Source organism: Anastrepha obliqua, chromosome 1 (genome assembly GCF_027943255.1).
Source record: "Anastrepha obliqua isolate idAnaObli1 chromosome 1, idAnaObli1_1.0, whole genome shotgun sequence".
NCBI lineage: Eukaryota > Metazoa > Arthropoda > Insecta > Diptera > Tephritidae > Anastrepha > Anastrepha obliqua.
The window spans coordinates 44,559,455-44,631,543 of NC_072892.1; the positions used below are offsets into that span (position 1 = coordinate 44,559,455).

The 72,089-nt window shown below is 36.7% G+C and overlaps 2 protein-coding genes across 2 annotated transcripts; both read left to right on the forward strand.

Moving 5' to 3' along the window:
* The first annotated feature begins 5,369 nt into the window (after positions 1-5,369).
* LOC129250145 (jerky protein homolog-like) lies at positions 5,370-19,592 on the forward strand. Its single transcript, XM_054889805.1, has 2 exons — positions 5,370-6,005; positions 19,392-19,592. Exons 1-2 carry the CDS (start codon positions 5,370-5,372, stop codon positions 19,590-19,592), a joined length of 837 nt encoding a protein of 278 aa, XP_054745780.1.
* Positions 19,593-32,239: 12,647 nt separating this feature from the next.
* Positions 32,240-58,368, forward strand: LOC129250210 (pickpocket protein 19). The gene is made up of 7 exons (XM_054889869.1): positions 32,240-32,322; positions 32,679-32,903; positions 51,105-51,261; positions 51,336-51,472; positions 57,392-57,476; positions 57,544-58,007; positions 58,110-58,368. The coding sequence occupies exons 1-7, from the start codon at positions 32,240-32,242 to the stop codon at positions 58,366-58,368; spliced, it is 1,410 nt and encodes a 469-aa protein (XP_054745844.1).
* The last annotated feature ends 13,721 nt before the right edge of the window (positions 58,369-72,089 follow it).

Here is a 72,089-nt window from a genome sequence, read left to right on the forward strand (position 1 = left end):
ACGCCTTTTGCTGTTGATATGTAAGTGTAATGGAATATATATATGTATGTAAGTAACGGTAAAATCAACAAAAAAGTGTGTGTTCAAGTCGAATGTGTGGTTTCTTGCCAAAATTACGTTCAACTTAATTGCGCCAATGAGCGTGTAATTGAAAGCAGCCAAATGATTTTACGTAATGTCGCAATTTCCGCCAAATCGCTATGGCGATTAACAAAAACGTAAACTGGAAAATGCCGATGCCGGTGCCGAGAGCTGAGAACTGAAAGCCGTTCAACAGCAGGTGCGGATGGAGGCGGAGCAAGTTGAGCGCACATTACCGTTGCCCTTGCGGCGCACCTGCCAGTTGTTTGCCTTTATATTTATGAACTTTTTCCATTAACGAAAAGCATTTTCAAAAAGTAAAGAAATAAAACACACAAACAAACAAACAAATGGGCAACTCCAATCCAGAACACAATTGGGCAACGTTTGGCCACAATTAAAAAAGCAGCAGCGAAATGGTACTTCATTACAGACAGACCTTCCGTCGATCGGTAGGCAGGAAGGCCGGTCGACCAAACACAGTGACTGGCCTGCCTAACCAATGAGGTGGAAGCTACAAACCCACATACATACACACACAAACACACATAGGCGCTGTCAATGCCAATGTGAAACAGTTACGTGTGCTCTAATTGCACATTTTGTACAGCTGAGTGGTTCGGGCAGGCGCCGCATGTAGAAGAAAAGTGTTGAAGGCTGAGCACAAATGCTGCCACCGCACCATTCATGCATGTGTATGTGTGGCCGGCGTGTTGTTTAGTTTTGGTGGCGCCATGTCATGTAATGGTAGCTGGCAGGCAGCAGTACACAAGCTACATTAATTTTTGCTGGACGCGCGGCATGTAAGTTATTACTACAACACTGTGTATCGCCAACTTCGCATACGGCATCATACGCCGTACTCGTACAAAGTGCTCTGGCTCTCAGTTTATGACTAAACGATGAATGTCACAAATCAAGCGGTGTGCCGCCACGTCTCTGTGCGGCCTCGCACACCGCGCTACCAATACGTGCAGGCCGGTGCGGTGTGGTGCATCGGGAGCGCTTTGCTCGGCACGGCACTGCACGGCCCGGCCCAGCTAAGTTCAATCCCAGCTCTCCATGGGCGATAATTCAACGCTAATTGAGCTGTTTCGGTATGAGCGAGCGCACAACAAAATTATAGGTTAGTGCAATAGGCGCAATAACAACAATACTGCAGGCAATAAGATACCAACAATAACAACAATAAATTCAGAGTCATAATAAACAGGCAGGCAGGCAGTCGCGAGAATAGCAGTTAACTACAAAAGCAAGCAGTAAACAGCAGTCAACAGTCAGCAGCCAGCAGCCAGCCGTCGACAGTTAGCCAGCAGGTGCCATAACTGCATTGTTGTTGGCTTTTTGATAAACGCCACTAAATACTACACTGATTTAGCCACATTCAGCGCAGCTAAATACAAACTAATTCGTATTTTTACATCGACACCTCAGTTCACTAAAAAGGTTCCTATTCAATTTCTATTTGCTTAAATTTATCTTTCAGAGTCGAGTAAGTATCGGTAAGAAGGCTACTGTCAAGAAGAAGTTCGTTCAAACATCTATCAAAAAATTAACGCAGTATGACAATTAATTTTCGAAAATTAGTTACAACTTAAGTTCCGGCATATGTCTGGAAATAAAGTTTGGCAATTAAGTTAGGTGCGTGACTACCATTCGGAAATCAGAGAGAACGTAGGTTCGAATCTTGGTGAAACACCAAAATTAAGAAAACGTTTTTTCTAATAGCGGTCGCCCCTCGGCATGCAATGGCAAATATCCGCGTGTTTCTCTGCCTTGAAAAAGTTCTTTATAAAAAATATCAGCCGTTCAGAGTCGGCTTGAAACTGTAGGTCCCTCCACTTGTGGAACAACATCAAGACGCACGCCACAAATAGCCGGAGGAGCTTGGCCAAACACTCAAAAAGGGTGCACGCGCCAATTATATATATAATTAGGTTGGGTTAGGATAAATGGTAGCCCATGCGGGGAGCTGACTTGGGCAGAGAATCAAAATTCGTCCCTTATGATGCAATACTGAAGAAAGACATAGGAAAAAGAACCAAACAGGGGGAAAAAGGAAGAAGTCGCTTTGGATTAGAAGATGACGACGGACGGTGGTTAATTACATTTGTATTAACTGCGCCAAGCTTCTGATGAAATTCACCATAAGTGTGATATTTAAACCTGCAATATCCGCAGGTGTAGAGCCCAGATGTCTGAATCTTTGCTCGACGAAAACAGGGTAGCTGAGAAAAAGGTGCTGAGTCAGTTCCACCTAACCCTTCAGACAGCTTCTGCAGAAAGAACTTTAAGGAATCCCAATTCTCCACACATGGATACGTAACAGAGAATTCTCGGCAAGGACACCCACAAAATTCGAAAGCTGTGGCTTTGTTAGCCTTACAAGCTCTCTCGAAAGTTGTTGATCCACCCGTGGTCACGAGGGTCTTGCGACTTTGCGCGTTTGCTTACCACCTTTCCAGGTATAGGCCACAGGTTCTCAAGCGATGCAGTGATGCTCTTTCGATGCTGGAATAAGCCTGAGTCGGAACAAAATAACAGAATAAATTCATTTTTTTTAAGTTAAGTTTTATTTAAACGACTTTTGATTTAGATCATATACTGATTGCCGTGTGTTTCACCTGAAAAAAGAATTGGCTCAATTTAAGGAACGACTTGTGAAACTGGATAAATTCAAATCCAACGCCAGCCAAATACTTTCTGAGGGGAAGATTAAAAAGTTGGAAGACCCAACCAAAACAATTTATTGGTCTTGGAACGATATGGAACAAGTGATATCCAAAATCCGTACATGTATTAGAAGGGTTTTCTAAGAATGGGAAAAATGTCTTTTTATGGGAGACTTAGAGTTTTTAAGATGTATGTAAGTTATCAAAGCTTTTGAGAAAGCTCCAGACATTATTAGAATCCAAGAATTATATTGAAAATACTAAGTTAAACTGCATCTTATTTCTTTACGGTTTGGGTTATCCCAATTGCATATCAAACTGCAAGCTTTTGGATTTCGAATATTAAGAACTCGTTAACTAAGCACATATAAGTAGATGCCAATCACATGCATTGTCAATATATATTTGACAAATAGTTAGGTTAAAAATATAAATAATTTAAGTGCCATTCATAAAATAATATACAATTTTCTTTTATCGATCTTTTGTACAATAATTTTTTTTACTATTATAACTTTTCAGGAAGGGGATAAACGTACATATGTCCCTTTTTCTCTCACTCCCAAATGCATCAGTTGTCAAACTTTACACAACTTTTTATTATTGCATCATGATGAATACCCTTTTTTTTTCTTAATTCTGCCTTTATCGATGCCTGGAAAGTTGCTACGGCAGCCCCTATTTATAAATGTGGAAACAAGAGAGACGTATGCAATGACAGACCCATATCGACCCAATTTGGTTTAAGCAAAATATGTTTGTCACAGGGCGTTCCAAAATTTCGAATATTACAGTTTTTAGTGAATCCTTTATCTCAGTGTTTTCTTCTGGATGTCAGGACGACTATATCTACACAGATTTTTCCAAAGCATTCAATAAAGTCTCTCATAAGTTACTGATTCATAAACTAGCCTGCCTAAGCTTTCACTCTCTCTTTTTGTATGGCTTAATTCGTATTTAAGTAATACAAGGTGAAGTCAAAAATAAACAAGACTGACTGGCCAAATAGAAACTACAAGAGTATTTCCTGACAACATCGAGTTTACTTATTCAAAATAGTCCCTTCTGGCCTCGGTACACTATTTTGCGCGATCTAAAAGCTTTTCGAAAGAGTGTTTCAGATCACTGACCGGAATGGGCCTCAGGATATCGGTACAAGCCTTTTGGATGATCTCTACGGATGCAAAACGTTTTCTTTTCATGGCCAAATGCAATTTTCCAAATAGGTAGAAGTCACAGGGAGCCATATCAGGAGAATGTGGGTGATTTATGATTAAAATGCGATTTCGAGTCAAAAAATCAGTCACAAGAGCGGATCGATGAGATGGTGCATTATCATGCAATAAGTGCCTCCTTCACGGTATTCAGGGCGAATTCGACGAATGCGATGCAATAAGCGCTTCAAAACGTCAAGATAGGAAATTGCATTGACGGATTGCCCCATTGGCATGAACTCCTTTTCGTCCAATTCCCTTGGAACAGTAAAATCAAATGGGCATCGACTTTATTTTTGACTTCTCCAAACGCGATTTTTGGGTGGTGGCTCGTCTGGGGCCTTCTATTCGGCACTTTGACGCTTAATTTCAGGTTGATGTTAGAAACACCACGTTTCATCACCAGTTACAATGTTGTAAAGTAAGTTCTCGTCTTTCCTCGCTTCTTTAATGAGATCTTTCGAGCAATTTTTTGTCCTCGGTTCACTGAGACCTTTCGTAAGCTCGAACGATCAGTAAAAATGCGATAAATCGTTGTTTTGGAGATACTCAAGTCCGATTCCATGAATTTCAACGATAATTTCGGTTCATTTTTGATAAATTTACGAGCAATTTCGATGGAGTTTTCGGTGATTACTGATTTTGGGGGCCCGTATGTTCATTGTAATTTATGTCCTCACAACCATTTCTGAAACGTGTAAACCACTCATGAACTCTAGCTCGAGATAGACAATCATCGCCATAAACTTTTTTCATCCTTTCAAATATCTCGGTAAAAGTGTCACCGATTTTAAAACAAAATTTGATATTAACTCTTTGTTCGAAACTCATTTTTGTACCAATGACACAAACAGACTGACACTTTAGACGCAATAACTTCGCTTCGACTGAGCCGAATGTCACCAAGCTTTCACTGGAAGTCAACTAGGGAGGTAACTCCTAACGCACTAACTCGTTAAAAAGATGGCGCCAAAAAAAAAAAATGTGTATGACACCAGTCTGGTTTATTTTGGACTCTACCTTGTAGGTGGTGTGTTATCTCTATTGACGGCGTCCCATCTGAACCCTTGCGGGCAATGTCCGGCGTCCCTCAGGGCAGTATTCTAAGTTCGCTCATTTTCATATTCTTCGTTAATGACATTACAGTATAATTCCTCTTAACCGGCTTCGCATTAACCGGTCGACGGATTAACCGGCCTGTTTACAACAGCAGAGCGCAATGCAATATTTTCCAAGAAATTCACCGGCGAGGCGATGCGGCTGGGATTCCCCCGATATTACGGGGAGATCCCGGCGAAGTAAACTATAAACGATGTTAGATAGAATTTTGTCGTTTGTCGTTTTGATCAATTTGATTTGTTTTTGCTGTGGGTACGGACATAACATAGTTCTTTCCTTAACAATGAGTGCAAAGCGCAAACGAATTGTGGTTTCGATGGATACACGTTTAAAAGTGCTAAGGCGGATTGATAATGGTGAATCCGTAGCGAAAATATGTGCAGAATTTAGTGTTGGAAAAAGCACTGTAAATGACTGGCGAAGAGATAGGCGTTCCAGTGAGGAGTTTTCCTCGAAAATGGAATCTGATAGAAATCTGGGTAGCCGTTGTACGAGAAAAAAACCGATTTACGAGGTCGTCGATGAAGCTTTGTGGATCTGGTTTCTTCAGGAACGTCGAAGAGGTACACCGATTGGCGGCCCAATTTTGAAAGAAAAAGCTTTGGCTATCCACCAGAAGATTAATGTTGGAGGTGACTTTGTGGCAAGTGATGGTTGGCTTAATCGATGGAAGAAGCGACACGGAATTCATTTCGCACAAGCAAGTGGAGAAAAAATGTCTGCTGATACTTCTGGTGCGACAGAATTCAAGACTAAGTTTGGTGAAATGATTAAAACAGAGGAATTATCTCCAGAACAAGTCTATAATATAGACGAGACCGGGCTAAACATTAAAATGTTACCAGAAACAACTTTTCTAGGCAGTCATGAACAGTCTGCCTCTGGCTTCAAAAAGAACAAAGAACTTATTACAGTGGCCGTTTGTTCGAATGCAGCAGGGACTCATAAAATTCCTCTTTTCGTTATTGGCAAGTCTGCTAAACCACGGGCATTCAAAAACTTGAATCTATCTTCCCTTCCGGTTTATTATAAGTCACAAAAATCAGCGTGGATGAATTCAGACTTGTTTAAAGAGTGGTTTAATTTGGAGTTTGTTCCCAAAAGTTAAAAAACATTTAAAAAGTGTAAACTTGCCTATTAAAGCAATTCTTGTGTTAGATAATGCTCCAACCCATCCTCATGACTGCGCTGTAGATTACATAAAATTAGTTTATCTTCCTCCTAATGTGACAAGCTTAGTGCAACCAATGGACCAAGGAGTGATCGAAAGCTTAAAAAGACGATACAGGCGTAAACTTGTTTCTGAAATTCTGCAACATTCGGAGAGTGAAGACAAAGCTCTTTTAGAAGTCATCAAAAAGATCAATATCAAGGACGTTATCTATATGTTAGCTACAGTGTTTCAAGAAATGCCCTCTTCAACGTTTGTTAAGTCTTGGAGAAAACTTTGGCCAGATGTTGAGAATCTAATTGGGATCTCGAATATGGCAGGGACTGAAGAAGAAGAAAACAAATCTACTTTACAAGACAAAGTTATCGGGTAATGAATCATTACAGGCAGAAGATGTGGAAAATTGGATGATAAACTGTGGCCAACACATTGAAACTGAATTTTTGAAGGATGACAAAATCATAGATTTAGCAAACGAAGAACAAGAGGAAGATGATGAGAGTAGTGACGTTGAAGAGGAGAAAACAGTTTCTCATGAAGAAGCCAAAAATTTGATGGAAATTGCATTGAAATGGTCTATGGATAAGTTCGTGCGGTTTTACAACAGATGGCGTAACTTGATTATTATTCCATCGATCCACATTTCCAAACATTCATTGGAGAGCTACTGTCGTAAGGCACAAACGTCAGTATAAGTTTTTTATTTGAAGCGTAAACAACAATATTTTTACCACACTTGAAAATGTCGAATTTCGTGCCAAATAATGTGTTTTTGCGGGGAATTCTTTAATATGAAGAAAAAAGCAGCCGAAAGTCATCGTATCTTGGTGGAAGTTTATGGTGAGCATGCTCTAGCTGAGCGAACGTGCCAGAAGTGGTTTGCATGCTTTAAAAGTGGTGATTTTGGCCGCGCCGCCAAAGTTCATGGATACCGAATTGGAGGAATTGCTCGATCAAGATCCGGCTCAAACGCAAGAAGAGGTTGCAAAAACTTTGGGAGTTGATCAATCAACCATTTCCAAACGTTTAAAAGCCATGGGAATGATCCGAAACTCAAATTTCGAAAAAAAACCGCACGAACTTATTCATAGACCTATTACATTGAGCAGCAACACGAGTCAACAGCATTAGATGTTTTGGTGATTAGAAAATGGAGGGATGTCGCATTCAGAAATTTACTGAAGGTTAAAAAACAGAAGAAAATCACAGACTTTTTTAAAAAATAATTATTACACTTATATTTTATTGATGTAACACATTGACATATCCAAATATGATATACAAAAATATGTAAAAAATGCTTCTCCATTTTTTTATATGTATGTATACAATATATTATATTATACAACTACACTTCGGATTAACCGGCCAAAACGGCAACCGGCCAGGTATGCAGTCCCGAGGTGACCGGTTAAGAGGAATTGTACTGTACTTCTTCCATATGCTCGGTATCTGTTATACGCTGATGACTTGAAAATGTACTCATTAATGAATTCCGCAAATGATATGTCGAATCTTCAAGCTGAGATTGACAGTCTTTATGCGTGATGCTCTAGATTTCATCTTTGCTCTAATATTTAAAAATGTTTCATGCCACTTACTCAAAATCGCGTTTTATTTACAAAAGCTCCGATAGTATTGCTAGTCGTGTCCTGGAGACCGTTGATGAAATAAAATACCTGGGTGTTACTTTTGATACGAAATTGACATTCATGAATCACATTAACTTTATCATTTTAAAATCGTATGCTATGCTCGGTTTCATTCCGCGGAATAGCTCGGAGCTCTCTGATCCATACACATTAAAAATGCTTAATCTGTGGGCAAAAAGTAAGGTGAATTTAGTTGTAAAATGAAAAATCTTTATTTATTCTTGTAAATCAATTTCATCCGCTTCAAAAAAATCCCCTCTCGATGAAATACACTTATGCCAACGATTTTTTCAATCCCCGAAACATGCCAAATAGTCCATTTTCGGTATAGCCATCTGCACCTTCTTCGATTCAGCTTTTATCTCCTCAACTGACTCGAAACGCGTTACCCGGAGTGGTCTTTTGAGTTTTGGGTATAGCCAGAAGTCACTCGGAGCCAAATCAGGCGAATACGGTGGTTGCGGAACGATATGCGTGGAATTTTTGGCGAAATGGTCACGAGGAACGAGTGCAGTGTGAGACGGTGCATTATCGTGATGCAAAAACCAAGAGTTCTTGGCCCATAAGTCTGGTCTTTTTAGACGAACTGCTTCACATAGTCTGAAAGCATTGTTTCACACATATCAACGCGACAACTTTTTTCCAAGAAATTGAGAGTTTTCGGTACCAAACGAGATTTGACTTTTCGTAGGCCCAAATGGTCTTTCAAATGGTTTTCACAATGCTTCTGATATTCCGATAATATGAGTAAGGTCTTTAACAGTCAACCGACGATTTTTGAGCACTAACTCCTTCACTTTATTGACGTGTTGGTCATCTGTTGACGTCGATGGTCGTCCGGAGCGCTCCAAGTCATCAACACGTTCTCGACCCTCTTTGAAGTCTTTGTACCATTTATAAACATTTTTCTGCGACATGGTCGAATCACCAAATGCCTTCTGCAACATGCTAAACGTTTCCGCAGCCGAAATTTCATTCCGGAAACAAAATTTGATGGCACTTCTCTGCTCAATCAAATCAGACATTGTAAAAATCGAAAAATGCACTCTTGGTCGTTTGGTAAACACAAGCGTAAATATATTACTGATAATGGCATTCAACGAAAGTTGGCCCAACTCATGAAAAAATAATTAGAGCGAAATTTTAATCCCGCGAAGTTTGACAAATAAATTCACCTTACTTTTTGCCCACACCTCTTTTGTACGTTCTTACTTTGAGTATGTCACTATTATTTGGTAGCCGTATCATCAATTCTAAATCAAGAGGACTGAGCAAAAAACCAAAAGGTTTTGCTTAAGTATGCTTTGCGGTTTTTCCGATTTACTGAACCTCTTCCTCGTTTACTTTTTTAGATCTCAAACCTTTAGAAAGTAGAAGATCTGTTCTCTCCTTAACTTAACTCTCCTTTGGCATTATAAAGGGAGATTTTAGTATGCTGCCCTTCCGCAAAAAATAAACTTCAATGTTCCAAGAAGAGAACCTCGAAATTTCTATCCTTTTTATGGAAGTAATAACAAAAAAAGGATGCCTAAAACGCGCCAATTGCTCGCGCTCTTAATGCATTCAACCGGATCTCATCTCTTATCGAGCTTGATTTTTCTGTGTCTCAAGTTGTTTTTGATAAACTTGTGAACTTTTGTATACAATCTTATTTAAAATTTATTAGTAGTCTTTAAGAATTTGTTGCTCATAAACTTTATATTTTTAAATAAATAAGTAATGAATTGGATGTGTACAAATACAGGGTGACCGATGGGAATCTGACGTTTTTGAAATGAACAGTACATAGTTATTTTAAATGAAATATTTTATTTTAATACACAAAATTATTTGTCATGACATGCCATTTGAAGATGAACATTATTTTTGAAAAATTACGTCGGGTAAGTGGTGCCCATCCTCCTGAATGCAGTTTTCCAGCCTTCTCCAAAAATTGGCCATCACACGAGTCATCAGTTCAACAGCAATTGTAGCCACTTCTAGCATAACCTCTTTCCTCAAGCTTCTGAGCAACACACATCTTGTAAGGGTGAAATTTTAAGTCTTTCTGTAAAATTGTTCGCAGAGATTCATGGCTCATTCTAAATTCGCGCGCGTGTTTACGTGCAGAGTGCCCAGGGCTACGAGTCAGCGCGGCTCTCACACGCTCGATGTTGTCTGGTGTTCTTGCTGTCTTAGTCGGACCTGGTGGCTTCTTTTTCACAATAGATCCTGTTGTTCGTAGATTATGAACCCAACTGAGAATCGTGTTGCGGCTTGGAACGGTTCTACGACGCCCACGATTGAAACGCATACGAAAAAGTCGCTGCACGGTAATAACAGACCCGCCATTCAGCACAAATGCGTCATACGCAAACATGCGATGTTCAACCGTCCACCGCTCCATAGCTACTGAAACGGCATCGAATGGCGAGATTACTGGCTTATAATTCGCCTCCCTACTCCTCTCACCGGCAGAGTACTAGCCATCCCAAAAACGTCAGATTCCCGTCGGTCACCCTGTATTTGAATAAATTACAATAAAAAAAAATCATATTTTGTTTTTCTTTGCATTTTATTCCATGGGAATGAGTTGTGCGCTTGATTAAGTTCACCTAAGGCCCAGTAAAACTAAACTAAAGTATGTCCAAGACATAAAAGCCTTAAAAAAGTCATAACCTCGTATAGGATAGGTAAAAAATATATTTATAAGCAAATTACAATGAATGCATACCTATTCCAATGGCCAGATGTGTATATGCCTATATTTCATAAAATCACTTTATACTCACCATATACTTGTGTATATTCAGTAGCATACATACATACAAATGTGGCATGTGCACATAATTTTTGTGCCTAAGGCAACACTACTCACGTGTGTGACTTTTTGCTTGTACAGTTGTACATAAATACGTATGTACACATGTGTGTAGAGTACCCATGACCTGATAAAATTCGGTAAAATTGTACAATAAGATCAATTTGTTTCAACTGAGGCTTTCCACATTTCCCTCTGCGCTCTTTCATTCGAATTGAAATGCTGACCAAAAAAGCAATTGTGTGTTTGGGCCCTTGGTAAAAGCACACACATGTATCTATGTATGTATGTAGGTACTTATATACCTAACATGTATATATCTACACTTACACATATGCACATAACTAAGCACCTACATATGTAGGTACATTTTCACTTTTATTATCATAAAATCAAGTCCGGCAGCCACTCCGGTCATATTTACTCACCCCCGTGTGCGGGCATCGTCCTCCCAGTCCAACCGTTTGTCCTTTCTATGCTCGTGTAATCAAGTTAAGTTGAACTGTTTTTGGATTTTTGTGCTGCGTGTTTAGCAAATTAAGGGATTACATTCAATTGAATGCTGGTCACGGGCTACTATGAACCACATTTTACCATTGAAAGTTACCCAGGTGATATTCAGAAATTTGTAAATATGAAAAATATTCAAAAAAAAAAATTTGTTTTCACAGACCAACAGGCTCGTTATTGGATGCTTTTGCTTTAACTAACACTTCAAGGGAACTTTAAATATTTTGGTTTCTCCACTGTATCCGCAAGGGTGGCTTTTTGAATATATTAAAGTGCAAAATATGAATTAAATTAAAAATTTTAATAAATGTGAATGAATTTCCAAAATTAAGTTCGGGTGTCGTTAATATCGGCAAGCCATGAGTGATGTGTGGTAGCCGTTAGAGAATAAAAGAGTAATAAATTAATCTTAAAGCTAGGAAAACTATTCATAGTCAACACTCTTTTGCCAGTTCACTAGTCTTTAAATAAAAATGCCTCGTTAGAGGATAAATTGTCACCAGAGGAATTAGAATCGACAGACTGTGCCTTTTTTACAAGCAATGAACAAAAAAAAACGAAGTAGTTGGAATTTGTTGAAACTTAACTCCTAAAAGGATTACATCACACAAATTATAAAAATGAAATCGGGTTTTCCGTACCAGTTACCAATTCTGAAAAAACTTTTTGAAATGATAAAATAAGGCATAACTATTGCTGGCATATTGAAAAATATTATCAAATAATATGAATAAAACCATTTACAGAAAAAAATATGGTACAACTTTCCTAAAATTAAGAAAAGCAAATAGAAAAGAAATAAATTGATGATATATTCATTGTGCTTTATGCATCAGTTCCTGAATTTAAATCCTCAGAGTAGGAACTTATATCTGACGCAAATTATTCCATGCTCTTATTGTTTCTTCATATTCTACATTAATACTAAAATCGGAACCTTTGATGATTTTTTTTCCTTGCTTTCAGTTCCTTCGAGATGAAAGTAATGGATCTGGCGATAACAGCAAATTAATCGTCAAATCTTTATTGGTATGTATTCTTCCAGTTCTGTGCAGTGTACTCTCTCTTAAACGGACACCTAAGGGACTGAATAGTTTGTCCGCTTATGAGAGATGCCTGCTTATAAGAAAAATATAAAAAGAGTTTATAAAAATGTGTAATAAATGTGTGTTTAAATAGCTTTATTTCCGAAACAAGAATACTACAGAGAAAGAGATATGAAAAATAGCGACAGAGGCAAAGGAAGTTAGTCCCGCGAGAATTTTCCAAATTCTTTGGCAAGTCTTTAAGTAAATATCCTCCAGTTTTAGAGAACGAATATCACTCATTCTTACGACATTGGAACCCAAAATTCGTAACCTTGCACTCACAGAGAAAGTGCTCAGTGTTCCGGAGAAAAAAGAAGATAGCTGATGGTACGAGAAAGGAACAGAACTTGTGGGATTAGCCCTAAATATTCACATCGCTCCGGGTTTTTTTATATTCATGAGTTGAGAAAACATCTAAAAAAACTACTATGTGCAGATGGTTTTAGCTCGTAATAATATTTTATTTAGTTTCTAGATTTTATTCAAAAAGCTAAAATTTTCTTATTCGTTATTAGTTTTAAAGTAATCAAAGCTTTTGTGGATAAATTAGCAGCTTTAATCAAAATATTTTTTTTAATTAAAATATTTCTAACTCCTTTTATTTTGATATCCTTATTGAAATGTCTCACTTATTTATGCAAATATTATTTTCTAGGTAGATGCCAGCCTTTCTTTAAAATACAACAAGATTAACTTTGCCTCAAATGACTTCGCTAGCCTGAACTTTAGTATTTTCAATAATGAACACGAGAATATCTAAATAAATTTAAGTATTTTTTGATAACTGTAACCCCACTTAGAAATATCTCTAGTTTGATGTATTTAATAGTTAATATCTAAGTTCTCGCTGCTCTTTTTGATGAAAATACAACTTTATTCTGAAAAAATGGTTACAAGTGAATCATTGAAAGTATTGCCCATCGCTTGCATCTTTTGATGCTATCCACGGATCAAGCCATTTTTTGATGTTTTCGTATGAATGGAACTGCTGGTCAGCTAGACCATGCGCCATCGATCGGAACAAGTGATAATCGGACGGTGCAATATCTGGAGAACATAATGGATGGGGTAGAATTTCCCATTTCAGTGTTTCCGGGTAGGTTTTAACGGGTTTGGCAACATGAGGCCGAGCATTGTCATGCTGTAGAATCACTTTTTCATGCCTCTCCGCGTATTGCGGCCGTTTCTCGCGCAGTGCTCAGCTTAATCGCATCAATTGAAGTCGATACTGATCCCCAGTGATAGTTTCGCTTGGTTTTAACAGTTCATAATAAATAACACCATCCTGGTCCCACCAAATACATAGCAAAACCTTCGCAGAGTGAATATTCGGCCGAGGTGACGACGTAGAAGCATGGCCGGGCAGTCCCCATGACTCTCTTTTCTTTGGATTGCTGTAATGAATCCATTTTACATCACTCGTTACGATGCGATGAAAAAACCCCTCCTTTTTTGCCGCTGGAGCAGTTGTTCACAGGTGAAAAAACGACGTTCAACATCCCTTGGTTTCAACTCATAAGAACCCAAGTCCCCTGTTTCTGAATCATTCCCAAAGCATGCAATCGCTTGGAAATGGATTGGCGGGTAACTGTTAATACTGAAGCAAGGTCTTCTTGCGTTTGGCTCAGATCCTCATTGAGTAATGCCTCCAATTCCGCGTCTTCGAAAGGTTTTAGCCTTCCTTTACGCGGACGGTCGCCACCATTAAAATCACCGTCTTTGAAGGGACGGAACCAATCTCGGCACATTGTTTCACTTAAAGCAGCATCTGCATAAACTTTTTGTAGCTCTCGATGCGCTTCAGCCGCCGTTTATTTCGAATGAAAGAGGAAAATCAACACTTTCCGCAAATGAAGATTATTCGGCACAAAATCAGACATTTTCACAAAACCAAAAGTGTACGATACCAAAAAAAAATCATTAATGTGTCGAATCAGTTTGTTTACCATATATCTAAGCTTGGTTTATGATGTTTAGGTTGTGTTAGAATCGACTAGCACACACTGCTGGCGGCATCTATTGACAAACAGCGGGAACTTAGTTGCACACCTAGTAGTATTTTAGGTAGATTGTAAACTTAATTGATTTTAATTGTTTAGATGGCAACCCTACTCCAAAAATTATTCTAAGTTAAAATATTACTTAGCACTTCTCAATTGATGCCCAAATTAACGTGATATACTTTTTCGATTATACTTTTTTGATAGTTGGTAGCTCTACCCACCTTGGGGTATGTTTATATTAAATGCTTTCTGAAATAACTTTCATTTGATACCACTACTGTGGTGTCTTATTTTACTTCCATTATTAATTAAATATAATTATTTTTGAGTGGATGGCAACCCTACCTACAAATATTTCTAAATTAAAGCATTTCTCAACACATTTTCTCTGAGAACCACATTGGAATATTTGGTTTAGCTGAAATTCTGGGTGTTTTTTGTTGTTTAGTTGGCAACCTTATGCGAAGAATATTTCTGCATTAAAAAATTACTAAACGACTATCATTTGGTAAAGTATCTTACATATTTAGTTATTATGTTTTGATAGTTGGCAACCCTATTGTACGATATGTTTTGATTAAAGCTTTTTCAAACAACTTTCACAAACAATATTGTAATTACTACTTAAATGCCATATTTAATGAATTGAGTTTTTTTAGGCAGCTGGAAATCTTACTTCAAAGCATTTCTAGGTTAAATTATTTCTAAGCACTTTTTCTCTAATGCCTGCATTGCCAAATTTGAATTTGCTTGCATACCTAATCAGTTTCAACTATTTACATGGCAACCCTACCCAATATTTTTCTGTATTAAATCAAGCATACAAGTAAGCACCTGTCGAATGCAAATAATCTTTTTTTAATCATATCAAAAAGCGCGATATAAGTAACCAGTAAGCGGCTCTGAGTATGACAGCTAGTATTTTATTACAAATTTCATATTTTAATTAAAGTTCAAGTAGAGCTTTCGGCTTTTCAAATAAAGAAGCAAAAAGTTAGACTGCCTAAAAGTATGCAAGTTAAACAAGTGTTCACGAGTGAGTTGTACTCGACAGCAGTTACTGACCCCAGCTTAATACAAATTAGTATTTACCAGTTCCCATCGTGTTAAAGTTACGCACAAATCCCAAAAGGCAAATAAACGTTGAGTAGGTCAGTGCTGTAATTCAATTAAGAGCAATCACTGTGGAAATGCACAGATGTCATACATACACATGAGCTAGCATAGGTGCCAAGTAATGCAATCATGCACACAAATTTAAATGCATACACTCAAACATCTTGAAAGAATTTATAGAAAATGAAAGGAGTGATTGGGGTAAACTTGCCATCAATGAACGAAGTCATAATACACTTTAGAAAGTGAAATTATTCTTTAATCTAAATTGAATAATTTTGCAACAAAAAATGTAACGAATCGCGCGTTTCTATGTTAAGTGATCCAAGCATTTTGGACATTGCTGTATATTTTTCGAAAAACTAGGTTTATTTGTACGCTTGACTATTATAAGAAGTAGACTTTAAAAAATTTGCAAATAACTCCTAATAATAATTAATTTGGAGATTTAATCCATGTTGCAATTTTATTATAGTTTTGTAAAGCGAAAAAAATCTTTAGTTCTTTTTAACATTTGAAAACATTTTTTCCTAATTATTTAGGACAAAATATCCTTAAAAAATGTTTTTTTTTTGGAAAATTTTCAAGTTCTTTTTAATTTCAATGTTCTTTCATGGAACATTTTTTTTTTTAATTTTTTTAGGAAACTTTTTTTTTGGAAAATATTATTTTTCTACAATTGTAAGGGAAACAACGTGCCGAGATTGGTTCCATCGCTTCAAAGACGGTGATTTTAATGTTGACGACCGACCAGGCGAAGAAAGGCTCAAAACCTTCGAAGACACTGAATTGAAGGTATTGCTCAATGAGGATCCATGTCAAACGCAAGAAGAGCTTGCTTCAGTATTAGGAGGTACCCGCCAATTCATTTCCAAGAGATTGCATGCTTTGGGAATGATTCAGAAACAAGATACTTGGGATCCTTATGACTTAAAACCAAGGGATGTTGAACGTCGTTTTTTCGCCTCTGAACAACTGCTCCAGCGGCAAAAAAGGAAGGGTTTTCTTCATCGCATCGTGACGTGTGATGAGAAATGGATTCATTACAGCAATCCAAAGAATATAAAATCATAGGGACTGCCCGGTCATGCTTTTACGCCGTCGCCTAGGCCGAATATTCACGCAGCGAAGATTATGCTATGTATTTGGTGGGAACAAGTTGGTGTTATTTATTATGAACTGTTAAAACCAAGCGAAACCATTACTGGGGACCGGTATCGACTTCAATTGATGCGATTGAGCCGAGCGGTACGCGAGAAGCGGCCGCAATATACGGAGAGGCATGAAAAAGTGATTCTACAGCGTGGCAACGCTCGGCCTCACGTTGCCAAACCCGTTAAAACCTACCTGGAAACACTGCAATGGGAAATCCTACCCCACCCGCCATATTCTCCAGTTATTGCGCTGTCCGATTATCACCTGTTCCAATTGATAGTCTAGCTGACCAACAGTTCCATTCATATGAACACATCAAAAAATGGCTTGATCTGTGAATAGCCTCAAAAGATGAACAGTTTTACTGCGATGGTATACGATGCGGCCGCCGTAGCCGAATGGGTTGGTGCGTGATCACCATTCGGGATTCACTGAGAGGTCGTTGGTTCGAATCTCGGTGAAAGCAAAATTAATAAAAACATTTTTCTAATAGCGGTCGCCCCTCGGCAGACAATGGCAAACCTCCGAGTGTATTTCTGCCATGAAAAAGCTCCTCATAAAAATATCTGCCGTTCGGAGTCGGCTTGAAACTGTAGGTCCCTCCATTTGTGGAACAACACCAAGACGCACACCACAAATAGGAGGAGGAGCTCGGCCAAACACCTAACAGAAGTGTACGCGCCAATTATTTATTTTTTTTATTTTTATACGAGATCTACCAGAAAGATGGGAAAAAGTAGTAGCCAGCGATGGACAATACTTTCAATGATTCACTTGTAACCATTTTTTCAGACTAAAGACGTATGTTCATCAAAAAAAAAAACAGCGAGCACTTAGTTGCGCACCTAATATAAGCATTTCTAAAATGAATTTTATTGATAGGTGTGTAAATAATTTTAACTAACCCATAAATGCTCTTATAAAAAGTATAATTGTTAATTAAATGACAAATGCGTATGAAAAAAAAAACAATTGCAGTTGCTCCTTTCAAGAAAAAATGCTATGCAAACGCCATTCGTTTTTATATTGCTTTGAGAAAGAAAAAACAAATTAAATATGTATATAACTTCTGCTCAAATATGAACGAGACGTTATCAATAAAACGGTCCGCGGATGACATATGGCAAAAATAAATTTTTTGTTTTTTGGTAAGACTGTTATAAGCTTACATGGCAAATTTTAGCGTGATATGTCACATAGTTTGTTTTCTGTGCTACTGTAAACAAGTCAAGCTCGAGTGTGTTCTTCGAATTCTCTTTTATGACTTCAATTGTCTCAAAATGTTTTCCACGGAGCGGCAACTTGAGCTTGGGAAACAGGAAAAAGTCGCATGGAGCCATATCAGGCGAATACGGTGCTTGCGGAACGATATTAACATTATTTTTGTTCAAATAATCGCGAACAAGACGTGATGTATGAGCTGGTGCATTATCGTGATGCAAGAACAATAACTTGTTGTCCCACAATTCCTTCCTTTTAAGACGAATGTTCTCGCGCAAACGCTTTAAAACGTCTAAATAATATTCAGCGTTAACCGATTTTGCGATTTGTGCGATTTTCAAGCACATTTTCCTTTACTTTTCCGATGTTTTCGTCGTTTACTGATGTTGCTGGACGACGTTCATGAGGCAAGTTTTCAACCGATGTGCGACCCTCTTTGAACGACTTGTACCACTAGAAAACACGTGCACGCGATAGATCAGAGTCCCCATAGGTTGTCTGCAACATTTTTAAGGCGTCTGAAGCCGAAATTTTGTTGGAAGAACAAAATTTCAAACAAATTCTTTGTTCAACTTGAATTTCCATCGTTAAATTCTATGAACACACTCGAGCTTGACTTGTTTACAGTAGCACAGAAAACAAACTATGTAACATATCACGCTGAAATTTGCCATGTGAACTTATAACAGTCCTACCAAAAAACGAAAAATTTAGTTTTGCCATATGTCATCCGCGGACCGTTTTATTGATAACGTCTCGTTCATATTTGAGCAGAAGTTATATACATCCAAAAAGTGTATGACATGTACAATGAAATGCCAATTGATAACACAAAAAAAAAAAAATTATAAAGCTACGACATAAAATTGAATATCATTTTCAGAATTTTGTTTTTTTTCACTTTCTAGTAAAAAAATCGCAAAATATGTGAATTTGTTTCGTTGCTACAGTTATAAAGCGAAAGGTTTTTGAAGCTGTTACTTGCCAACCATAAGCTTCTAAATAAATGAAATAAAAACGCTAAAAATTAAAAAAAAACTCATTCTAAAATAAATATTGATAAACCGCCAGTGCGCCTATATTTTAAACCATACTGTAAGTTTGTGCTGTTCATATGAGTCTGTGCCTGTGCTATTTGGTTCATTTCTGATGTTACTAGTAGTTATCACCAACAAAAATTTAGGTGCTCGAACAACAAAAATGCAAAATTAATAAACAACTGTTGAAACTAGGTTTGTCCAGTGCAATATGTAGCAGGCGGTGGTGCCTCTACCGGCGAAGAGGTCAGTTGATAAGGCCGCAGCGTATCATTCGGCTTCATACGAATAATATTTGAATCTATAAATTAGCTGCCGCTTAGCGAATCTGATTCAGTTTAAGCTTTAAACTTGACAAGCAAACAGAAAAATATACAAAGTGAGTGCTGGCAAATAAAAAAAAAATTGTGAATATAATATTATATACACTTACATGCATAGTAGAGAAAACACCAAAAAAAAAAAATTAAAAATAAATAAATTCAGAGACTATGCTCTGTAATCCTTTCTATTCAAACAACTAACGCATTTAATACATTTTTTCTCCGCCAGTTCAATATGAAAGTGCTGTTCCTCCTCACTCTCTGCATTGCCATGCTTTTCGGCGTCATGGGCCAGAGCTGCCCATCCAATTTCAAATGGGATAGTGGCAATAAACTCTGCTTGGCTGAGCGTCCCATTCATGGCGAATGTCCTGCAGGTTCGCTATACAACTTGAACTACAACAAATGTGTTTATGCAGCTCGCGGTTGAATGCAATTATTTTGTGTCCCTGTTTTGTTGGATTATTTAATGTATAAGAATAAAAATATGGAAAATTAGAATTTGTTAAATGTTTGAATTTTTTCTTTAATTTTTCATGTGGAAATTAAAAAAAAATATATATATTTTTTTTACTAAAAGGTGATATGATAATAACTAAAATTGCTTTGATAGGGAAATATTAATTTAATGGAAATATTTACACTCAAACTAAAATTGCTTTGATAGGAAAATATTAATTTAATGGAAATATTTACACCGAGGTTATTAATTTGGTAAAAAGTTTGTTGATAAACGGATGTTTTTTAAAATTAAATTGAAGACCTTTATATTCTTAAAAAAAAATTATGGTTCTAAAAACAAATACACAGTTATTCACTCTTATCGAATTTTTTTTGTACTCTCAAATAAATTACCTTTGTTTGGACTGCCGAACTCAGATGGCCTGTAAGCGAGCATTTAGCAAATGGACCTTGTAGTAAGCGGCAGATAAGGCGGATAATTTCTTTAATGCCGTAATTTTTCGTACATTTTGCATTTGATGCTTTTTATTAGAAGAATATAGTTATATAGGGTTTTCCAATAAGAGGTGTTATTCCCGTAAAAGATCAATGGTTTCGTTGCTTCATCTCTCGATAGCGCAGTCCATTCGCAGTTCCTGTTGCTCCAACTTCATTTTCGAAAAAGTAAGGTGCAATGACTCCGCTGGACTATAAACCGCACCAAACAGTCAGACATTGAGGATGGAGAGGCTTTTCAACAATGACTCTTAGATTTTCTGAGCCCCAGATCCGACAATTTTGCTTGTTGATCAAGATGATTTTTCGATGTAATTCCGGATCAGTTTCATGCATTTCAACGACCCAATCAGCAAAGACACGACGTTGTTGATGATCGGTCGGCTTGAGTTCTTGTGTTAACTGGACTTTATAAACCTTAAGACCCAAATCTTTATGCAAAATACGGTGTAATGACGGTTGTGGAATACCTAATTCCAAAGAACGACGAGGAATGGACAAACCTGGGGTTTCTTCAACACTTTCGGCTACAACAACCATATTTTCGGCTGTTCTTGAGCGACTTACACGGGTTTTATTCTTCACATCACTAACTTATCTCAACAGCTCTAATTAATTCACCAATTTCTGTATTGCGGTCCGAGAAGGTGCTTCACGATGACCCAAAAATGTTCGAGTTTTACGAACCATCTCTGCCAAATTTTCAACATTTTTATAGTGAATTTTAATAATTTTAATAATTGCGGCAAAATCATTTATCCCGTCTGGTGGAATAAAGATTTAAGTGAGCTCAGGAAAATTACAAGAGAAATCTTTAACATCTGCTATAAATATAAATACAAAGACTGTCTTAGGGAATACAAGAAAGCAATCAGAGAAGCTCAGACAAAAGCTTGGAAAGAAAGTCTTATGCTAGGGCATATTCCAAAAAGCTGGAGAGATGTACATCCAGCAATCGCTGGAGAATTTTAAGAATAAAGAATAAACTGATGGTTCTGAAATATTTCGCTGTATCTACCAGCTTAGGAGAAAATCGCATTAACCGCTTATATATGTATATATAATTGGCGCGAATACCTTTTTTAGGTATTTGGCCGAGCTCCTCCTCCTATTTGTGGCGTGCTTCTTGATGTTGTTCCACAAACGGAGGGACCTACAGTTTCAAGCCAACTCCGAACGGCAGATATTTTTTATGAGAAACTTTTTCATGGTAGAAATACACTCGGAGGTTTGCCATTACTTGCCGAGGGGCGACCTCTATTAGAAAACACTTGTTTCTTTATTTTGGTGTTTCACCGAACATACGTTCTTTCTGAATTCCGAATGGTAGTAACGTACCAACCCATTCGGCTACGGCGGCCGCCGTAGGTTCGAATCTTGGCGAATGCCTATCTCAAAAGTAAAATCTGCAGAGACAGCTCTTCATGAGGTTGTTAGTACGATTGAGAAGAGCATAGAATACAAACAATACTCACTAGTCACTTTTCTCGACATAGATGGGCTTTTAACAACGTTAGCGCTAGATCCATAATTGAGGCTCTTAATATGTTAGGCACAGACATAGGTCTCAATGTATAGAGAGCATGTTTAAAATTATAATAATCATCGGTGAGGTAGGCAGCAGCACGGTAAAACGCTCTGTCAACAGGGGAACACTTCAGGGAGGGATCTTATGCCCTTTTCTGTGGTTATTAGTTGTCAAGAATATCCTTATCAAATTCAACTGAGAGGGAATTAAAGCAGTGGTGTATGCGGATGACATAGTGCTTATTGAGATTATGGAAGGAGCACTGGGATTACTCAGTAATTGGGCCACTGGCTGTGGTTATGTGTAAACCCGAGCAAAACTAAACTGATGCTATTCACTAAGATAACCATGATATCAAACTTTAATCTCCTAAAATTAAACGGCGTTAGTCTCACGCTAACCCAACAGGCAAAATACTTAGATGTCATCTTAAATCCCAAACTCAGTTGAAGGTCCAACGTAGAGTACAGGGTAAAGAAAGCGAATATAGCACTTTACACGTGTAAAAGAATGTTAGGTAAAAAATGGGGTCTCCAACCAAAACTATTCAATTGGTTCTACACAGCCATTGTAAGTCCAATACTAACATGTGTGGCACTAGTTTGGTGACCTGCAACAGAAAAGAAATACAACAAAACTAAGCTGAATAAGATACTAAGAGCAGCGTGTATCTTAACCGCATGATCGCTTAGCACCAGTTCTACTGAAGCACTTAATGTACTAACATATCTATTACCATTAGACTTACATATAAAAACAAACGCTACTTGCAGCGCGGTGAGACTCAGAGATGTAGGAAGCTGGACAACAAGAGCGCACGGTTCCAGCAAAATCCTCCTACAGGGACCCTTACTGCTCAAAAACCAATCAGGCTTCACAGTTACCGACCTTAACTTTAAGAAAGGCTTTACGGTACGTTTTTTACCGAAAGCCGAATGGAGGAAAGGAAAAGTTATTGGTACATTCGACATTGAAACCTACACTGATGGTTCTAAGATGAACTGTGGTGTTGGGGAGCCGCTCAACATATCCAAATCAATCCGACTTCCTGACTATGCTAGCGTGTTCCACGCAGAACTACAAGCAATCAGAGAACCATGCAAATCACTAGAATACCACAAAGAAATTGTTGCAAGGGTAGCTAGCTTTTCAAACAGTCAAGCAGATGTTAAGGCCTTAGATTCTAATTCTATTTTATCCAAGTTGGTTTTACAGTGCAGACTAAGATCTGCTCTTAGTCATTGGCTTCAAATTACTCTGACATGGGTTCCCGGTCATAGGTACATAGAGGGTAATGAGATGGCAGATGAGCTAGCAAGAAAAGTTCGGCACTAGACATAACAGAGGCGTGGCGGTCGCTTCCCCTTTCAACACAATAAAAACATCGATTGCTGCGCACTACTTTGATTTAGCCGAAAGAAGGTGGAAGCGAATAAATATGAGTAGCACTACAAGAAAAACATGGCCCTCGTACAACATCCCGAGGTCGAATTACCTGTTGGGATGCTCTCGTCCAAACATTTGACATATAATTCAACCCTTGCAGGTCACTGGAAAGTAGGGGATCACGCAGCCAGACATAACCTCCATTTCAATCCCATCTGCAGAAGCTGTGAAGCGGAAGGGGTGACAGAAAGTCTCTTCCACTATTTATGCGATTGCCTCGGTCTAGCTAGAGCAAGACTTCGCTCCTTCTGCAAGCTAATCTTACAGCAAATTAATGAAATCTCAGGCATAGAGATAAAAAGTTTGCTGTTATACGTAGATCTAACGAAATGGATCTGACCTAAGCAAAACAAAAACAAAAAAAAGACATCTCCCGAGAACAGTGGTGGTAAAACGGCGCTAGTCGCTAATTACGAATATTTCAGCAGGAATACTCAACCAGTACAACAAAAACAACAACAACCCTTGGCTGATTGTGAAGAGGTGTCGAGCATAACCTCCATTGAAGCTATTGGGCAGGTCCGCATCGCCCCCATGATGCACACGCATTCTAAAGACTGAAGTATATATATACTCGTACTTTATCTTAATGGCAGACGATCTCATACTGGCTATTTGCTAGTATAGAATACATTCCATTTAAAAATTCATGTTTGTTTAAATTCAATTACAGAGCGAAAATGATTAAAAATATAAACTTTTGTTTTGAAGGTTTTTAGAATTTATTAGAATAAAAATAGCAATTACCGTTAAAAGGAAAATCCAGCATTCCGAATTTCCGGTGTGACTAATTTCAAAATTGATTTATTCATTCACCAATCGGAATGCCATTTTTTGGGTAATTTTATTGTGTTATGAAATGTTCCTCTCATATTCATATGTACGCCTGTTACGACAGCTCTTTTTCTAAGAAAAGCAAGTTGTGTTATCCCTCTTATCATCACTAATTACAAGATTGGAAATTTTTGAAAAACAACTAATCGTATACTTAACAGTATACTTAACAGTAAATATGTACATACGTAAGCAGTTTTATACATATATATATACATTTTCTTTTCTGTGACTTGATAAGCCCGCGTCTTAGGTCCAAGGTTATTGTGATTAGTTCACAATATTTGTATTTATTAAAAACTTTTTGCAAGTATAATATATTTGCTATATATTTGTTTTATTTCGGTGTACATACATACATACACTGTTCTTTTATCTTTAGCTGATAGTTTTCTACAGGGTATCTCAAGTTTTTTAATATAAAATTCTATACATACTTAGGTATGTTCGTAAATAATGTGACTTTTTTAAATCTCGAAATATATTTAACTATTTATCAATACCTACTTAATCTCTTTTACTGTAGCACGCCTCCGGTATTTATCATTCAAGTAAATATTCCAACATTTGACCAAATTTAGTAGACCATAGACCAAACGTCATAAGCTGAACGTTTTCAAAAGAAATAAAATCTTCCGAGATCACTAAACAAAGGCGCTATAAGGCTGAAGTTATGTTTGAGTATTAAAAAATTCAATACTTGGGCAGGTTAAAAAAGGTTTCTATTTAAAGGCAGTTTAAACTTTTCATATCCCGGGAATTGAAAAAAACTTTGACGACTTCTCCAGACGAGGCCCAAAGCGAAGTGCCGCTCCAAAGCAAGATCAGAGGATCAATGATTTATTTTTGACAAAGTCGTACTTATCGTTGCGAGCTGTTGAAGAAATTTTAGGGAAAAGTGATATTAATGTACCTAAAGACATGATTCTAGAACGCTGCAGAAGACCTCAAATTCCGAAGCACTTTGAAAATACCGCTGCTCTCATTATCACACATTGGGGGAAAAATACTAGCATTCGTTAAGGCAAATTCAAAACGGAATTGTGCATACGTAATATACACGTATGAATCCTCTTTTTGGGCAAGTGGATGCATCCGTCAGTTGATAATCCACAACTTCAACAAACTGTTAGGCATCCAGTTAAGGTTCATATTTGGGGCTGCTTCTCCGAAAAAGGATTTGACCGTTTGTTTGTATTTATCGCCAATTTGAATACAGTTTTGATAAATAGAATTTACCAAAAATATCATTACCCTCGGGTGCGAAGATGTGTGGAAGAACTAGCCAACATTGGATTTTACAAGAAATGAACAATCCCAGAATCGAAGCCGAAGGTGTGTAGAGTGGAAACAGCAAAATGTGATTGAAATGTTGTATGGGTCTTCACAGTCGCCTGATCTCAACCCTATTAAAAATAGGCTGCGGAGATGTTTGGAAGAACTAGCCAAGAATCGAAGGCGAAGCTATGTAGAGTGGAAACAGCAAAATGTGATTGAAATGTTGGATGGGCCTTCACAGTCGCCTGATCTCAACCCTATTTAAAATGTTTAGCCAATAGTTAGGCAAAAACTCAAAGGAAAACAAATGTGGGCGTTCAAAAAATTCTCAAGGCAGATTCGGTTGATTTGAAGGCGATTACTTCCACAACTTCCGCTAAAATTAACACAAAATGGGACTCGAAGACGTTAAGACATTATAGGTAATGGTGGTGACTATAGATTTTATGGATATTCCTTACAACACGACTGACTATCATATGAGCACTCATGTTATTATCATCATTATCCTCATTAAACTACACATTTTCGTTCTAGCCATGGGAAAGTTTCCCCTTGTCGGTGTGATATTCTATCTCTATTTTACCAATAGGAACTTCTTATAACTGATAAATATATCTATTATGCTCTAAAGGCAAGGCAACTAATCATTTTTATTCTTACAATGTAATAACTACTGACAACTCAACTCCTCATTGTCGTCATCACAAACTTCTTAGCACTAATAATCATACTACACATTTTGCCTATCAAAAAATAATCAGCACTGATGACAAAAACTCCTAATTTTCGCTATCATAAAATGACCTATTTAGAAATATATGCAATTAACATTTTTTTGTATTCATCAGAAAACTCGTATACAGTAGGTTCTGTTTTTATGCGGCTTTTTTTTATGCGGTTTTGAAATAGTGCGGTTTTTTTTAATTACAAAATGCATGTCGACCTATCGGGAATTGTACATATAAACAAGATTCTAAACCAGCTAAGCAAAAACTCATCACAGATTCATGCGGTCTATGGAACGTATCTATAGTTATATTATGGGACTAGTGCCCTTTTTTATGCGATTTTATTACATTATTTCAGATTTATGCGGTTTTAGCATTTGAAACGTATCTATAGTTTTACTATAGAACTAGTAGCTTTTTTTATGCTGTTTCTTGCGGAACGTATCTACCGCATAAAAACAGAACCTACTGTATATCAATTCGATGTTTCATCCACGGAGATCCGAACTCACGAATTTTCAAATGTTAGCCAAGCATCTATGATACTTATTCGGCTATGGCGACCATACAACAAACACAGCAAAATTTCACACTAGTACTTTTTTCAGAGCAGCCACATTATAAGCATACAAATAAGTTGCCTTGTCGTTTAAAGTACAGTAGTTATATTTTCACTTGTATTAAATTGGTATTGGTAAAAGAGAGATAGAATTCACACCGACAAGACGAAAGGAATATTTTTTTTTTTTAATGGAAATACTTTATTTGCAATCTATCTTAGAATACAGATATTCAGCAAAAGAGATCTTATTACCTAATGACAGCATACAGTATTTACACTGGTGCAAAACTACATAGAAAACTATAGAATTTTTTCTTTTTACAATTCTTATGCATATTTTATGTTATTAGATTTAATTTTTACTCGAAAATTGTTTAACTTACTTATATTAGAATGTATAAGTTATATTAGAATTTAAAATTTATTGGAGCATTTTAACAATTTCATATTTAGCTCTTTTTTTTGTTTTTTTTTTGCTTTTTTATTATTATTATTAAATTGACAAATTTAAAGGAATGGCAAGTCTAAGACATGATTGCGCTTAAATCGTCTAATTTCATTGGCTGTGTCCAACAACCAAATAGCATTTGTGTTAACATGATTTGACAATCGTTCAATGCATCTGTTAGAATATACTGAGATTTCTCTCTTAACAAATGGAATACCTAGATCCATGTGTATGGCTTCGTGTGTGATAAACCAAGGTGCATTAACAAGTGTTCGTAAGGTCTTTGACTGGTAGCGTTGCAAAATCTCCACATTGGACTTACTAGCAGTTCCCCAAAGCTGTATTGCGTAGGTCCATATAGGCTTCAATATAGCTTTACACAATCTAACCTTGTTTTCTAGACTAAGTTGAGATTTGCCACCAAGTAGCCAGTACATTCTTTTGGTTTTATTTTTAAGCTGTTGATGCTTAGCTTTAATATGATTTTTCCATGTGAGGCGTCGATCAAGATGCATTCCCAAGTACTTGACTGTGTCGCTAGTAGGAATTTGATGACCATTCAAGTACACCGGATGACATTGTTCTCTTCTTAGTGTAAATGTAACATGAATAGACTTTTCATGAATAATATTAATTTTCCATTTATTGAGCCAAGTTTCCAAAGTGTGTAAGTGATTTTGTAGCAGCGAGGAGGCCTCTGCAGGAGACTCACTAGATGCGATGAAGGCTGTATCATCAGCAAAAGTCGCCACTTCTACCTTTTCTGTTGTCGGCATGTCGTTAGTAAATATCGTATACAAGACTGGGCCTAAAACGCTAACCTGAGGCACACCTGCGTTGATACTATATATTTCAGATGACGCATATTGGTGCTTTACATAAAAGTGCTTGTGCTTAGATAAGATTTAAGCACTAAGTAAAAATGTGCTGGTAAAAGTTTTTTAATTTTAAAGAGTAGTCCCATATGCAAAACTCTGTCGAATGCTTGTTGTACGTCAAGAAAGGTTGCAGAACAGAAAGGAATATCATATGAAATATTTGATTTCTTCATAAAAAAATGTTGTGTATGCCATTCTGATAATGCGTATGTATTAGAGACTAAGAAGTATGTTTGAATTTTTGTTGAAAGTGCTCAGCACTGTCTTGTAGGGTATGGCGTATAATAAACATTATAAGCCCATAAAGTGCAGTTATGGCGGTCATGCTTCTATTAGACAAACTGTATCATACATTTGTGCCAACGCTTTTTCCAGTTCTCGAAATATATTTTAGTATTGCCCTCTGCTTCACATTTCTCTCTTCCACCGTTGCAAATCTTCATCCTTTCAGTGTTGTGAACAGAAAAAAGTTGTAGTGGGCTAAGAGTCAGCAGTTATGACAAATTCGTGCAACTCAGTACTACAATCGACGTCATTCAACAACTGAGCGCAGCTTCGATGTAGTTTATAAACGTATGATTCGATACATGAAGGTATAATTTTCGAAGAATAATGACTTGATTAGACTTGACAGGCAGTCCAACATAATGAATCATCGACTCAAAACACTCCTTACTTTGTAAATCTAAGTATTGCTCGTTTTTAGATATGTGAAAAGATGGACTAGTTCTGAAAATAATTTATAGAATAGTTTCCATACACAAATTTGTTTTTATGAACTAAACTAGTTAACACTTTGAGAAAAATTGTAAATTTAAAATTTCATCGAGCTGCCATTTTCAAGTGCGAACTTGGTTAAAATTTTATTGATGATTTGTATTGCTTGATAAAACCTTTAACGCAACACAGAAAAAATTGGACTGCGGAATAAAAATTTGAAAAAGCGTATGTAAAAAAAAGCTTTCCTCTTGTCACATTTTCTCTAATAAAACTTCTTTTAAAAATTAATTTGTGGAGATAATTTTTACTATAAAAATCATAACTATAAAAAATCTGTATTTTCATGTACATCTAAACTTTTTTCTGAATAAAAAAGTACATTTTTGTCGTAAGTTGTTTCGTGATGATGGAAACATTTACTGTAAGTCGATAAGTTTGGCGTTGGCTAAGGGTCCTTTTTTCATAGATGCTAAACATATATGGGAAGGAATAATCGGTGGAGGTTCAGGCAATTTATAATTGAGAAAGTTCTCGGGTAAGAATTCACACAGGTCACTAAAGATTGCGCAGTCATATGCACAGTATTGGGATATAGCCTACTGACCCCTGTCGTTCCTGCGCGCAGTTTCCGGAGGCTCTGGAACATTTTTTTCTCGAATGTGTGTGAAGATGGATGAGATATCCTGGCTGCGGCCGGAAGAAAGGCACATACACCCAATCGAACCCATCTCTATCTTAGGTTTACTAAGTTCTCTTGGGTTTGGGTGAGATACTGTGATGAGCAGAGTGCCCAGAAGACCATCATGCCAAAGTGCAAACCTCATTTTTATTGAAAAACTGAATATATCATGAAAAGAACTCCAATCTTGCCTTACCAAGAAAAAGTAAAATTAGATATATTTTCTTATGAAAAATTTTTAATTGATGTAACCAAGAATTTTTTACGCAGCATAAAAGAAGAGTTTGAAGTAATTTCTGCATACTTATCTGAATTTTTGTTATTTTTTGTATTTTTGTATTTTTTATTTTATGAATTTTTCTTTTTTGCGGCACTATGGCGCAAATTGTGCGATATGTTCCTAATTTTATTTTTTTTTGGAAAGGCTGGATCCAAACGATGAACTGTGAATATAGGATTGCAAAATAGAACTCACGCTTGCGCAGCATATCTCGAAACAGCAGTTTTTAGAATATAATGGAATGCACACGAAATCACCTCTCACATTTCGTATTCGCGGCCCCATTTTTTTGCTCACCTCAAGCAAGTAATCGCATGTTTAATCTAAACAGACAGTAAAGGGTTAAATAATAGCTTTTCGCGGATTCTGCATAAATTTAATACAAGTTGGTGTGGGAACGATCTAGGTAATTTTCAAGGAGTCTCATTCAAGATTACTTCAGCTTAGTTGTGATGTCTGTCAAACAATTAGTTGTCGCAGCTGGTAGCTTATCTTGGCAACTAATAACTCGTCACGGGCAGAGGAAGTGGTTGAGCAGAGACTTTATTGCTAGTTTCTGTTTGCCAACTGGAATTTGGCAAGCGTAAAAGGCTTCGAACGCCAACTGACAACATAAATGGGAAAGTGTTATTTTAATGCGTGTATGTATGTATATGTTTGTGGTTGCATGCAAGTGTAAGTGTGTAGTTACAAAAGGTGCCCTACATGGCGTAAATCCACGTGCTGCATAAACTACCATTCCATACGTGCAAGTTTTCGACGCTCATTAATAATTTACAAATCCATATTAATTCCTCATTTTACATGACTGCCAAGTGAGAGTATTGAAGTTATGTGTGTACTATATGAGTCGCTGTATGTGTAAATGTAAATGTAAATGTTAATGGAGCGTAGCAGCTGTTCGCCCGCATGTTCGTGCACTCTTGCCGCTTACAACAGCCGACTTGTCGTTGGCATGCAAATTGAAGTGTGCGTGCGTGCGTGTGTGCACTCTGCGGAATAATTGCTTTTAAGTGTTTTTGGTATAAAATAAACAACAGTGTCTAATTGCATAATTGCAGCTAGCGTTAAGTACCTTATCATGTTGTTGTGAACTATGCCAGTGTGTGTGTGTGTGTGTGAGTTGGTAAGAATTGAGCTACCCACTTACTCACACTTTCGCTTGTCTAGCTCGCCCGACTCACTCACTTTTCTACTCATTCATTAACTCACACTTTGATACACTCAACCATCACACATACGCGTACACATTCCTTTGTATACGTATTTATCATATTTATTTGCTCTTATTGCGTGGTTACGTATACGCCATGTAACCGCCACTTTTTACTTGTCTATTGTTTTTGTTGCTCTTGCTGTTGTTCGTTCTGGCTACGCAGGATATAAGCTTGATGGCGGAACTTATTTAATTAATATATATGTATATTTTATATTGCGGCAATGTGAAATATGACAAACTGTGACGCTGCACAAACGGAAAGGAACCGAAGGCAAGGGCGGAAGGCATCTCTGAACTTGGGGCGTCTCACTAGCTGAAGCTACAGCGACAACAACTGCTGTCGCTTCCTGTTGTATGCGGCATTGAGATACAAAAAAATTTTTAACATTAATTGCAATTCTCACGTGAATGCATTGCTGTGCTCGTTCTGTGGCAATCCAAGGTTTCGGAGTTGGGTCACAGTGGGTGCGAAGTGTGCAGAAATGTGATATATTTGACATTCATTTAAGTAGTTACAGATATGTTCACTCGTAGTCAAAGCAATATTCGTATCATATTCATATTCATATTCATATTCATATTCATATTCATATTCATATTCATATTCATATTCATATTCATATTCATATTCATATTCATATTCATATTCATATTCATATTCATATTCATATTCATATTCATATTCATATTCATATTCATATTCATATTCATATTCATATTCATATTCATATTCATATTCATATTCATATTCATATTCATATTCATATTCATATTCATATTCATATTCATATTCATATTCATATTCATATTCATATTCATATTCATATTCATATTCATATTCATATTCATATTCATATTCATATTCATATTCATATTCATATTCATATTCATATTCATATTCATATTCATATTCATATTCATATTCATATTCATATTCATATTCATATTCTTATTCATATTCATATTCATATTCATATTCATATTCATATTCATATTCATATTCATATTCATATTCACATTCAGATTCATCTTAAATTTTCACCTGTTAAGCACACTGTGCCCACAACTTCCGTGCCTGCAGTGCCATTACTATAGTTGTAGTTCTTGTTGTTGTTGTTGGCATGTGGTTGCTGTCGCAAGTGTTGCGCTATTCCACGTTATGCTTGTCCGCTTTGTTTGTGGTGAACGCAAAAGGAAACAGCAATTAAACGCTCTCCACTTGTGGCCGACAGCATACGTACACAAGCAATGGACATACTTGGGAAATCAAATATACATACACATAAACACGTAGACATACACTTGCATAGCCCTAGGCAGCCTTATTTCTGTAATCTACCAGCACCGGCAGCTGCTGCAGTACTCGAATAACATACTCTGCTTCATTCAGCACTCAGCAACCAACCAACAACGAAGCAACCAGCGGTCCGCCAATCTACTTGTGATTCAGCCAACCAGCCTTCCTACCCAGTAGGTAGTCATCCAACTAGGATAACCAACTAAGAACACTGTGCAATATGGTATGGCCACTGCTAGCCTGTTTGCGAGACTATTGCGCTAATTGCTCCTTGGCCGGTATCAGTTACATTGCCAATAACAAGTAAGTATGCCGCATTTGCAGCAGCGATTTTGCATACATACGAGTATACATACACTCACATAGAGGAGCACTTGCTGTTTATGGGAGCATAAGCACAAAGCGCATAAACAGATCTAAGGACATGCATAATTCTAACAGCGTTACCACCTTAGGCTCTTCTGCAGCTATTTAATCGTTTTACTCCTCGCCTGCTCTTCGTCTCCGCTGCACATACAGCCTCACTTGTTCAGTAGCTCTAGAGTGTTCCGTATCCTGCTTTAGGGCATTTCCTGAGTGTAAAATGAAAGTAGTGAATATCTACTTTGATGATTTGTGTATTCATAGAATTTTATTTTCCATTTGTCTCCTCTCGGCAGATTGCATATCAGCGAACGTGTGTTCTGGCTACTTTGCGTCATATTGTCCGCCTATGGCTCCTACACACTTATTTCGACATTCCAGCGAGACTTGGAATTGTTCGCAGTGAGCATTGTCTACGAAAGCCTATCACCGTATGATAAATACTATTTTCCCAGCGTGGCGGTATGTGAGACGATGGAGAAGGATGGCACCACACCACCAGTTGAAGAATATATAAAAAGGTGAGAGAATAAAAATTCTCGTGAAATATGGATAGGTCTACTAAATAAATTTGTTCAGCAGCAAAAAAATGAGATATCCGTATTTTTATTTTGTATTTCGTACGTTTGTGCATTAGGCTAACCCAATAAGGATATATAAATTATATATATTTAATAATTATATAAATTAAATATATTTTTCTTGATGCAACCTCCTAAATTTGGTGTGTGGTCAGAAAGTAAGGCAAATGTATTTTAATTTTTTTTATTTTAAATAAAACGCTTAGAAAATTACTATCGAATTCCTATGAAAAAATGCACTAGAAAAATTTAAAATATTCACAAATTAACAAATATGCTGAATGCCCAAGAATACGAACATTTTCCAAGGTAAGGGTGCCTTTAATACCCCACAATTAAAAAGAAATTAAATATTATTATAAAAAAAAAAACAAAAATATTTATTTAGTTCGATTTTTATTCTGGGTATATTTTAAAAAATTAAAATATACATATATATGTATCTATATATATTATTTATAATTTTTTGATAATTTGTGGAGAGGAATTGCAAAGTTTTGGACCAATTTTGCGGAAAAGTGCATTTTTGCCATAGGAATTCAATGATCATTTTCAAAGCTTACACTGGTTGCTGGATATATAAAAAAAATTGAAATAAAAAAGTGGTGCCTCATATTCTTTACCATAGATCCAATTTCAAAGTAGCATCAAGAAATCTATTTTTTTTTTGGCCATCCTAATGTACATACATACGAGCGTATATTTGTGAATACCTACTGTGTCATGAACTTAAAAGTGGTTTGCCTAAGAATTTATGAAATCTAATAATGCATATATACAACTATTTTAATATTCTTATTTCGCCTACCACTTAAAGATTCATCATTTTGATGAAATTTTCCTATTTTTATATTCAGAATATTTTGCCAAATGTAACAGACATTTTTATCGTTCTAGAAAAAAAGCTCTATAATTTCATAAATTTTTGAATTTCATCTTTTGGATGAAATCACCTAACTTAGCTAGGTCAGTATATATGTTGATTAATCACCAGTGTCTGAGCTAATATGTATGACGTAAATATTTTCAAAGTATTAATCTTAGCTCGCCCATTGGATGAAACCCGCTACGTACTGTAAGTTATCTTGCAAAAGTTTCCAAATATCTAAATTTATGTACCTGTGTATGCACAAAATACGGAAACTCATCTAATCGACGTAATAGTTGCATAGCCTTAGAAGAGGGAAGCAGCATGGAAAGTAATTTTTATTGTGCACCGAAGTTATATTTTATGAATTAAGAATTTGAAATTTCTCTGAAACAATTGTAATTCATTACTTACCTTTGAATATTTCACAAATTTATCAATTCATGTAATTATGTATGCCAAGAAATGCATCAATTCGTCCTTCCGACGTATAAGTTCCATAACTTATCAGAATAAATGCTAAATTTTATGACTTAACAATTTTCAATGTTTCTGAAACTATTACACTTAGTTCATCTTTTAGATGAAAATAGTTCACGTACTTTACATGTGTTATTTTTGAAACTTTTCACGAATTTCTTTTTACAGCGCAACGAATTTATATAAATGTATGTATGTGAAGCAGAAAATACAAATATTCATCTAATCGACGTATAAGTTTGTTAACTTCAGTATCAAGAGTCAGCACAAACAGTATTTTAACTTGTTGCCAAATAAGCTGCATGACCTCAGACTTTCGTATTTTTGTAGAAGCATTGTAAGTCATCTTTTAGATGAAATTATTTCATGTATTACTTTTATCTCGGAAGAAGCTTACAAATTTCTTCTCACATTATTATTAAGATACGAAAGATATTTTTAGTACTCCATTTTGAAGGAAATTTCATGGTTCCGTTGTTGAAAATATTTTCGTTCTACTCGCATAAAACTTGTCATCAGTTAACATCTAAACATAAGACGGATTTGCTAAATATGAAACACATCTATTTTTCTATTCACTATTTCTGACCACTTCTAGGGGATCACCTGCTTCGGTTTGGTCAGTTGGTGATAGTAGAGGTCCGAAGTAAATGCTTGACTCGATTGTAGCAGCTTTTAATGGATGATTTCCAATTCAATTTCATCACACTCTTAGAAAAATTTTTTTGGCCATTTCCTTGGTTATTTTTCAGGTAACTGATCAATTTTTCATCGCCAATTACCAGCTACTTAAAAATGGGTCGATTGTGTTACGTTTCTGCAATGAATCGAAGGCGTAAATTTTCATTTGATTCTTGACATCTTCTTCATCTACCTTCAGTTCCTTGCTAATGGAGTAAGCGCTCACTTGGTGATCCGACTCGCCTATTTGTACTTTTTGATCGATATTTTCAATGATTGTCGTAGCCGATAACAGAATCGTTGGAACCACCGCTTTAAAATTGCATTCGATTTTACATTAAGTCCATAAATAGCACACTTTTTTGACCTCTTCATTCACTTTGGTCGTAGTGATACTGAAAACTGTATTTAATTTTTGATTTGTTACCTTCACTTAAGAACATTGTAACACACATGCAGCTCAACGAAAGTGTTACTTTTTAAGGAGAATATCACCTTCAAATCATCGCATAGTATGACTCCAGACGATGTATAAGTATATGTGAGATATGGCTAACTAAAAGCTTCTAGCGAAGAATGTTCATAACTTTTTACTTCAGCAGGTATTTAGAGCATTTAATACTGATTAGCAACCACCCACCTCTCATGTGAAATGCTTGTTATTATATAAATAAATATAATATTTGATTGGAATAACAGTAAAATAGCTAAATTTATTAAATTTAAAATTAAAATTGAATAGTTATATTCTTATGAAATCCATTATTGTACTTTCACTTACTTCTCCTTTATCCTTTTTTTCTTTTTCATGAATACTCGGATGTGTACAGCTCGTAAGTACTTTTGCCTTTGCATATAAATTCGTATATTTACAAATACATATACATAATACATCTACGCCTACACGAATGCTTTCAAATTACATCTAATTGTTAATAAGAAATAAAGCCAGATGCTGAAGAAAAAATTCTGAGAATTGCTTTGGGCTATTGGTAAGCGCACATCAGGTACCGTTTTCTCAAAAAACACCTACAAGCACTTAAAATGCTGCTTTATTAACAGCAAATTCATCTTAACTACTTTTGATACGCGTAATAAACAAAAACGTATTCGTCATTGTCAGCTTATTAGACCGAAGGCGGTATGACAAGTACATGACCTTGGGGACTTAATGAAAAAAGTGCGGTTTCATACTTTTAAAATAGTCTGCCTAAGGGGAAACACAAATGCTCAACAAAAATGCTTAACTTCAGCAGCTTTCATCTGATTATTCTTGGAAAATTTTGGGCGCCGTAGCTAACTTTTTTTTTAATGTTGAAGAAGAAGGAAGAATGTCACTAGAAACTAGGTATGGTGTGTGCAATTGGTGATCCATTACTGTAGTATAAGCGCCTTTTAAGGCCTACTTTGCAATCCGGGGATGGGTGTGCATAAAACACGTGCAGGTCGCTATGTCTCTTGCGCACAACTCCCTCGCGAGGCTGAAGCAATAAATTTGTTTCATATTGACCACTTATTTATTATAAAGGGTGGTTAAGTTTCAAGGGCCGGTGTTGATTTTAAATAAAATACAATTTTTTTAGGAAATTATTGTCATTTCTCTTTGTTATGATAACATTGGTATGGCTTAATTACTTATAGAATAAAATATTGACCAAATCGCCGCCACGGCCTCGGTGGCACACCTCCATCCGATGGTCAAAATTTTCGATTACGCTGACGCATAATTGAGGTTCTATGCCGTTTATGTGCCGAATTATCTCCTCCTTTCACTCTTGAATTATTACTGGCTTATCGACGTACACCTTTTCTTTCAAATAACCCCAAAGAAAGAAGGCCAACGGTGCAAAATCACATGATCTTGGCGGCCAATTGACATCGCCGCGACGTGAGATTATTTGGTCATCAAATTTTTCGCGCAAAAGAGCCTTTGTTTCGTTAGCTGTGTGACGACAAGTGGCACCGTCCTGTTGAAACCACATATCGTCCACATCCATATCTTCCAATTCGGGCCATAAAAAGTTCGTTATCATCTCACAGTAGCGAACACAATCACAGTAACTGCCTGACCGGCCTCATTTTGGAAAAAATACGAGTACGGCCCAATGATGCCGCCGGCCCATAAACCGCACCAAACAGTCACTCTTTGTGGATGCATTGGTTTTTCGGCAATCACTCTTGGATTATCATTCACCCAAATGCGGCAATTCTGCTTATTGACGAATAAACTGAGGTGAAAATGTGCCTCATCACTGAAGATGAAGTGCGCGATATGCATTTTGATTTGAACGCCCGTTTTCATAATAAGCCTGAATAACTTTATCGCAAGCAATGATTGTGTATCTTGATATTAGAAAATGTCAAATGAAATGCAGAAAAAACTTGACGTTTAGGTGTGGTTTACATTCAACATCGGCGCTTAAAATTTAACCACCCTTTAGATTATGAAAAAATAATATCTTCTCGCAATACCGAAAATGGTTGTCATATGAGCCAACTATGATACCGATTATTGGATGTTGAATATTTCATGAAGTCTACCTGTAATTTCTATTTATTGACTCGTGTGGGAACTCTGGTTCGTGCGATGCACACTCAATATGTACTTACATATGGCTAAAATCTTCGTCCCAGTTGTTCTCGGCCAATTCAAAAAGTTTTTTACAACTCGCGAGGCTTTGCTGCGATTTGCATTCGTGATACCTACCGCACTCTAATTTTATCAAGCGCAACTGAAACGGTGCCTGTATGAAGAATGTACTACTGTGGGCAAAAAGTAAGGTGAATTTATTTGTCCAACTTCGCGGGATAAAAATTTCGCTCTAGTTATTTTTTTCATGAGTTGGCGGCACTGTTAATAACATCTGGGCCAACTTTCATGTGAATGTCATTATCAGTAATATATTTACGCTTGTGTTTCCCAAACGACCAAGAGTGCATTTTTCGATTTTTACAATGTCTGATTTGATTGAGCAGAGAAGTGCCATCAAATTTTGTTTGCGGAATGAAATTTCGGCTGCGGAAACGTTTGGCATGTTGCAGAAGGCATTTGGTGATTCGACCATGTCGCATAAAAATGTTTATAAGTGGTACAAAGACTTCAAAGAGGGTCGAGAACGTGTTGATGACTTGGAGCGCTCCGGACGACTATCGACGTCAACAGATGACCAACACGTCAATAAAGTGAAGGAGTTAGTGGTCAAAAATCGTCAGTTGACTGTTAAAGACCTTACTGACATGATCGGAATATCAGAAGGATCTGTGAAAACCATTTTGAAAGACCATTTGGGCCTACGAAAAGTCAAATCTCGTTTGGTACCGAAAACTCTCAATTTGTTGGAAAAAAGTCGTCGCGTTGATGTGTGTGAAACAATGCTTTCAGACTATCAGGACAAGGTCAAATGCATCATTACGGGAGATGAGACTTGGATTTATGCTTACGACCCTGAAACAACCAGCCAATCAAGCGAATATCGTGCTAAAGGCGAGGCCAGACCGAAAAGAGCACGTCAAAGTCGTTCAAAAATAAAGGTCATGATGACAGTTTTTTTCGACTTTCGTGTACTGTGAATTCCTTCCACCTGGAAATACCTTATACCGGAAATGGACTATTTGGCATGTTTCGGGGATTGGGAAAAATCGTTTGCATAAGGGTATTTCATCGAGAGGGGATTATTTTGAAGGGGATGACATTTTTTTACAAGAATAAATAAAGATTTTACATTTTACAACCAAATTCACCTTTTTGCCCACAGTAGTATATAAATAGAATACAAAAATATTCATCTAACCGACTTAGAAGTTCCACAACTTAAGTATTAAGAGTAAGCATTCAAATTTATAAACCTGGAGGCAAATGGCCTGAGAATTTGGAATTTTAGCGTAAGCTTTGCAAATCATCCTATGGATGCAATTATTTTACATATAACATATTATCTTGGAAGAAGTACCACCTTTTGTGTGAAAATGCGAAATGTTTTATTGCCGCCATCTTCAAGCAATTGTCGCACAGTGACACACTTCTACATGAATTTTGGTTAAAAAAGAATTATGAATGTACTTATATTTAAATGACATTTTGGGGACGCTTGATAGCTTCCATACTTTCACTGTAAATGCAAAAAATGTAGTTTTAAGTTTAAAATTACTGCTTTTGAAGGCACATTTTCAATAAAAATAAGCTTAGTAAAGAAAATTTTACTCAAAAACCACTATCACTGAAGGCATATTTGCTTAAAACTCTTAATTACAATCCATTATAGTTACACTTTCACGCTTTGCACCATCAAGTTAAATGTATTTATTAATATAATCGATATATTATAATACATATTTATTCAAAACTAGTTTATCCTTCTTTATTAAAAAAAAAATTAAAAAACTCATTAATAGTTTAAGATTAATGACTTTAATGGATTAATTATGTTCTACATGTGTATCCATATGCCCTCTTTTATATATTTCATCATCATTCATAGCATTACAGCTCGTTTTGAACCTTAGCTTCTTCCGCAAATCTTCTTCATGCATTTCGGTGCATAGCCAGACTACAATAACACAGGCCGACAAAATTTAACCAACATTCAGACCCAGAAACCAGACTATATATTTCCGAAGGTTTATGATGCGCTGAATGCAAATCTGGCCTCAGAATTGCTCTATCAGCTCTGGTTTTCGAGATATCCTAACCTAAAAGTGCAAAAAACCCCATTTTTGCCCATATTTGAGGTTATGTAGCCTTGCAGATGTTTTCTTTCACCAAAATTAAAGGATGACATCTTTAAATACAATCAGTCTTTTTTCAAATGGCGTTTTGTTTGCTCAAATATCATTTTTTTTCGCAGAGATATCGCATTTTGAAATTTTCATGTTTTTTTTGTATTTTTTGCACTTTTAGGTTAGGATATCTCGAAAACCAGAGCTGATAGAGCAATTCTGAGGCCAGATTTGGATTCAGCGCATCATAAACCTTCGGAAATATATAGTCTGGTTTCTGGGTCTGAATGTTGGTTAAATTTTGTCGGCCTAGTTCCATTAAACACGAAAGATACGATTATCGTAAAAACTCAAACTAATAAATTAATTTTAGTTATCAATCCGAATTTTGCATGGACAGAGAAGCAGATATTAGTTTAAATTATTTCGGATACTTTTCCTTGTAGACTAGTGTAATTGGTCACTTCTATGCTTCTGCGGCCGTCTTCAATATCGTTTAACCACCGTTTCCTCGACCGTCCTCTTTGCTTTTCACCAAGCATGCGCGCATCTAGAACTTTGCGAGGTATTCTTTCATCTTGCATTCTGCAAACATGCTCTAGCTATCGGATGCGCTGCGATTTGGCAAGTCGCACAACGTTTTCGCCTTGTAGGAATTCCCCTACCTCGCTATTATATCTGATGCGATATACCCCATGTTCTTCTCGTATTGGACCCAGTATCAGTATCACCTCAGTATTCTTCTTTCCAGATTGTTTGATTTTTTAATTGTATTCGCTTTCAATGTCTACGTTTCACATCCATATGTTGCCACTGGTCGAATCACTTTTTTATATTTTTTGATTTTCGTTTTCCTACTCAGGAGCTTGCTTTTTAATAGTTTAACGTGGGCAAAATATGTTTTGTTTGCAGCCTGTACACGGTCTTGGATAGCAATTGCTGTATCATCTGTTCTACTGAGAAGCAGTCCGAGGTTTGCAAATTCGTGATCGCCAATTCTAAGATCTCTCGCTTAAGCTTTGCGAGATACTTCGTTTTGTTCTCGTTTATCTTTTAACCGAAAAATTTTGCTTTTGATTGGTGTGCTTGAAATACTTCTCTGAGAACATTTATATGTCTCGCGATGATAACCAAGCCATCAGCAAAGTCACATAGTGCCTGATGGATCAACCATTTTAATTACATGGTCTAGGATCAGATTGAACACAAGCGTAGACAGCGCATCTCCCTGCTTTACTCCTGATTCAACTTTGAATAATAAATCAGATGCTTTGCCTTGTACAAGCACTTTCGAATAGGTCTCAGTTAGGATTAAACTTACTATCAGAGCTAATTTTTTCGGTATACCTTAATTGTGTAGCACGTATGCAATTTTGCCTCTTTCAATACTATCGAACGCTTTTAGAAAATCTATAAAGAGGGCATGTATGATAGGTTGATTCTATACTCATAAAACTTTTCAATTATTTGGCAAACTACAAAGCTTTGGTCGGTCGACTACCTTCCATTCCTAAAACCACATTGGTACTCGCCTAATATTTGTTCGGCGTAATCATTCAATCTGCGGTGTAGAACGTTCGTGAAAATTGTATACGCTTTAGTTAACAACGAAATTCAGCGATAATTATAGCAGTCGCGTCTGTCACCTTTTTTGTAGATTAGGTCAATTATGCTAGTCTGCTATTCTTTGGGTATAATCTCAGATTCCCATATACATATATTTTGTAAGACATATCAGGCGTTCTGCAGTTCCGTTTATCCATTTTTGATGAGATCGGCAGTTATGTCATCTTCTCCACTTGCTTTGCCATTTTCTAACTTTTTTATCACAAGGTTAATTGAGAGTTATTGCTATGAATGTCATCGTTTTTATTATTTAGAAGGTTTGAAAGTAGTTTTTCCATCTTGTGAGAACTTTTCCTTCTACTGAAATAAGGTTACCCTGCGCATCCTTACATATGTTTAGTCTAGGTATGTATTCTGATCTTTGGTGTTTTATTTTAGAGTAAAATTTTCTCGCTTTACCGGGGCCACTTATCTCTATTTGCTGTATTTGTTTTTTAAGTGACTCTCTTTTCTTCTTTCGGATAAGCTTTTTTGTTATTTTTATTTTTTGGTGGTATTCCATTAGGTTTTGCCTTGTGTTACGTGACATCATCCTTTCCCTAGCAATAATTTTTTGTGCGATCGCTTCTCTACATTCATCATCGAACCATTCGTATTTCTGGGGCTACGTTTTGTGACCACGGTAGCAGCAGCACTTTCCTTAACAGAAGCATTAATTGTGGACTACATTTCATCAATGTCATATGCATTGGTGCTAATACGTTGCAGTTTTTCCGACTATTCTCTGGTATCTCTCAAGCATCTGACGGTTTTTGAAGCCGCCTAAATTCCATTTATCTTTCTTGTAATTGTTGCGCGTTTTAACATTCGATATACGTTGCCGCAATACACGAGCGGCGAAATAATGATCTGAATCACAATTAGTGTCCCTCCTTGATCTTACATTTATGATTAAGTTCGTGTGTCTTTTGTCAATCAGTATATGATCAATTTGATTGGCAGTTCTGTTTCCGGCGCTTATCTAAGTTTGTTTATAAATGTTTTTCCTTGGAAACGATACACGTCTTATCCATAATTTAGTACTTTTTAATCATTCAATCAACATTTAAGTTAAAATATTTATTTTCAACATTTTAACATTTTGACTACATTCAACTCTGCTCTGATTAAAATTCTTAGTACTAAATTGCTCAAATTTAATAGCTTTTTAGCCGCATATAATTTATTATATAGCAGAATTTTCCTCTAATTTTTAGTTGATAATAAAAAGAATATCACACACATTCACATTACAGACAATATTTTAGTTTGCAAATTTTATCCAAATTACTCTGGCAAAGTTCAAAAACAAAAAAAAAAAAAACGGCGCTGCAAATGTTATAGAAAATCTGTAGAATATGTACATGTGTCCTTTCAGCTAATCCAAAAAGTGTCTATGTAATATATTCAGCGCAAATTTTTACGTTTCCTTGTTCTTTTTGCTTTCAAAAAAAAACTGATGCCATAACCTTTTTCGCTGTTCATTCTGTTCACTTCTTGCTACAGTTTAGATTATAACGGAAGATTCAGCTTTCATCCACAATTATAAACACCAAATAGCCTTAATAACTTTTGCGATTCAGTTTCTATTTTGCATTCGTTAGTCGAACTTAGATCTGCTCAAAAACTTTAAAGAGTTGCTCAATAATTTCTGGTCTTGATCCGTTTTTTGGATTAATTTATTTTCGATTCATCTTTTACGATTACACCGCCATGTTTAATCGCTAAAACCCCAAAACCAATCTATACAGTTGGAAATTAAGAAGAAGATTCCTTTAACACTTTCACGATTTTCTTAAGAATTTCTAAATTTCTTTAACTTCTTAAATTTTAAAACTCCATGGTTCTTTTTACAATATTTATTAAATTACATTTGATTTTTGTTTTTGAACATAAGTCTAATAATTTTAAAATTATAGCATAGGTAAGAGCTTTGGCTGCTGTGACTTTAAGGGGTATTCTAGTGTAGAGGCATGAATTTCGCCCGGTTTTTGAGGCGCTGTACAAAGGAAAGAAATAAAAATGTACCATCCATTTTTTATCATTTGCTTATCGATTATTATTTATTATATTATATAATATTAAAAACTAACCAAAACAAACATTTTAATGGACAAAATTATGCGCAGTCAAATTAGAGGGTCCAAAAAAAAAGACCCTGGCGTGCATGGTTCTAGCCCTCCTGTTGATCTAAAAAATTAAAACAAAACGGATTATTAATTATTATAGATGCACTGCAAGCTCCTCATTAAAAAATATTTGCCGTTCGGAGTCGGCTTGAAACTGTAGGTCCCTCTGTTGGTGGAACAACATCAGGACGCACACCACAAAAAGGAGGAGGAGCTCGGCCAAACACCCAAAAAGGGTGTACGCGCCAATAATATATATATATAACTATAGAATGAGCCTTGGACAAGTTAAAAAAATTTTTTCAGAATATGGCGGCTGTTTGAAAAAACAATTTTTGTTTGCATGTTTTTCAACAATTTCGATGTTTTTTTTTTTAAATACTAAATGAAAAGTTATAGTTTCGAGCTACAGTCATCTGATGAAAGAGTGTACAAAGAAAAACATCCCCAAATTTGAAGTAAATCGGTTCATTAGAGCTCGAGATATCCTTACTGACACCTCGAAAAAGTAGTTTTGAGAAAAATGCGTTTTGTTGCGTTGAAGCGGTCGGATCGGATCCGATGGCATGCCACCGAAAAGGATATAACTCACAAAATAATAGGAATTTAAAAAAATGCTCTTAATGATATACAGCTCACGCTCGATAACGTGAACTCTCTAAAGCGTGAACACCCCAAAACGTGAACAGAAATTTTTGTGCATTGACTACTATAAAACGTGAACAAACCCAAAAAGCTCTATAACATGAACAATAAACGCTACAATTATTTGCTTGTAGTTTACATTGATCTCAAGTAATTCTGAAATTGGAGAATCCCCTAATTATAAAATAGGCATTTTATTCGTAATTGCATGTAAGGAGTAAAATATTTCAGTCGCCGTTTTGGTTTTGCAAAGAATGTTTCGCCTAACGTCGAATGAATTTAAAAAAACCCGTGTGCTTGATATTAAAACAAAAGGCTAAAATTCTCGGCTTTTTAAAAAAAGGCTCATCTGTGACGATTTTAGCAAAGAAATATAATGTTGCTAAATCAACAATTTGTAACATTAAAGCGAAAAAGCAAGAGATTTTAAAATGCGTAAACAACACGTATTGTGGACCTGGAAATAGAAAAACACTGCGTTCTTCAGAGTTGCCCAAAATGGAGAGAGCTCTTTATCGTTGGTTTATCCGAATGCGAGATAAAAACTGGTCAGTAAGTGCTCTATTGCTGAAAGAAAAGGAAAAAATACTGCATGTAAAATTTAAAGAAAATGAAGCAAACTTCTTCGCTAGTGATGAATGGCTCCAGGAATTCAAGAAGAGGTACGGTATTCGTCTTCTTAAAATATCAGGCGAAAAAGTGTCTTCGCAACCTCCGTTTAAAGAAAAACTTAAAGCTAAAATGGCCGAATTGGAGTTGTGCAACGATCAGTTATATAAAGCTGATGAGTCGGGGTCATTCTGGAGACTTTTGCCAGAGAAAACGTACGCGTCAAGTTTGGAGAAGAGAGCCCCAGGACTTTACGTCCGAGAAGCAGCGAATCACGTTTTTATGCTATTCCCACAACCCTGACGCTTTTGGTAATTGGAAAGGCGAAAAACTTTAAAAACTTTCAGTGTCCCACCGACTATAAGAGCTCGATCTCCGCCTAGATGACGTCGGCTATTTTCAAGCAATGGTTTCATGAATCATTTGTTCCGCAGGTGAATATTCCTTTTAAGCTTTGTCCGTTTTTTAAAGTTAACTGGTTGTTTTTTAAGGTTACTTCGTTTTTCAAGGAGCAAGCCTTACCAATTAAAGCTCTCTTCCTAATCGACAACGTTCCTTTTCACCCTTCAAATGAAGCTGAACTGACAACGGAGAATGGGAAAATTTCGGCAATGTTTATGCCACCAAACGTTACTCCCCTCATTCAACCGATGGATCAGAATGCAATAAAAATCACTAAGTTGCATTATAGAAACAGCCTTAAAGCTTCAATAGCAGCGACAAAGTCTGATTTGCTCGAGTCGTTGAAAAAATTAACTTAAAAACAGCTATAAATCTTTTGGATGCGGCTGGGTTTCGTGTTGGTGAAGCAACATTAGCTACGTGCTGGAACAGTATTTTAAATTTTGCGGTAAACACTGATGATCCCGAAGATAATGTTCCGTTGGCGGTTTTAAAAGAAAAATGGGAAGCTAAACTTCGCACCTTGATGATCAACACCGTCGATCTCCTTAGCAGTTTAAATCCCGAGGTTCGTTCGTGTTCGCAGATATGCTCAAAGATATGTATGAGGAGGGCAATGCAGATGACGGTCATCAACAAGGGGATGAATCCGATGATGGCAGCGTATCAGAGCAGCTGGAGAAAATTAAGCCGACTGAAGCAGTTGAAATTTTCCGCAAGGCGTTAATATGGGCTGGGCATAAAGACGTCGATCAAAATGATATGAGTGTGCTAAGACGGTTAAGGGAGAAAGCTGTGCTTCAAGTTTTAGAAAAACAGAAGATACAAAAAAAGATGACTGATTTTTTTTAAATAAAACCATCATATGACTTAATTTTCAAATAATATGTAACGAAAACAGGAATAAAATGTAAATTTGAATGTGAAAAAATATATTTACTTAGTCTTTTTGGGCATGCCAAAACGTGAACACTTTTGTTAACGTGAGCTGCCTTGGTTTGAATTAGTTCATGTTATCGAGAGTGCGATGTATTCTTAAATGTCTGAACTTTGAAAATATGTAAAAAACAATTCCATATTTTTTAAAATCTACACTAGAATACACCTTAAGGTTGACCTTTTTATTGTAAGAATTCAATGACAAGCCAATTTCAAATGGCTTGTAAGGAAATAATGAACTGTGAGATCAAATTATTATTATAATAATCAGTTTCAATGTTTTTCCACCAATTATAATTCAAACTCTACATGCTGCTTAACGATTGTACTCGTTTTATTTTTTCACAGCACATTAACAGTATTTTATCCTTCGCTAGTCTACTAATGGCTTATAAAATTGTGCTCAGAATTCAAAAAAATATTATCCGTAATAGTATTTCAGTAACTTATTAAAACATTTCACCTCTTTTCCTGCATTCTTGATTATCACTCACGAGCACGTTTCAATCTCGAAATCTTCTACAAAGATAAATGTAAATTTAACCCCTCTCTTTGAATTGTCTTTAGAACTCCTGTTAATGTGGCAATTAGAGATAGTCAGCTACGTGATTTCCCACGTGCCACGGCACGACACCGTTTGGGCGCTTTTGAGGTGGAGTCACGTATGCATTGCATTCGTGCGTATCTGAAATTATTGCAAGCGCTGCGTACATTTTTATATTTAATTTTAATAATATTTTAATTTTAACTTCAAATGAATGTTAGAGCGGCGTCATTACCAACTAGCGGCAAAGGTAATATACTATGAAACTGTCTTATTTATCTGCAGAGTGGGGTCTCTGCCACGAGAACATCGATAGGCACCATGTGTACTTGCCCCAACCACCATCAAAACGTACCTTTACAATTTCTGTGCATACGAGGTGGCACAAAATTAATTAACCTATCGGAATATTTAGAGTTTTTGCAAATGGCGTCGTACGTTAATTATATTTGACACTTTTGAACTAGTAAAAAGAGACAAGCAAGGGAGCGCTTAAAGATCAAAATAAAGAATTTCAGTACTCAAAATCATTATTTTTTTAGTAAAAAAGTTATTCAAAGACAATTAATACAAAGTTTAAAACTTCATACAGAATTTTTAAAAATTTCATAGAAAAATCCAATTTTTTAACTAGAATTTTTAGAAGTTTTTTGAGTTTGCAGTTTTCAAGTTTATTGATTTGTGTACTTTTTCTGCCATTTAAAAAGAGTTCAAACATGTATTTTGTATGGAAGCAAAGGCGCGACACTTCAGCGATAAAAATTGTTAAAAATAAATGATATTGTATAATATGTTGTAGTCACTTAGACTTACACTTTGCATAACAAATTCAATTGGCTATATGGAACGGCATACTCAGAAAAGCTCTCAAAATCGACTGGTTTCATGGTTAGGGCAAATAAACATTGAGCAAGCTTTAATTTCACATCCAAAGTTTTGATAAATAGCTGGGTTGTCTGTGACATCGTGCTGCCAACTTTTCATTGAAAAACAACTTACTCAAAGACAGTTTTTTTAATTCAAAGAAAATGTAACTAGCGGTAGTCTTAGAAAATTAGATGATAATGAAGAGTACCAATAAATTGGAATCTTTTTTTTGTCTTTTTGAAGGCGTCGATGGACGAGCGAGAATGGAGAGTAAACTTTCAAGGTCATGCAACGTTTTGGGCATTTTCGTTCTGCCAGAGAGAAACAAGATATAACGTAGAGCAAAAGGAGAGAGAGATAGCTTATATATAGGGTGGGCCATATAGCGTTTGCTTTTTGAACCACCTATTTTTTTGAGAATGGTAACACAAATGACATGTCAAATGTGTTCATAATTTACTTAAAGGTTTGACATTTACGAAATGGGACGCTAAACGCTTGAACAAAATTGTGAAATATTGAAAACCTATTTCCAAAGTGGTGAGTCTTCTTCTTCTTTTCTGATTTGCACATCGGTGGCTACGTCAATAACTAAAATTGTCAGATTTGGGGCTCAGAAAATCCACACGTTACTGTAGAGAAGCAAATGCATCCACAACGAGTCACTGTTTGGTGCGGTTTTTGGTCCGGCGGCATCATCGGGCCATTTTTTTTCGAAAATGAGCGAGGAGCCGCGGTTACAGTAAATGGCGAGCGTTACCGTGACATGCTCAACGAGTTGTTTCCAAAAATAGAAGAGGATGACATGGACGACATTTGAGTTCAACAGGACGGTGCAACTTGTCACACTGCCAAAGTTACACTCGAACTTCTGGCTACCGTTTTTGAAAAGCGAATAATCAGCCGAAATTCCGATATCAATGGGCCGCCTCGGAACTGTGATTTAAGCCCGTTGGACTATTTTTTGTGGGGAGCCGTTAAGGATAAATGCTATGCGAACCATCCAGAGACGATTGATGCTTTAAAACACGAAATCGAAGTTGTCATTCATGAAATTGGAGCTAAAACAATCGAAAATGTGCTTAAAAATTGGGTTGATCGAATGGCCTACTGTAAAGCCAGTCGTGGCAGGCATTTGAACGATACTATTTTTTATTTATAGACAATGTTCAATCTTCAAAATAAAAAAAAGAAGTTTGGAAAAATATTAGTTAGTTTTTTTTTTTTTATAGCCGATTCAAAAAGCAAATTTTACATGGCCCACCCTATATATCTTAGATATACTTGAGGCTATTTTTCCTGCGTTTTTCCTTGTGGTTGTAATTTCTAGTGAGAAATAACACTGCCTACTTTTTGGCGCTTGTTTGTAGATGCAAACTTGTAGGAAATATATTTTTGGTGCGTACTTTTTGGCGTTATATTTCCTTGGTGCCTTCTGTTTGGTGCGGTTTTTGGTCCCAATTCTGTTGCCGTTTTTTTTGACGCCCTGTGTGTGTACTATAAAGTGTTATCCCTTCCGGCGTCGGATGTATTGGTATTGCCTTGTGGTAATTTGTGCCGTTGCTACGGTCCTGGAATCGCTGCGTTTGTGCGGGTGATAAACGCTCGGAGTAGTGCGCGTTGTTGCCACGGTTTGTGTCCGGCGTTTTCGTACACCGGTCGACGCTTCTCCGTATTTTGTAAATTTTGTCTATTTGTATTCTCTGCAAATGTTGTGAATTTATTTAGATAGGTATATATTCTTTCTCTCTCTTTCGGGTCTCTCCCTCTTTCTTTATCTGCCTTGAAAGTTTCACTTCTGTTATGTGTACTACGCTAGACGCACTTTTTTTTTGTGAAAAAAGTAACTCTGAATGAATCACCGGATTTATATTCATAGTATTTGATATTCATCCAAAGAAGTTTTAGATGTTTAAAAAAAGTTTTTGACTGCTATGTTGGCACTTATACCCTTTTTTTTTTGGTGTTTGATGTTGTTCCACAAATGGAAGGACTTAAAGTTTTCCGCCGCCTTAGAGCGATAGATGATTTTTTAATGAGAAGCTTTTCCATGGCAGAAGTACACTCGGAGGTTTGCCATTGCCTGCTGAACTGGTACTAGAAAAAACTTTTTCAATCATTTGGTGTTTCTTGTACGGAGATTCGAACCTGGGCACTTCCGAATGGTACTCACGTACCACCCCATTCGGCTACGGTGGCGGCCAATACATGTGAAAAGGTTAGAGACAAATTACACTGCAGTTTCTGACTAGAGATGCTAATCACGGAATCCATAGATGTCGTTATTTTTTAAGTCCAAAAATCTGGCAATTGTTGGCAAATAGTCTTAAGCATATGAAATAGAGACAGAAAACAAATTTAGAACAAAAAAACAATGTTACAACATTGACTTTAACTTTTTAGCAAATATGCGTAAGTATATTTGTTTGTTTTTGTTTTTAATTTCGTATATAAAAATCAATGCATGGATTAGACCGGAGCAGCAGCCACTAAAAAAAATTCTAAAAGTCTACGCCTGTATTTAAGGTTTATATTGAGAGGAGTTCGACACCCTAAAAAGTTTTCTTGTTTTTTATACTTTTAAAACCACCGAAATGGTTTTGTGTTTGTAATTTGATTATTTGTTATCTGATTTTCAAATGCAATGTCAAATATGCCATTATTCCAGTCTTGGGCAGTTCTTAATTTTGTTCTATTGAGCTCCGAAGTCGTTTTGACATAGTTGGGTCAATTACGCAGAGTTGCACCCTCCTAAGAAATTTGCCGAATTTACCAATTGCAGGGTAGTTTGTGTTGTATAAACTATATTTTTATAAAAAAATTACTGAAATTGTAAAATAAATAAATAATAGTAAAAACTTATGAATAAAAAGTGTACACTACAACCTTATTCTGATGCTGAAGGTGGCGCAAAATTAGTCATCCGATTCTGGTTTTGAATACCTTGTTTTGCTAAACAATAAAAAAAGAAAGAAAGGAGTTTGAGTGCTGGAAATCTTTATTTTGATCTTTAAGCGCTCCATTGCTTGTCTGTTTGTATACTGCAACTGTCTAGTATCAGATATGATTGACTGACGACGTCATATCCAAAAATTATATTTATAACTATTAATTTTGTGCCCCTTTCACCTGCCACTTTGTTTTGTTACTGTAAAAATAACTTTCACTTCAAATTAAAAGGTACATTTATTTAAAATATAATTTTTTTAATTATTTTATAGTAGGTTGAATTTAATTATTTCGCAAATCATACTTATAGAGCTTTTTTTTTTATTAAATTAGCCAGAATAGGAACTAATTCGGGGATCCTGAAACTTTAGTAATTTGATCCCGAAAATCTAGGGACTTTAAAAATTGGCATTCCTAGTGTTTAGAGTTTTCCCCCAGACTGTACGAGTATGTATTTTACAAAGTTTTCAAGTATGAATGATTTTTTTCTCTTAAGATTCCTTTTTAAATATTTCTTTTATTACTAAATAACATATTATATTTCACATACTAAATAACATATTATATTAATATAAATTGTATTTATAAGTGATTTCCACTTCATCGTTCCTTATACATAATCCTTCCGCGTATTTGCCCTACCTGAGTAATTTTTCACGTCAACTAACCAAATTTTTTCTATATACTTTGGTCATCCTTTCGTGCAGCTGGCCTGATGACTATGAATATGACATTGAAATATTTGTACTAAAACTACTATTTCCGCATGAGTACAACTCGGGTAATGCGAAGGCGCATTGCTTCGATAAGGAGGGCAGTGATACAGAGTGTCCACATACGGCCTATCGAGAACTTATAAGAATGGTATGTTGTATAACTCAACAACTCTAACTGAAACTGTAAATAAAAATCACCTTAATTAATCAATTCTTATTAAGCTTCATCAGAATTGCACAACCGTATTAGCGGATTGTTCGATGGGCGGCACGGCTTTCAACTGCTGCCATTACTTTCTGCCACTTCAGACACCTTATGGGTATTGCTTTCTACTGAATTCATTACAAAATAATCAACCGTAAGTGGAATAATTACACTGTTCAACAGCATTTTTGTAGCAGATATGTGGCCTGAAAGTACATCATGAGTACGCAAGGTTTGTAGAACTGAGTTATACTGCACCACCTATCAAGTTTTTAGCGTTTATATGACAAGTAATTAAAAAGTGTTATAGCGCGATTTATATTAGAAATTTTATTGCTAATGTTGTCTAGTAGAATTTTGCGTGACTAATTTTTTGTTGAACATTTTAACACTTCAGCTTTCCTTTTTTTGGCTCAATGTGATACATTTTTTAATAAAAGTCTAAAAAGTCCAATTCAGACGGGTATTTCAGCTTATCTAAGACAAGACACTCGGTGGCCCTAAGGCCCGTTGGGATAGCTGGATTTTATTTCCATCCCCTAACTAAGTTGCTTAAACCACTTAGATCTTTTCAGGAAGGTAACTAGTCCCTCCAGTGTGATAGTTTGCAAATTTTCCAGGTCTTCAAAGAAATAACCTCCAACACGACTTATTTGCAGTGCAGAACATTCACAGAGGAGGTGTTCTATCGACGCAATTTTTTTTGGACACTCTACAGATGCCCAGATGCGTCGCCAAAAGAAGCCATTTTGAAACAGATCTCCTATGACTACTAGCATGAACACGGGAGGTAAAGCCTCAAGACGAACCCAAACAGACGACAAGTCGATATCAAGTAACGATATTGCAATTTTCCGATGCCGCATTGGTGACACATCAATGGATGCTATCGATAGCGTATAACCCCAAAACGGAATTAAGAAAGGAACCTGGACGCAGGTAACTGGAGATTCTAAAAGGCATAAACATGGCTCCACCTTGATGAAATTGCTTTTAGCAGTCCCAGGGTGGAATCAGCCAAGAGGGTAGGAATATTATAGGGTTAGTGAGAGCCTGCCTCATATACTACTGGTTTGACGGCACCTTTGATGATGTTTTTGACATTTTCGATCGTAACCTGCTCTGCAAAAAAATCATACCCTGCAGTTGGAAGTCAGAGACCACCTTACATTAATTTTCGCTGCTCAAGACCATCGTAGTGTACAGGTCGTTCAGATGATTGCTTATGTCCTCTAGCACTCGCCGTGGACCCAATAAAGTGCATTATTTAACACATCTTGAATTGATGCGCACTAAGGCCAGTGCCTTGACCGCTACTTGACTATCAACAAAAATAGATTGCCGGAGATAAGTCCATTCGTCTTATCTTTTTTGCTGTTTCACCCATAATGTAGATCTCAGCTTGGAAAACACTACACCGGTTTAGAAGTCTAAAGGAGCAATTTAAAGAAAATTGTTCCAAGTACACCCCCAATCCAGTGCCATTATTCATCTTTGAGCGGCCAGTATAAATATGATAACCACTATCATCTCATATGACTCTGGTCTGCCAATCCTTTCTGTCAGGTAATCGTATTTTATAGTCTTTGTTCAGATCCATCTTGGGAACATTGCCTTCGATAACGCCCAGTGAAATTTTCCAATTTTGTAGAGCCCTCTTCTCTACTTATTTATTTATTTTTTGACGATTCTTAGACATTATTTATAAGCGTTGTACAATTTCAATTATAAAAAGGATAGTAATAAGCATTTTCACCTTGTTTTAAGAAAGTACTTTACGATAAAATCGCTACTAGCTCCCCATTAGATCAGCTACCGTTGTGTGTTCGTTTTCATCGTCATCGATAAGAATTCAGTCAAAGTAAGCTGGATGGCGAATCGTTGATATGATTTTTTAGTCGCTGCTTGTGAGCTATGTCAAATTGTTTCATACCTTCAGTCAGGTATGCCAAAATCAGCCGTCTTATACACCATGACGCGGTTACTATGCTTCGAAGGATGTACTTTCGACTAGCGCGTCCCCAGAAATGTATAGCGTTAAGACTAACTGTTTGTTTGTAAATAATCCATTTGTTGCAGATTGATAAGTTTGAGAGCCAACCAAGTCAAGCTCTTCTAACATTTTCTCGACGTGAGCTTTCTAACGTAATTTGGCAGCAAGTGTTATGACCAGCTATTTGGCTTCGTTGATATAGGGGAATATCAACGCATCGATGAAAACTGGCTTGTAGGTAGCGGCTTTTAAGGACAACGCTTATTTGCTGACTTGCTTTTGTTCAGTTTTATTCGTCATTTGATAGCCCATGTAGCAATAAGGTTAACAGCTTCGTGTAGCTTATTATCGATTACAAATATGGCAGTGTTATCCGCACATGTTGCAGATTTTTACTGATTTGCCGATGGTCGAGGGTATACAGAAGATATAGCAGAGGACCCAAAATGATTCCTTGTGGAACGTCTGCGTTTAGTTTTTTTTTTTCCCGTTTTACACCAAAGTACTTATCATTGAGATATGACGAGGACAATTAAAAGTCATCCACAACAAGCATCCACCTTAGCTTTAGAGTCACCTAGAACCAATTCAAAAATCAGCAGTCAATGCAAGAAACCCTTTATGTTTTAGCGCACACATAATACATCGCTTTGGTCTGGGTACCTGGCCATAAGACCATAGAAAGAAATAAGGAACTGATGAACTGGCAAGACAGGACATCATATAAGGAATCCGAAGTGATAGAAATAAGCTGCCCCCAAGGCGTGCGCAAAAGGGAGGTCTTCTCGCTATTCCAAAAGCAAACAGGCATATGACAAATGTACTAACATGAATACCTGCAAAATAACTAAACAGACGTGGCCCAATTTCAACAAATCCCGAACTGAAGAATTGTTAAGAAAGCCACGAGCAGACATATTCAGAATTACATCAACAATAACCAGTCACTGACCTTTGGGAGATGGAGTGGCCGTACAACGATATATGTAGACGACATAGGTCAAATCAAGATGGTTCGACTAATAAAAAGTAGTGGTTCTAAAAGTGGTTTATCAAAGTGGCATCTTTTGTGCTAATTGGGTCTGGGCTGTGTCACTTAGACAGCAACTCTTCCACCACCAAGATATGAGAATAACACTTTGCAGTATTAAGCTGGCAGCATGGACTTGACATATTGAAACCCTTTGTGCTATAATTTGTCGAAAGAATGCTATAAATAAAAAAAACGGCTAAACACACTTTTTCTTTTCCATAGCGCTTTCTATGGAGTTTACGACTCGTATGTATCTGATCGAGCACTGCTTATTTTTTTCTGAAACGATAGAATATTGACTATACTATTTCTGTCAGAGATCGTCTTATAACACTTTTAACTTATAATATTATATAGATTTCTTTCAACAAAATTTGGAAATTTTGATCTATCGCAACACATTAAGATATGCAGAGGAATAACTAATTTCTACAGAAATTGTTCATTTATGATGTACTTTAAGAATTCCAATCAAAACATTTTATTTGTTTACCATGTTTTTTACTATACGTAGGAGGGTCGATCATTAAGCATCCATGAGAGTAGACATACGACCACACAGGATTATTTAATTAAATTTTTTTCTTCCTTCGTGCCATATATATCATTCCAACTAGACTTTGAACTTTTCAAGCTCTACGAAATAGATTTATGCCTTGGCGATAGCTTCCTTGTCTGAGCAGCAATATTTTCCTTCGGGCTATGATTTTACTCTACATAATTAACTGAAGATAAAATTTGCTTATAGCAGACCCTACAAACTCTATGAGATAAAATGATTCGTGACCCAATTATACGTTAAATGCAGTTAGTACGAGGTGTGTTCAGAAAACAAGGTGAATTGTTAAATTTCGTTCGGTACAAGCTTTTCACAGAAGGGGAAGAAAATTGATGACGCTGGCTTTGGACGTCCCAGCACATCAACAACCGATTAAAATGTTGGGAAAGCGAAGAAAATGTTTATGGAGAATCATCGAATCATTAGGGAATTTTCGGGGATTTCGGCATATCGGTTGGCTCATGCCGTGTGGCAGCGAAGTTCGTTCCAAAATTGGTGAATTTTGACTAAAAACGACGTTGCATGAAGTAATCTGAAAAAAACACTCACTCATCTTTACTTGTGAGAGATTATTTGGACGAAAACTACACCGTTATCATGCCTCAGCCACCGTATTCACCTGATTTGGCCCCCGTGACTTTTTCCTGTTCCCAAGATTGAAGCGACCCAAGAAAGGACGGCGTTTTACAACGATTGAGGAGATAAAAACCGAATCGCTGAGAGAGCTTAAGCACATAAAAAAGCACAAAAAGTGCATATCAGAACTGCTTCGAGGACTGAAATAAACGCTGGCACAAGTGTATTCCATCTGAGAGGGACTTCTCTGAAGCATATAAAATATTAAATATTGAATAAATAAATATTTTTCGAGAAAAATGAAAATTCATCTTATTTTTTCAACATACCTCGTATACCAAGGCTACTTTCAATCTCACTAGTGAAGGTTAAAAAGTATTAGTTAACCATTGTTGATGCTAAATATTTGTTATTACTATAACATTTCTCATATGTGAAGTGCTATTCCCTGACTGGATGTAAACCCGGGTTGTTCCCGTAATCCTGACTGTCGTAATCCTGACAAACTCCCAAAGGTCCGCATAATCTTTCTCCCAAATACCACTCCAAAAGCCACGTCATTAGATGTATTTATTGTTCATATCATTCATTCAATAGACTGGACATCATGAGAGATTTTGCACTGTGATTTCTATTCATTATCAGACCATTTAACTTTTCAATTTCGTACTCAGTGCAAAATTGCAAATAATGCAAGCTCTTGTATTGTTGGTGCTTGAATAATTTAGTTTTGGGGTTCTTAAAATATTTTTTATAATAATTTAACGGCAGGGCATAGTTTAAATTGAACGCTACAGCTAATCGATCATTTGGTATCAACCATCTCTGGAGCTCAAACTTTTCAAGTTTGATGGCATTTTTGGTATTATTCAATACTATTTAGATAGTCGTGCTCGCTTTCCGGAAATATAAAACTCATGAAACTTTTAGCAGGATTTCGAATATGAGGAATATCAGTCATGTTAAAAATTCCCAATCAGTGCACTGACGTTGGGTTTTAGCCTTTCTTGCAAAGCGTTCGATGGAACCTTATAAGCAATATTAAGAAAACGAATTCTACAGTAATTGATGCATATTACAGGATCATCTCATCTCGGATGCTGTTGATGCCTGCTGGAAAATGCGAGAAGGAATTCATCCCAAGAGTAACTTAAAGCACGAAATCGGGGGAAAAATGTTCATTGAGCCTTTGGGGGAAAAGTATTGTATAATTTTAAATATATTATTTTCTTTTAAAGTATTTTTAAATTTTGAACGACGTAAATTGGGATAAGCACTCCGTCTTTTTCAACGGACACGTTGAGATCATTGTTGGCTCTAACGTCTTCTCCATTCGTTTTTAGCCATGCTGCTGTTTGCGTATTCGTGGGAGCAAAGGAAAACGAGTCAATTCGGGGGATCTGTATTAATATGATCGTCTGCTGGCTCTATATAAATTTTCTTTGATCGCTTCCAGTACTAGTGCCAGTATTCAGGTACAACACGTTAGAACAAAAGTTGATATGTGCATTCTAAAAGTGGTTCTTGTTGATTGCACTGACATTTTATAAGGATTCTTTTTGAAACAGAAAAAGTAGTAAAACAGTTCCTTTTTCTTTTCTTTAGTAGAAAAAGTTAGTAAGACAGTTCAGTCGGTGATGAGCTTTGCTGGTTTGCTATGACTTACGAGTAAACTCTATGTGTGTACTTCTGTGGCTTTGTCGAAAACTTTGACGCCAGGCTAATTATGTCTACCATCAGCCTGCTCTGAGGTGCCCATTTCAAAGTAGCGTCGGACTTGTGTTGGTCTTTTGTTCCTTTCGAAAATCGTTATATGTATGATACCTCTGATATAGACTCTTCCCGTTTGTGATCGACCCTCATATACAATAACTGTGTTGTATACATTTTAAGATTTCTTATTTTAAATCAGCGATAGCATACATTGGTTCCCGAATGTGGTTGAAGACAATCAAGTAGCTGCGACTATGCGTCTGGTTAGCAACGTGGCAGTTGAGGTTTGATAACTTCGCACTTCAAACTTCATACTTCTAAACTTTCATTTGATAACTTTGCTATTTACAGGTTTTTGTTCTCAATAGAGAAGATGTACCCTATGCCAATTTAGCCGGTATTACAGCGAAGATAGCAACGCCAGGCAAACATACGGACTTTCAAATTTCTCTACTAGAAATGGTTAACGATCATGATGTGCATGAAGTGTCACCAGAGCATCGAGGTTGCCGTTTTCCCGAGGAGGTCAAGCCACACTCATCTTTTCGTGTTTATAGCTTCAGCACCTGTATTGTTGATTGTATTCGTGCGCTACAAATGCGCTCTTGCAATTGCACGATGTTCAATTTCATGCCGGTGGCGCGTAAGGATGCACCCGATTGCGATTACGACGGTTATTTGTGCTTGGAGAAGGATACAAAGGCAACACCAGATGTTAAGAGCCTGCTGCCATGGCCCGAGAATAATGAAACATGCGATTGTTTACCTTCGTGTACCGACCACGATATACGTAGAGTTTCTGAATATAGTCCAAGGTATGTGCGTAAGTGGAATATAGTCTCTGTGCTGGTTTGTATTTGTAAAATATTCCATATTTTTTTTAAATAATACTCTGAAAATTTGTTTTTTTTCTTTAGAGTAACCAAAGGTATTAACACACGCAGCATTGCAATCAGCCTCTCTAGTCGGCCCACGGAACGGTATCATCGTCAAGCGCTGCGTACACGCTTGGACATTGTGGTCACTATTGGTGGCACGTTGGGTCTGTTCTTGGGCGCCAGCATTCTAAGCCTCATCGAGTTCATTTACTTTTTCACTTTGCGACTTTATAATAACATTCGTATGTCGCGAAGCAGTGGCCGCAATGGAGAAGAAGTTCGGGGAGGAGTTTATTAAGGGTCGACCAAGTATGGATTATTGAGAAAATGTAAATGGGGCAATCGGGTACTAACTTGATGGACATATCTTTTTAATTTAACAATATTAACAAATTTTAATGATTCTATTTAGCCTTCACGACTGTTTTGCATCTTAAAATTATAATGTGCGAAAATTTTATGGTAACTCAAGCCAGTCCTGACATCGTTAATATTTTTTGAAAGCAAATATTGCTACCCAGCAATAAAACACTCAGATTCTTTCTTTTCATTTTTTCGATCTTCGATCTTGGTGGCATGAGTATGTTTCTTGAAAAGGTCCCTAGTAGAATTATTCGAAGAATACTTTTCAAGAACATTTTAATCCTCTTATGACTTTCCAAATTTAATTTTGGAAAGGTTTCTTGAAATAAGGATCAAAAAAGCCCTTGGGTGGGAGTTAAGAGATTCAGCTATTCTATGATAATATATCCCGCATATATTATTAGATGTGTTTTAACCTGTTGCTTCGTATTCGACTACTCTTATAATATTATTGCACCACCTTTTTGAAAATAACTTGGTGACCTTAAAAAAATTTCGAGCGAACTTTTGCGAATATATAAAGTGCTTTATTAACAAAGTCCGGACTGGATTTAGTTGTTGCACAGAGTTGTTTATTTTTTTATTTAAAAATAGCTTTTCCTGAAATTAATTTAGTGAATTAAATTAGTATTCTTTGAACTCTTACTCGGCATATTTTTATGGTTTTAATTGTTGATTTGACTCGCCGAAAGACCTCAATATAGATTTGAATTTTTTTATTAGAACAAAAAAGTGAGGAAATATCTTTTTCCATATGCCAGAAACATGAATATATTAAAATGAAAATGTGGACAAATCATGTTTAAGAGATTGCTACTGTCGTAAAATTACACTGCTTGGTATCTATACTAATATTATAAAGAGGAAAACTTTGTTTGTTTTGTAATGAATAGGCTCAAAAACTACTAGACCGATTTTAAAAATTCTTTCACCATTCGAAAGCTACATCATCCACGAGTAACATGGATTATATTTTATTTTGGAAATAGGGCTCGAGATATAGGTCAAAACGTGGACCCGGGTAACCTTCGGGTGTGTATGTACAATATGGGTATCAAATGAAAGCTGTTGGTGAATGCTTTAGTACAGAGTATTTTTCATGCCGCTCCGTGACTGGGGTCTCGAGATATAGGTCAAAACGTGGACCCGGCTAACCTTTGGTTGTGTATGTACAATATGGGTATCAAATGAAAGCTGTTGATAAGTGCTTTAATACGGGGTAATTTTCATACCTATTGATGACTAGGGTCTCGAAATATATGCCAAAACGTGGACCCGCCGTGTCTTTGAACCGAATTAAACCAAACTTACACACATTGTTAAGTAGGTATTGAAGATGATTTCCGTATAGTTTGAATACCTATTGGTAGATAGGGTCTCGAGATATAGGTCAAAACGTGGACCCGGGTAACCTTCGGAAGTGTATGTACAATATGGGTATCAAATGGAAGCTGTTGGTGAATGCTTTAGTTCAGAGTATTTCCATCCGCTCCGTGACTAGGGTCTCGAGATAGAAACCAAAACGTGGACCCTAGAATGTGTTTGTACAATATGGGTATCAAATGAAAGCTGTTGATAAGTGCTTTAATACGGGGTAATTTTCATACCTATTGATGACTAGGGTCTCGAAATATATGCCAAAACGTGGACCCGCCGTGTCTTTGAACCGAATTAAACCAAACTTACGCACATTGTTAAGTAGGTATTGAAAATGGGTTTCGTAAAGTTTGGTTGTAATTCGGAGCACTGGCAACGGGTACAGCGTTCTTTTGAGCCAGCCATAATGTCGTTTACTTTTTTAACGCTTGGGCGGAACTGAACTGTCAAATTGACAGTGTGAGTTACAATGTGTCAATATTTCTTTCTGATTTGGATGCCATAAGGAAAAAACGTAAGTGCAACATGTAAAAATTGTTTGTGAATTTTTTTGGAGTGGATTTTGGAACAGTGAATAATTTCTTACGAAATTTGAGAATTTAATGTGAAATCCGAATGAAATTATGTGTTCGTGGAAAAAAAATTTTTTTTCGTTTTTTTTTTGAAAAATATAAATGGATAATGGTTAAAAAAGCTCTAATGCTTAATAAAACATATAAATTGAAACGAAAAATTCATGGATGATCAGGAAAAAAGACGATTGTTTATTCATATGCGTTGATTTGAAATTTAAAAACAATCTTCTTATTTCCTGATTTTCAATTTATATTTTATATTTACTCAAAAACAAATAGAAAAACAAAAAATATTGTTTATGCCAAAGCGCTTGAATAAAGAATAAAGAAATAAATAATATGAAAATCATATATTTTCTGTTCTAAACCATATCTATTCTATTTTAGTGTGCCCAGCGAAGGGGGCCGGGTTTGCTAGTCTGATATAAAAATTTATTTTTGGCGGGTTTTGGTATGACATAGGACACTCAAAGGTTAATCAAGTCAACGCCCTAACTTAAACTTGGAAAACTTGCACATTTATACTTATGGCATAAGTGGGAAAATATGTTTTGCGGAGCCGAGTATTTCTCTCAGTTAAGTGTAAATACTTATACTGATGACTCTTGGGTTTTCACTCGCATTTTCTGCAAATATTTTTTTAGAACATTTTAGTCCTCAAATATCCTATAAAAATAACTTTTTGGACCTTTCTTAGAAAAGAGGCGAGAGAAGATAATAAGAATAGTCACAGCATTAAAATATTCCACAAAGATTATCCACATAAAATTTTGCAATAGAATATTGACAACAATTTTCTAGCAGATATGGACTTATAAGACTTTAGCGTCTAATAAAAAAACTTATTACAACAAAATTTGTAAATTTTGAGGCACGGTAAAAAAAGTTGAGACATGCTGGATTATAACTTTGTTCTACAACAATGCTCTAGTGATAACACACTTTCTGGTATATGTGGTCACTTTTCTGTCCCAAAAATAAGTATTCACGAGAATCTGAGAATCTGAAATATTGCTCTTGAGAGGTTTATGCTTTAAAAGAAGATGTAGACAGCGGGGTTGTCGTAAGCTGGATAGTGAAAACAGAATTTAAATGTGAGTACTAAAAGAATGTGGACTTTGTGACTAGTATTCTGTTCTGTTCCGACCTAGTCGCTGACAGAACCTAATTACGCCCGTCAATACCAAGAATGGGTCGGTGGATACTGCGCTTGCTTTGCGAAATTATGAATGTAGTGATCAAATCAAATATACTTTGTCAATGAAGATTTACTACAACTAAGATAGGCCAATACAATGTGGGAATTATAAACTTGTAGTAAATCAGATCGAAGAGAATACTGGTCAGAATGGCCGCTTTATTGTGAAGCTTTTCTTGCAAATTAATAGAATTGAAAAGTTTATTCTTCTAACTTGAATACTTGAAATGGAATTAGGGATGACCGAAAATTTTTCCAAGCTCTTGGATGATATTGCCCATTGCACTTAAGCACGAGAGAGGAAAATTAGAAGATAGAGAGGGTCAGATAGGGGACGCATTACATCTCTTCAAATGTCGAAGATTTTTTGTTTTATGTATCTTAGCAGTTTATCGAGGTAAAGAGAATATACAATCTAAGTCTGGCAAAAGCTGGGCAGCGGCAGAAAAAATAAATGTACTAAACTTCTGCACAAGTTCATGCAGTCCGATTCAGTACGATTGCCGATGTTAGCTTTTATTCGATGTTAGCTCGTATTCGCACAAAAAATTGCTCTATGATGCCCTGATTTAAGCGGTACGTCAGGTTGCATTCTGGTCCTGAACATAGGTAAACGATTTTTTGAAAATGAAATGTTTTTTCTACAAACTTTACTTTTCTTCCACTTTTACTCAAACAATTTTTTTTTTTTTTTTGGTTTTCAAATAATAAAAAACTAAACCTCGTTACAATGGATGAAAACGTAAATGAAATGAAAGTTCAGTGAATGGCTTGTTAATATTGTGATTTGTGAGATTAAAACTAAACAAACTAATACAAACAAGGTGCCGCGTGCTATATTATTAAAACACAAATGAATACAAAACTTCCAAAAGCAGTTTTTTGCGTTTTTATGCGGAAGACGCCGTGGCCAGAAAGTATGTGTATGTGCGTATAATTTCTTGTGTTTGGTTGTTTCCATTGCTTTCGCCTACTCTTCTTCTTCACAAACAAGTAATTTCCCTTCCTTGTGTTTGTTTATAGCTGGACTCTAACGATACGATCCTTTCGAAAACGATCTAAATGTTGCAAAGGGAGTCGTATTCGAATATGTTTTCACCCCATTGTTAGCGACTGAGGCACCCATTGGGCACACAGCTTTCTGAAACCTAATACTTCAGTCAAAATATTGCTTACACTACCCAATGAGATGCCTAGGGCTCCGACTAAATTAAATAAAACTTATGCTCTTCTATGATTTAGTGGGTCTATTAAACGAAATAGGATATATCTAGCTATAAAAAAAATGAAATATTTACTTTGGTTGGCTGGTTAGAGTGGTGGTTCATCTAGAATCCAACTAACGCTTTCGCACAATTTTGTTGCCACAACCGCTTTAGCAACTTGTTTAACGTTTATTTGCACCAAGACTATATCCAGTATGTGCGGTTTAGGAACCTTATTAGGCTGTTGACGTCTAAGCCAGACAGTTGTTTGAGACTCCTGAACAGCGATTTGCGAAGGGTTAACATTCTGCCCTTCCCTAGGGCTGGGCATTCACAGAGGAAATGGAAGATTGTGTCCTTTTTCTCCGGTTATGACTGCCGTTAGTCTTCAGGCGTCCATCGTCTCATGTTTAACAAAGTTGACGATTGTTTGAGGTTGTAGATGGGCCATAACGTCCTGCTAATTTTGCATTTTGTCTGGCCTCTCCATCTACAATCCGCAATTCTAAGGTGTTTTAGGGAAATTGTGTTCTTGACTGCACCTAATGGTGTGAATACCGATTCTCCAAGATTATTTACTTTATCCCAGTACAGATATAGTACAATAATGTCCTTTGAAAAATGTGTGCTTAAATATGCTTGAAAATTTTTAATGAATTATTTTCAAAAAAAAAAAGTAAAATAAAATAATAATAATAATAACTAGTAGTCTAAGAGCTGGCTACATGAAAATGCCCGCATCAGGTACATGGCTAATTTATTTTTAAAATAATAGTATTAGTGTAGACGTATATAAAAATGAATGTCTGCCATTGCAAAACTGGGGCGCAAAGGGGGGATACGCAGTGAAAGGGGTGAATTTTGGGTGGGAAAAAATTCATAATGTACAGGGATTCTATGTACGGGAAAAATTTGGTTATATATTTGAGAAAGTGTAAAAAAATTGACAGACATTTTGCGAGGGGCTAACTCGCCGGCAGACTGCGCTGAATATTGCAAAAATTAACTTAAAAAAAATCATAAGGTACATGAATTCCAATTATTGTATTTTACAGTTTAAACATTTCAAAAGCCATTTACAAAATGGCAGACAAAAAAGTGGCTAAGGCCGCGGCAGACGATGCTAAAAAGTGCGCTACACATCAACATTTTTAGTCACATTCTTGATATTTAAGTGCAGAAGAATTATTATCGACATTTATGGAGTGTTTCGAGTGTAAAGTGAAAAGGCAAATCGATGATGGTGCCTCTAAGTGTTGTTGACTTATTAACGTCTGATGCACAATCGAAATTGAAGATATCTTTCATGAATTTGATAAATGTTTCGTCATTTTTCACGTTTGTGTTAATGTAACTTGACCTATTCCATTGCAATTCCATTTACCTCCTCCTCTATATCCATACAAAATATCTATCAAACAAATAAAATTAAAATTTTGTTTTGAAAATTGCAACCATTCCATCAATATTTTCTTATGACGTTGTCACGTTAAATTATCGTCAGTAAACCGACTTTACAGACAACCTCATTTTTTAAAGACGACCAGCGGAACGGGCGGGTTTTCGCTAGTATTTCAATATTTTTGAGTTTGTTTGCATCATGGCTGTGAGTGGGAAGAAGTGCGTTTTTAACTGTAGCATGATCAGATGGATGGATCGATTTATAAAACAGATAAATCTGTTTTGTTGAAGTCGTTGGAAAAAGATGTTCAAAGTACAGCCCAAAGCTACACTGACATTTGTTTAATAGACGGATTCTTTCTCATACATTGTATCAAGGATTTACCAAAAACATTCGGAAGTATCTCCAAAAAAAAAGAAAAAAATCAAATGGTGACTAACAATGCAGCCCGTGAAATTCAAGTAATTTTTGATAGATATTGGTCACCATCTATCAAAGATTACGAAAGATCTCAGCGAAGCATTTCCTCTGGTAATCGTATGTACGTGATTTCTGGACCTGAACAATCAAGACCATCAGACTTTAATAAAGAACTCCGAAATAGCTTTTTCAAAGAGGCACTCGTGAAATTTTTAATCGTCAACTGGCAAAATCAAGAATTAATTCCATTCTTTCAAAATAAAAAAGTGCTACTCAATTTTGACAACTGTTATCAATATGAAGCTGTGAATGAAAGCATATTATTTTCAAAAATACAATAGTATATCATGCGTGCAATATCGAGTCAACAGCGAACATTCTAATAAAATCCTCAGATACGGATATTTTAATTATTATGTTGGCAATAATGAGCATAGCTGGTTGTGCGCTGGGTTTGGGACCCGCCACTTAAAAAGCCCCCCCAATGAAAACAGCAACAAAGCCTCGGATGAGAACTCCCAACACTGATGACGACCCCTGCAAACGAAATAAGGAATACGATTTGAGGGCATGCACCTGGAATGTCCGGTCCCTTAATGGGGAAGGTGCCTCTGCCCGGCTGGTTGATGTCCTCGTGAGAGTAAAGGCTGACATCACTGCCATCCAAGAGATGCGATGGACGGGGCAAGGTAAGAAAAACATAGGACCTTGCGACGTCTACTACAGCTGCCATGTAAAGGAGCGCAAATTCGGTGTCGGATTTGTTGTGGGAGAGAGACTTCGTCGCCAAGTACTGTCGTTCACTCCGGTGGACGAGCGTCTCGCAATAATCCGCATCAAATCACGATTATTTAACATCTCGCTAATTTGCGCCCACGCCCCGACGGAAGATAAGGACGATGCGACCAAAGATTCCTTCTATGAGCGCTTGGAACGTTCCTATGAGCGCTGCCCCCGCCACGACATAAAAATCGTGCTTGGCGACTTCAACGCCAGGGTGGGCAAGGAGGGAATTTTTGGTCCCACAGTCGGAAAATTCAGCCTGCACAACGAAACATCCGGTAACGGACAGAGGCTGATCGACTTCGCCGGGGCCCGAAACATGGTAGTCTGTAGCACCAGATTCCAGCATAAGAAGATTCACCAAGCTACCTGGTAGTCTCCTGATCGAAAAACGCGAAACCAGATCGATCATGTTGTGATAGATGGAAGACACGCTTCTAGTGTATTAGATGTACGTACGATCCGAGGACCCAACATCGACTCGGATCATTACCTTGTTGCAGCCAAACTGCGCACACGCCTCTGTGCAGCAAAAAACGTACATCTACCTACGCAAAGAATGTTCGACATCGAAAAGCTGCAATCACAACAGACAGCCAGAAGATTCGCCACTCGACTCTAACTCCTGCTCTCGGAGAGCACTGCCCAACAAACCGGCATGCGCGAGCAATGGAGCACCATTTCTCGTTCCCTACGTACCGCCGCCGAAGAAGAAATCGGATTCCGGCGAGCCCGAAAAAACAATTGGTACGACGAGGAATGTCATGCTGCCGCCGAAAGAAAAGATGCCGCCTATAGAGCCACGCTGCGATCGGGCGCAACGCGAGCCATGTGGGATCGCTACAGAGAGCTAAAAAAGGAAGAGAGACGTATTATCCGACAGAAGAAACGAGAGGCCGAAATACGTGAGTGCGAGGAGCTTGAGATGCTGGCCAATAGGAACAACGCCCGAAAATTCTATCATTTTTATATTCGTCTACACTAATACTATTATTTTCAATATAAATTAGCCATGTACCTGATGCGGGCACTATCTATGTAGCCAGCTCTCCGTCTATAGTATGTAACCCCCGAAAATCGGGTGGGCTTTTTTCCCACGGAAAGTAAACAGCATATGTGACATTTTTATATATTAAAAGTTATGATGATTAGAAAAGTGTATATTTTTATTCACATGTAATATGTAAGAACTTATGCCTATAACATTTTTAAAATTTTTTTCAGTTAAATCAGTAATTTTTTTTTTAAATTACTTCATTATAAACTACATTCAACGTCAAGTTTTCGTTATTGCCCATTTGAACTCGTATATTTTCCCAGGATCTAACCCGGCTTAACGCAACATAAAGTTGGCCGTGAGCAAAGCAATCCTCCTTTAAATGAAGGCCCACCTTTGATAATGTTTGCCCCTGGGCCTTATTTATTGTTATGGCGAAGGCTATTGCAGTGGGAAATTGGCGGCGCTTCAACCTAAAAGGAAGTGTGGTTTCGCTCGGCTGCAAATTTTTACGAGGCAATAGAAATCGCCTTCCCTGAGCCTCTCCGCATAACACTTCCGCGTGCAAACCATTCGGATGCATTTGTTTTATGATAAGTCGTGCGCCATTCACCAACACAATTCTAAAATTTTTTTTTTTTGCCATTCGTAAAATTTCTTGGATTTGCAAAAGTAAACATTTTTTTTTCACAGATCTTTACGTTTTAAAAAATTTTAAGAAGAATGGTAAAAAAATTGTCAAAGTTCATATTCATATATGATTTGAGAATGGCTGCATACATAAAAATATACATGTACACATATAGAATACAATACAAAAAAAAAAAAACACTTAAAAATGTATATCTTTGTCAAAAAGTTCGTTGATTTGATGGGTAATAGTGTTCTTTTAAATGGCATTGGACATCGTCTATTACTATAAAATTTTTCTGAGAATAGCCCAAATACAGTTTACCTTTGAAATAGTATCAAATAAATAACTAATTTGTCTCTCTCTCCTCATTTTTTAAAACTATTTAAAGTTTTGAGTTTTGCAAAAAGGATCAAACGCACACAAAATTTTTAAATACATACATACGTTTATATATTGTAGTTCAATTGTACCATATATGAACGAAAACAAAAGTGGATTCTTCTACCAATCATATCCAATACGTGACGTTTCAAACATTTATCACTTACTTACCTGCTCTATTCCTCCACTTAAAGTAGGAACTCTTCTACGAACTCTTCTTGGTCGTCCTCTAGGCATATTTTAAAATTAAATATGGATGTACTTTTTTCTTAAAATAAATTCTATTTTGCGTCTGTCCAAAACTCTTTCTAATTTGCACTGTTACCGTTGTTTTAAGTGAATTGACAAATTTCAAGTCAATTATCAGTTTATACCAATTATTGCCATCACAACAAACTTTTGAAAAAAATTCGCAGCACCCGTTGGGACTATGTTCATGAATACATATTTATTAGTAAAGAGAACAAAACAAAACAATTATTGAGAATCCAAATGTATACAATGCTGTGCTCATTAGAAAGAGAGCTAAACAAAGCAAACGTACTCATATATATGCGTATATTTGTGTGTCATCCCGCTTTGCATAGACAGCGCTGTTATCAATTAGAAATATTTTGATAACTTTACACGCAAATATTTCATGAACAAATTAACCAATTTTAATTTTTATAATTTTCCGGAAATATGCTCATCAAAACCTTTCTTTTGATATATATTTCATATCTGTACATATTGTAGTTTAGTCGGAATAAGCGCCATGTTATAAAATAATGCTATAGATAATTATTTCAAGTTATATATGCAGTAGTGCATCTATCAACTTCATTCTTCATGCTGTTTTATAACATGTGAAAAACACGTAGTTTAATTTTATTTGTAAGACATAAAGTATACGCCATGGATACCACTGTTTCTGTTTTTCCTTTGAAGCTTTTAATCACTTTAAAAAATATTTAAATTGGTGAGAAAATTCAAAACTCGGTATGCAGCAATGCTGCACAAGGTCCGTACTTTCACGTGCGTGTGCAATTTTTTCTTCATAACAAAAAAAGTTGATTTTGGTCGCACGGTGTAATAGTATAAATATATTTATATAAATTTACATAAGCACACATGCCATCCAATCTTGATATTTGCGTTACTGTCGCCTCGCGGTCATTTACAGTTAACGGCTTTTGCTGTTATCAAAGCTGTCAATACCATTACCATAACCGTTATCATCTGCATTGGTATTACCATGAACAGCAACAGCGAATGACAAAGTTAAAGTTAACGTCAACCGGAGCACCAACATAATTAGTTCGGTTACGAAATGCAGATACTTGAGCGACTTTTAGATATATTTGCATAAGCAAACATGTATGGATGTATGTATGCATGCGTACTAATAACGGCACGCACATAGGTACCAACGCGTGCACGTATATTCGTACATTTTCGTTTATGTACTACTAATCAGCAATTTAAATCCATTCCGTTTTTGTTGTTGCCGCTGCGAGCAAAAGCAAAATGCTTAATCAACCAGCTGTTGTTGTTGCCTGTAATTTTCATTCGTAATTGAAACGCGATCGATATTCAAAAAAGTACTTGAACTTCACCCTCTTTCCTGACAACCTCATTAACATTCAGCTTTTACCAGCCACCAGCCATTCCTCATCCTTCCTTTTTGCCAGCCATGCCTCATCCCAATTTTTGTTGCGACTGGTATTGGAAATGAAAATTTTTAAATACTACCCATGCAGGAGCACGCATTCATGGGCATAAATGGGCTAACCCACAAATAGCCATACACGCCTTAACACACATGCACACACACACATACGCGCGTGCTCATCGCCAAAATTGCCAAACACGCACACAAAAGCGCTCGTAATGTTTGTGTGCACGCATTCGAATTTAATCGGAACTCATAACACTAATGCCAATATCAATCGCTAAGAATGACTGCCTCCTCATCCTTTTTTCCTACATACCCTTCCTACTTCTATTGATACTCGTGCAATTCCTCGCTTTCACAGCAGCGCACAGGTAGCGCACGCATCACTTCTACCTCCTGTTTCATAGCGAACTCTCGAGCACTCGTAGTATGGCAATGTTTAGCTGTAATGCGCTTTGCTTCTTCGCAAACCAGTGTTTTTCGGCGCTTAGCCTGAAGTCAATGATTTCGTATCGTTTACTGGCGCTGAACAAATGTTGCTGTCGCACTTTTGACATTGATGCTGCTTTGGTTGTTGTAGCTTTTATTGCACGCTACATACACACGTAGGAAGCGGATATGCTGCTGTAATGGTCCAAAAAGGAAGGAAGTCAGGCATATTTCGCTTATGATCGGAGGCATAAAAACTAACAAAGTTGATACGAAAGCCATTCGAATGCCAACAGTGCTTGGGTATGTGCAGATGTGTGCCGAGTGCGTAGCATCTGAGTGAATGTGGCTGGGAGGGTCTATCTGTATAAGCCACATTGCAGAGTAAAAACGAGCAAGAAACCCGACAAGAACGCTATTCAATGCATGTGCTCAAAATTTTGAAGGTAGTCTTAATCTCTTTGTTATAGATGGTCCCACGCCCTTCATATGCTTTGACAGGGAGCGGAAAAGATGGAAATCGGGCGGAGCAAGAATACGGCGGATGCTGAAGGACTTCCCATTCGAACTGTTGGGGGGCCTGGCGTTGACGTGAAGGCGCATGGCTTCATCATATCGATCAGGTCTTTTCAGTTAAATAGCCTCAATCACGCCATATAGCTGGGTAATGGAGAGCTCCATGTTGACCGTGGCATTATTTTCGAGCATTTCTCAGTGCACCAAGCCCTCCCAGTCCCACCAAACACATATCATGATCTTCTTTGGATGACGGTCAGACACTTGGCTTTGGTGTGCCTCCTGGAGCCATCCACTCCTTTCTTTGCTTCATATTGTTGTATAGGCACCATTTCTCATTTCCCGTGACGATTCGTTACAAAAAACGCTGTTTATGACCGCGTGTTGCTCGCTCGCGGGCGGGTTGCTGAGAAACAATTCCAAGGCGACTTTTTTCTGGTTTTTTCGTTGAGCTACCAATATTTCGGTAAATCCAATTGAATGAATGTGATTGAGAATCGTTTTATGCTCGCAGTTAATTTTTTCCGCTAATTCACTACTGGTTTGGTATCGGCTCTACTTCAAAAGTGATTTGAGACCTTCTTCATCGAATTCAGAAGGCCTTCCGCTGCGGGACGTGTCGTCGATGTCAAAGTCGCCATTTTTTAATTTTGCAAACCATTTCTGTGCTAAAGACTCGACTATGATACTTTCTCCATACACGTCGCTTCGGTAGCTTTTTGACCTCGATGAAAAGCAAAGAAGAGCAGATGTCGAAAATGTTTATTTTTGCCTCCTGGGTATTCCATTTTTTAGCCTCCAAACTAATAAGAAACTAAATACCTCAAAAATACATAGTTTTGTAGAGCAGAACGAGTTCTATCGAATTAATACTTACCCCTTTTGCAAACAGCAAATAAATCGTTGTAAAATAAAAGAAAATATAAGAACGCTATGAACTTATTCCCCAACCTAATAACTTTTGTTACGAGATGATTGAGAATTTGCATTTTTTGTTGTTGCTCCTTTGAATGACTTAAACCATTTTCAAAATCAACTTAAATATCACCATACAAATAATTCAAAGCAATAAAATATGAACTTTAGCGAAAACACCAATCTAATCGAAAAATTCGAAATGTAAATTTTAAGAGACCACATTTAATTTTAATTTTTTCTGATTTTCCGATTCTTAAAATATTCCTTAAAGGTTGGAGGCAGCATTTCATATCTTCAAGTTTTTCCGCTGACTGGTCAGCTGCTTGGATATAATGAAAATGAACCCATATTTTTGGTATTCCTATGTTAGGTAAAAGTTCTAAAACGGAAAAATTTAGCAACATCAAAAGATGTATTGCAGAACATTTTATAAACAGAGATTTGAACCATCCGCCGCAAGACCTTTTGCTCCTCATTTGAAGTTGCTTTAGTGGAAATAATTGTTGTAGTTGCGCATTTAATTAGGAGAGCGTTTTCCATCGAGCTCTTGATCGATGTTTGCTGATTGGTAATAACTATTAGCTGCCTTCTCCAAAACTGGATAAAGAGGCAAAGCGAATGGATCTGGTGCTGCACGAGGACAAAACGAAGTATGTCCTGTCTTCAAACAAACAGTGGCGTACTCGCGTATCGGCACCCACGTCAAATTTGACAGTTATAATTTCGAGGAAGACTTCGTTTATTTAGGAACCAGTACTTATTAACACCAATAACAATGTCAGCCTTGAAATCCAACGTAGAATCTCTCTTGCCAACAAGTGCTACTTTGGACTAAGTAGGCAAATGAGTAGTAAAGTCCTCTCTCGACGAACAAAACTAACACTCTACAAGACTCTCATCATGCCCGTCCTAACGTATGGCGCAGAAGCTTGGACGATGACAACATCCGATGAAGCGACGCTTGGAGAGAACGATGCTGAGAGAACGATGCTGCGTACGATTTTTGGACCTTTGTACACTGGCAACGGCGAATATCGCAGACGATGGAACGATGAGCTGTATGAGCTTTACGACGACATAGACATAGCGCAGCGAATAAAGATCCAGCGGCTACGTTGACTGGATTATGTCGTCCGAATGGATACAAACGCTCCGGCTCTGAAA

Coding starts and splice junctions, on each gene's coding strand:
- LOC129250145 (XM_054889805.1), top strand. CDS start 5,370: ATGAGTGCAAAGCGCAAACGAATTGTGGTTTCGATGGATACACGTTTA. Junction 6,006..19,391: donor AAGAACTTATTACAGTGGCC/GTTTGTTCGAAT, acceptor TTTCTCCGCCAG/TTCAATATGAAAGTGCTGTT.
- LOC129250210 (XM_054889869.1), top strand. CDS start 32,240: ATGGTATGGCCACTGCTAGCCTGTTTGCGAGACTATTGCGCTAATTGC. Junction 32,323..32,678: donor AGTTACATTGCCAATAACAA/GTAAGTATGCCG, acceptor TCCTCTCGGCAG/ATTGCATATCAGCGAACGTG. Junction 51,473..57,391: donor TCATTACAAAATAATCAACC/GTAAGTGGAATA, acceptor ATTTTAAATCAG/CGATAGCATACATTGGTTCC.